Source organism: Camelina sativa, chromosome 1, assembly GCF_030686135.1.
Source record: "Camelina sativa cultivar CO46 ecotype springtype chromosome 1, ASM3068613v1".
Classification (NCBI taxonomy): domain Eukaryota; kingdom Viridiplantae; phylum Streptophyta; class Magnoliopsida; order Brassicales; family Brassicaceae; genus Camelina; species Camelina sativa.
The window spans coordinates 16,697,246-16,769,334 of NC_141880.1; the positions used below are offsets into that span (position 1 = coordinate 16,697,246).

At 36.5% G+C, this 72,089-nt stretch overlaps 4 protein-coding genes, 1 long non-coding RNA gene, 1 other non-coding gene and 5 pseudogenes across 9 annotated transcripts; 5 read left to right on the plus strand and 6 right to left on the minus strand.

The window, feature by feature from the left end:
• The first annotated feature begins 3,950 nt into the window (after positions 1–3,950).
• LOC104709374 (F-box/LRR-repeat/kelch-repeat protein At1g09650 pseudogene) lies at positions 3,951–5,938 on the plus strand (annotated as a pseudogene). The gene has a single exon (XR_015596243.1). The product of XR_015596243.1 is annotated as an F-box/LRR-repeat/kelch-repeat protein At1g09650 pseudogene (transcript).
• Positions 5,939–7,629: 1,691 nt separating this feature from the next.
• LOC147950009 (small nucleolar RNA R71) lies at positions 7,630–7,735 on the minus strand. Its single transcript, XR_015565447.1, has one exon. It is a non-coding gene; the product is annotated as a small nucleolar RNA R71 (small nucleolar RNA).
• A 5,629-nt stretch (positions 7,736–13,364) lies between these two features.
• On the minus strand, positions 13,365–16,384 carry LOC104793696 (cation/H(+) antiporter 15-like). Its single transcript, XM_010520104.2, has 2 exons — positions 16,057–16,384; positions 13,365–15,896 (listed from the first exon to the last, which is right to left on the minus strand). Exons 1-2 carry the CDS (start codon positions 16,267–16,269, stop codon positions 13,638–13,640), a joined length of 2,472 nt encoding a protein of 823 aa, XP_010518406.2. The 5' UTR covers positions 16,270–16,384; the 3' UTR covers positions 13,365–13,637.
• A 2,996-nt stretch (positions 16,385–19,380) lies between these two features.
• Positions 19,381–21,671, minus strand: LOC147950010 (uncharacterized). The gene is made up of 6 exons (XM_087511877.1): positions 21,654–21,671; positions 21,076–21,603; positions 20,382–20,987; positions 20,200–20,300; positions 19,861–20,005; positions 19,381–19,563 (listed from the first exon to the last, which is right to left on the minus strand). Exons 1-6 carry the CDS (start codon positions 21,669–21,671, stop codon positions 19,381–19,383), a joined length of 1,581 nt encoding a protein of 526 aa, XP_087368003.1.
• Positions 21,672–22,381: 710 nt separating this feature from the next.
• On the plus strand, positions 22,382–25,127 carry LOC109131861 (ABC transporter G family member 5 pseudogene; annotated as a pseudogene). Its single transcript, XR_015562730.1, has one exon. The product of XR_015562730.1 is annotated as an ABC transporter G family member 5 pseudogene (transcript).
• Positions 25,128–25,228: 101 nt separating this feature from the next.
• Positions 25,229–27,419, minus strand: LOC104709396 (pentatricopeptide repeat-containing protein At2g13600 pseudogene; annotated as a pseudogene). The gene has a single exon (XR_015562729.1). The product of XR_015562729.1 is annotated as a pentatricopeptide repeat-containing protein At2g13600 pseudogene (transcript).
• A 138-nt stretch (positions 27,420–27,557) lies between these two features.
• On the plus strand, positions 27,558–29,102 carry LOC147950011 (uncharacterized). Its single transcript, XM_087511889.1, has one exon. It carries the CDS (start codon positions 27,558–27,560, stop codon positions 29,100–29,102), a length of 1,545 nt encoding a protein of 514 aa, XP_087368015.1.
• A 4,606-nt stretch (positions 29,103–33,708) lies between these two features.
• LOC147950012 (uncharacterized) lies at positions 33,709–36,458 on the plus strand (annotated as a pseudogene).
• A 6,425-nt stretch (positions 36,459–42,883) lies between these two features.
• Positions 42,884–44,037, minus strand: LOC147950013 (uncharacterized). Its single transcript, XM_087511910.1, has 3 exons — positions 43,944–44,037; positions 43,537–43,859; positions 42,884–42,941 (listed from the first exon to the last, which is right to left on the minus strand). The coding sequence occupies exons 1-3, from the start codon at positions 44,022–44,024 to the stop codon at positions 42,884–42,886; spliced, it is 462 nt and encodes a 153-aa protein (XP_087368036.1). The 5' UTR covers positions 44,025–44,037.
• An 18,104-nt stretch (positions 44,038–62,141) lies between these two features.
• LOC104709419 (ammonium transporter 1 member 2 pseudogene) lies at positions 62,142–63,102 on the minus strand (annotated as a pseudogene).
• Positions 63,103–65,633: 2,531 nt separating this feature from the next.
• On the plus strand, positions 65,634–67,033 carry LOC147950014 (uncharacterized). The gene is made up of 2 exons (XR_015562739.1): positions 65,634–66,495; positions 66,834–67,033. It is a non-coding gene; the product is annotated as an uncharacterized LOC147950014 (long non-coding RNA).
• Positions 67,034–72,089: the final 5,056 nt, after the last annotated feature.

Below are 72,089 nucleotides of genomic sequence, written 5' to 3' on the forward strand. Positions count from 1 at the left end.
ATTCTTGGCCGTGGTAGTCAACTTCGAGTTCACCCAGCTTTGAGTATCCATGGTAAACCTTGAGGGGATCCTGACGATGACTCGTCATCTTCAACGACGTAAAGAAAGATAGAGCTTCTTCTTTTAGTACGCACAACAACTTTTCTTGAACTGCACGGATGGAGCGAGAGAACAGAGAGAATTATTATGATTTCTTTTGTTAATATTTTGTATGCGTTTTTTTTACTATTCACTTCCAATTTTGTATATAAACATTAATAATCACTTAAGTTGTGTATGTATTTTAAACATCAGTAACCATTATTCTAATTACACACATCAAAATTATATGAGTACGAAGAAAAGGATAACACAAAACCTTTTTTTCCCTTCTCCTCCTTATCATCGTTATTAGTTAATAAATTTGTATCATCAAAAAAACATCGAGATCGTGAAAAAAACAAAAAACAAAATTCCCTTAAGTTTTTCCACACTATCACCACCTTATCACGATCTCTAGATCGTAGAAACAGTTTGCATCTTGTACAAATTCAAGTCACCAAACTGGAGACTCATTTCTCTCTACTTTTCCAAAATTTTGAATCTTTAAATTCTCGCCATAGAGCAACGTTGGCATTATGTCACACATCGCTGATATACGAATGCAAGTACAGCCACTGGAGATGGGAGATTGTTAAGGCGGCTAATCTTTTCTTATGAGGAATGTGCCGATGCAACACAGGGAGATCCTCATCCCCAAATGATTTTCTCGAGATGCCCCGTATCAAATCAAACTTCCATCCCATGTGTAATTTTTTCAGTCTTCTCTCCTTTCTATCTCATCTATAAAACCTTATTTTTTATGTCACATTATTCTCATAAAGTTCATTATCATCTTACGATTTTAGGTGGGCCACATTAGAGATGACATAGAGTTAAAGATGTTTAATCAAAAGCCAAGGAAATGCAAGGCAATCACTAATTCTTCTATCTCTTCCCTATTGTGAAATATTTTAAACAAATTTTCAATTTCTATACATTTGAAACACTTTAATTAATACTCTGCTTGGTTTAGGAAGAATAACACGCAATTCCATGACTAATACCAACCAGCATCACATAATTTTTTTTTTTATGTTCCCATTATTGTATTAATATATTAAATCAGGACACCTCAATTGTTCTACCGTGTCAGAATAGAAATCACCATCATATAAACAATCTTTAGCGAGATTGTCTACAACACTATTACAAGAACGATATTCACAAAAGTAAAGAAAATAGACGTAAACTTTATAGCCCATAAGCGAATGTCTTGCACCATACTCTCGATCTCGCACCTGTTATAAATTCCATTGATCACTTTAATTAATACCTCACATTCTCCTTCAAATATTACTGATGTATAACTACAAATACAAACTTGTTGAATAGTTGCTAGGAGAGCTTTAGTTTCTGCTGCCAAAGTAGAAGATGCAGTAGATAAGCTTGATGAACCCCAAACCTTACTAAGGCTTTGATGATCTCTGATAATCCAGCCTCCTCTTGTTTCTAATGTTTGTTGATTAAAACTCGCATCAAAATTACATTTTGTGTAAGGATAAATTAGAGTAGTCCATCGAAGTTATTCAGATGGTGTAATTCGTTGTATAGTTGTATCCGTCGAAAATAAAATTGTATTGTTTACCCATTCGTTCACCTCATTGATTGCTTTTAAAGTTATTTTGGATGGACTGTCCCAAAACTTGTTAAAAAGGCAGTTGTTCCTTGTTTTCCAAATCCTCCACATGATCCAAAAAGATAATAAGCTTTGTGTTGTAGGAGAATTGGATAATTCATAATAACTCAACATATTGCCTATGAGATCCATAATTATTTGTAAGTCTTTGCTAATAATTGAATGTTATTGTTGGCTTCGAATATGCAAAATGCATATATATAAACTAACATTATAATCCTGTCAAAAATTATTTTATTTTGCATTGTTTTTTGTGTAAAATGTATAATATATCTTTATGTCTCTTATTTTTTTTATTTATAAATATACACTGTATCTTATTATATCAATCTATATGATTTTTAAAATTTACTTTTAACATAAAGAGCTATGTTTGCATTCTCAATTTTTCTCATGTTTTCGTTGTGTCCATTGGCTACTATCGCTTTTGACTTTTCTATGTATTCTAACATGGGTTTTCTTCTCTCCATCGTGTAATTTAGTTACCATATTTGGTTGCGAATTCGTATTTATATTTATGACTATATATTTTGTCAAAGTTAGTTACATTTAGTTCAGTTAGAGTATTTTGTGCCGCATGATGGACGTTTCCGTTCATACCTTTCCATTGGTGGTCCGTCTTGGTTACAGTCTCGGATTGAGGATGAAAGAAGGATTTTATAGATTCTACATTTTTTATATGTTTGGTTTTCTTTATGGTTTGAAGTTTTTGTTTATTATAGAGCATTATGCTCTGTTTTTGTAATGTTTTGGATTCTATCTAATTTCAATAAAATTTCTATGATGACAAAAAAAAGGATATTATGACTAAATGGTAACGTATTTATGGTTAATTAAATATGTCACAGTTTTGTATGTAAATCGTTACAACATTTTGACCGGCCAAACTGTCACAATTTTTTTTGTCACAATATTCCCTTTTTAATAGGCTGAGGATAATGAATAGAAAAAGCAGCTAACTAGAAATGAAACTGAACATGAAGACTCACTGATTAGGTGAAGACAAAGTAGACAACCAAAAGACATAAGTAATTAAGGTTTGAGGAATTCAATAGAAGACGAAATACCAGTAAAGATAGAATATAACATGAGACACAATGAGTTGAGTAGCTTCCTTATGTTAATGCTTACTATAATAGAAAAAATAAGCTTACTATATTATCAAAAGTTTCAACCAAGTTAAGTTATTTATTATGTTAATGTACATATACATAGGATATTTTTTAAAGGTAAACAGTTATGCAAAAATTGGTTTGTATTTTTCAATACTACGACTTCATAAATTTCACCAGTATAGGTAGTTGGAATATTTGTGTGCTCCACAATTTCTATATTATTATAGATTTTATTTTTTTTGTGAAAATGTAAAATATGATTTATTGGAATTTTTTTATTTAATTCTAAAAATATACATAGCTAATTTCTTTTTGATATCTGTTATACTTTTTGACTGGAATTGATTTAAATGAGAAGCCAAAATCTCAAACCATGTTAAATCAGATTTTACGTTTGTCCTTTTTTTTTTTGTTGACATCAGATTTCACATTAGTTCTTATATCGATCCATATTTAACTATTTACTTACATAAAAACCCGTTTAAAAACCAGAATCTAATAAGCAAAAGTAAAAATAAACAAAACTATACCATGCAAACCACGAGGTAGTGGGCTAGTGGTTCTATCTTGGTTGTAAGAGTTGCCATGTGGTCCAGGCCAGAGATCGATTCTCTCCAAGTACAGAATTGCTAGCTTTATCCCTTTGGCCACATGGGTATGAACTCATTGATTATGGCCCATTTGAAAGCTTGGGGGGATCCTACCTATAGGATACCCTCTCCATAAGTCTCGGACCCCTCCATAGGTCTGAGGATTTATCCTGAGTTATCAAAAAAAAAAAAAAAAACTATACCATGCACGTAGAACAGAAACCATGAGAGATCTAAGTGTAAAGACGTGGAAAGTGTAAAATGTTTATGTCAATAAGTCGAGATATAGAGATATCAGATATGTTTTGAAGAGGGTTTTGTAAATTTACAAGAAAAAATGATGCTTCGTAAATTTTATGAACCGGGTTTTGACATTGACCCGGTCACCGGTTTTGTTCGTTTTGACCGGGCATGTAGGGATAGAGATAGGGAGGGTTTCGAAGTTGTTCCGGAGTTTTTGTTAGGTTAGGAGAAGAGGTCTCTGTCGTGTGGGAGAGAGAGAGAATATAGTATTTTGTTGATCTGATTTCGAATATTGTCGAAAAAACGTGGCTTAGAAATGGAATGGGTGCCCCACGATGTGGTAGAGATCATCTTGGAGACACTTGAGGTGAAATCTCTGGTGAGATTCAAGGCTGTGTCGAAGCAATGGAAATCAACGATCGAATCGCCATTGTTCCGAGCAAAACACTTGAAGCAGCATCAACAATTACGAGATCCAAATGTTCTCATGGTTTACCTGCCGGACAGAGAGAGTCTTAGAACATTGGTATTGGGTTCATCCTCATCGGTTAAGTTCCCTATTCATTGGGACATGGACAAGGACAAGGACAACGAGTACAAGCACTACTTCGTGAGCTATCATAGTTGTGACGGTCTCGTTTGTCTCTACCATCCCCTCAAATCTGGTATTGTGCTCAACCCCGCCACTAGATGGTATCGACATCTTCCTCTCTGCCAATTCCAACGACGCATGATCGATTTAGGAGACCGTTACTTCAAGCTTAATAACCAATCCTATAATCTTGGATTCGGTAAAGACATATTCACTGGCAAATACAAGGCCGTTTGGCTATACAACAACAACAACAACAACGACTCTTCTTCAACAACATGCGAAGTTTTTGACTTTAGCACCAACGCTTGGAGGTATGTCACTCCCTCATCTCCTTATGGGATTGTTGGTGTCGCCCATCCTGTGTTTGCAAATGGCTCTCTTCATTGGTTCACAGACTGCTGGCAAGAAACCAAAGTTGTATCTTTCGATCTTCACACCGAAACTTTTCAAATCATCTCTAAAGCTCCCTTGGCCTATGTGCATTTTGATCATTACGAGATAGTCTTGTGCAACCTCGACAACCGCTTGTGCGTATCCGAGAAGATTTATTGGTCCAACCAAGTGATATGGTCGTTCGATTCAGTCAACAAAACATGGGACAAAATTTGTTCCATAGATCTCTGCCTAACTCGGGCACTGTATGGTTGCCCAACACAAGGCACATTCCATCCACTAGCACTTTTGGCTGGGAGTGAGAATAATAATAATAATAATAAGAAGAAGAAGAATTTGTTGTTTCATGATCCTATTCGAAGTAGAACATTGTGGACACATGATCTCGAAACCGAATCAGATCATGTTGCTTTCAACGACGAATATTACATTGGATATCGTGTTTGCTATTTTCAGAGTTTAATCTCTATTTAATGAAGGGTTGTGATGTCACTATATTTTACCATATTTTAGGCCTTGTTTAGTTCATTTTTTGCATCATATAGAAGTGATTCCTTAGTTTTATCACCATTTCTGTCCAAATATGCACTTAGGATATTTAGAAGCATGCATTGCATACATTTATGTATTTGGAGTATTATTAGGTATTATGGAGCTCTAAAAGAGTAAGGAAGGACTTGCTGTTATTTCTGGAGCTAAACAAGAGGATAGGGAATATCAGGAAGGTTCGGAAGTCCACTCGACCACAGCACTCGAGCATGCACACGGTTGAGTACTCGGTCGGATGAATATATCGAGCTCCTCAAAGATCGATCCGAATGAAGATCTTCCGTTGCGATTCAGCTTCTGCATACTGCATGAGAGTTTTAGAAAATTGAGTTATGTTTCTAGTGCCGGTGGTTTCAAGTCAATCGGAGGTGTTTCGCCAGAGTTATACGGATTTTACTGAACAGATATCATGCCAGATCGAAGACTGAAGCTACTTGACGGACCAACCACTCGACCATGCACTCGACCGAGCACATGGTCGAGCTGACCGCCGCCTCTCTGTTTTGTCCTCTAGCTAACTAGGGCTTCTCTCTCTTTATTATATATATGTGTACTGGCACTTGTGGCCGAAGAGGGAGAGACCCTGGAGACCATGAAGACACCTCATAACCTAGTTTTTGCCATTTTTAGCTTCTTTTACTTTATTGCATCATCTCTTATCTTTTCTCTAGATTTTCATAGATTTGTAACCTTCATAACTTTGAATCTGTTGAATATTTGCTTTCACTTCTTTGTTCAATATTGTTCATCTTAATCTCATCTTTCTAATCATGATAGTTTCATTAATTTCTGGGTTTGTGTTCTTCATGATGATTTTTAGATCTTATTAGTGGCTTAGGATCTTAGGGATGGATTAGGCTGGGTAAAGGTTATGGTTGTTTAGATTGGTCAAGCTTGATTGTTATATATCTCTTCTAGATTAGATATGCTCTATGCTATTCTTATACTGAGAGGGTAAGGATAGATCTTAAGCTTCTTAGCATCACACCAATGTCTAAGTTGTTAGATAAGGCTAATGCTAGAGATTATCATGAAGCATGCTAAGAGATTAGATGTTTAAAGTGATTTTTGACATTTATGATCTGGGTTTTAATGCTTGCTTTGATATGTAATAGCTAGTGAGAACTAGGTCTAAGAAGTATCTTGGCTTGATTGTTATTGTCATGAGAATGGATTAACATGTATTAGAAGATCATTGTCTAGAGATAGCTCATTGTTGATTGAGGTTTGTTGACCAATTTAGATAGCCATAGCTTGAGTCCATCCCATGAATCCATCCTTAGGATTTTCTTTGTTTATTGATTTCCCTGTTTAAGTATTGTTAATTGCTTGCTGTTTGCTCTGTTTTCATTATTTGCTCTGTTTCTGTTCATTCGCTTGTCAACTCGACCTCCCACTCGACCATGCACTCAACCGAGTGCTAGGTCGAGCTCCATTTTACTTTCTTGCTTATGCATTGTTCTGTTCATGTTTTCTTCTGCTTATTAGTTAATTCTGCTTAGTCTTGTTTATTGCACTTGTTCTACAGTTTAATTCAGCATTAGTATTGTCTTAAGTTGCCTTAGTTCATTGCATTTCATTATTGTCATTAGGTTGTTAGAAACAAATTAACTTGATATTTGGCTTAACTTGAATGCATTGATCACATCTTGACTGCTTACATATCACACTCTTTATGGATTGACATCCTTTATGCTACAACATCATAAGGGAATTGAAACACCTTGCATTACATTCTGATCATCTTAACCTAAGTCTGTTTGTTTGATTGCATCATTCATTCATTCATAGGTTAAGATAGAAAAATCCTTGTTTCAATTGGCGCCGTTGCCATTAGGGTGTTTATATGTTCCAGTCGAGATTTCATTGTTTCAAGATTAAGCTATGTTACTTTTGATTATATTACTCACCTCTCTCTTGTTCTGGTGTTGTGTTTTCATTCTCAGGTACCACTCGACTAGGCACTCGGCCGAGTACCTCAATGCAAACGGTCGAGTGCTTGTTCGAGCACCTGGTCGAGCACCTGTTCAGAGTCTCAAAAAAACAGAAGAAGAGGTGGAAATGGAACTTCCACAAAATCTGCATGAACCTCCAAGGAGAAGGAAGATTGGTGATAGTGCCTCCTCCTGTCCACAACACAACCTTCACAATCAAGACTAGTTTGATCTCAATGGTTCAGAGCAACAGATTTTATGGACTGCCTAGTGAAGACCCCCTTGCACATCTTGATGAGTTTGATAGGCTCTGTAGCCTTACCAATATCAATGGAGTTAGTGAGGATGCCTTGAAGCTGAGGTTGTTTCCTTTTTCTCTAGGAGATAAAGCACATCAGTGGGAGAAGACTCTACATTCTGGAAAAATCACCCTCTTGGGTTGATTGTAAGAAAGTCTTCCTTGCAAAATACTTCACTAGTTCAAGGGCTGCACATTTGAGGAATGCCATTTCAGGATTTCTCCAACAAAATGGTGAATCTTTCAGTGAAGCATGGGAGCGCTTCAAAGGCTACCAGAGACAATGCCCACATCATGGATTCAACAATGAATATTTGTTGTGTACTTTGTATAGAGGTGTTCTTCCCAAGATCAGGATGCTCCTAGACACAGCCTCCAATGGAAGCTTCATGAATAAAGATGTAGATGAAGGTTGGGACTTAGTAGAGAACTTTGCTCAGTCCAATGGCAATTACAGTGAGGAATATGATAGAAGCTTAAGAGAAGGTGTTGCTTATGAGGAAGGGCATATAAAGGAACTACAGGCCTTAGATGAGAAGCTTGAGAAGCTATATAAACTACTTCTAACCCAACAAAAGCACGTACCTGTTGTTTGTGAAGATGAGAAGTTTATGGTTCAAGTCTATCCTCCACAACAACTCAAACAAGCTCCTGCTCTAGATCAAGAGATGAAGAGTATGCTTCAGCAAGTCATACAAGGCCAAGCTAATGGAGATATGGAAACAAGTAAGAAGCTCACAGAGATGACAAACAAGATAGACTCCACATATGGTGCCCTTAATATCAAGATTGAAGCTTTAACTTGCAGAATCCTTCACCTTGAGAGCAAGAGTGAATCTTCTTCTTCTAGACAACTCAATGGGACATCAATTGACAATCTAAAGGAGTTTGCCACTGTACAAGCTATCTCTCTCAAAGAACTACCTACAAAGCTCACTGAGGACAGTTACAACCAAGATAGGGAGGATTTTCTTCAACCAGAGGTGCAGAATGAGAAGAGAACTGAGCTTGAGACACCACTCGACCATACACTCGACCATGCACACGTTCGAGTGCCTGATCGAGTCATTGCTCAAGAATCTAGCAAGCCGGTTCGGTTCATTCCTCCTCCCTATCAGCCACCTTTGCCATTTCCAGGACGGTTTAAAGAGCAAATGCTGAAAAAGTACAAGGCTTCTATTGATAAGAAGGCATTGATGGTCTTGAGTCATGAACCTTTGTTACAAGATGTTGAAATGAAAGAGAAGCCACAAGTTAAAAAGCTTGAGCAGAAGAAGCCAACTATTGATGGGCAGACCTTCAGGATTGAAAAGAAAGGTCATGAAACTGAGTCTGAAATCTTTCAGGGTGTGAATGGGGTAGAAACAGAGATTTTAGGTCACCGGACCTTCCACTCGACCTACCACTCGACCTGCCACTCGACCAAGCACCTTAAGTCACTCGACCGAGTGGTACCAAGTCACCCAAAATCTTTTAACATGTATTAGAAGATCATTGTCTAGAGATAGCTCATTGTTGATTGAGGTTTGTTGACCAATTTAGATAGCCATAGCTTGAGTCCATCCCATGAATCCATCCTTAGGATTTTCTTTGTTTTTTGATTTCCCTGTTTAAGTATTGTTAATTGCTTGTTGTTTGCTCTGTTTTCATTATTTGCTCTGTTTCTGTTCATTCGCTTGTCAACTCAACCTCCCACTCGACCGAGTGCTAGGTCGAGCTCCATTTTACTTTCTTGCTTATGCATTGTTCTGTTCATGTTTTCTTCTGCTTATTAGTTAATTCTGCTTAGTCTTGTTTATTGCACTTGTTCTACAGTTTAATTCAGCATTAGTATTGTCTTAAGTTGCCTTAGTTCATTGCATTTCATTATTGTCATTAGGTTGTTAGAAACAAATTAACTTGATATTTGGCTTAACTTGAATGCATTGATCACATCTTGACTGCTTACATATCAAACTCTTTATGGATTGACATCCTTTATTCTACAACATCATAAGGGAATTGAAACACCTTGCATTACATTCTGATCATCTTAACCTAAGTCTGTTTGTTTGATTGCATCATTCATTCATTCATAGGTTAAGATAGAAAAATCCTTGTTTCAGGCTGTTTTGCTATTCCAAGTTTGCAACCGTTAAATAATTGATATGTAACACCCCCAATTTTTGGTGGTGCATGCAGAAATTCTTTTTAAAATTTTTATTTGATATCACCACCACCTATGTTTATCTTTGAGCTCGAACAATTTTAGTATGTGTGATTGTGTCGCGGAAAGAGTACAAACCGATTTTAGTTCATTCCTAATCGTTATTTCACTGTGCAAGCTAGGCCTCCACATCACCAATTCCTTGACTTTTTCTCTAATTCTTCTTCTTCTTTTGATATTTAGTTTATGTAAACTTATTAGCAACACTTGAAGATTTGTTATCATGCTTCTAGTTAATCTTGCTCAGAGAGTGGGTTTCGTCTTTGTTTTTGCTGTTGTTGTTGTGTTGTGAGAGCATCTAGGATTTTATTCCAGCAGGTTCAGTTAACCTTTTACGTAATACAAAGGGTGTCAAACCAAAAGGGAATTTCACCAACAATCAAGAAAAATCAAGTTAAGCCAATTCAGAGAACAAGTTAAGCCAATTCAGAGGGAGTTTAACTAACAAAATTAAAGTGAACAAATTGTAAACTGATCTTATCCGATTTTTCATTTACTAATTTTTCTTATACCCACCACTGGTTTTGTTTTCTTTTGACTTTTCTCATATCACGAACAACTGAAAGAAAATGAAAATTATTCGAATACATGCATTATAACAAAGTAAACTTGTAATAATGACTCATTGCAAATATTAAAACAAGTGTTAAGTTTATAAAAGATTTGCAACAAGTGTCTCCAATTATTTCATGCTTTCAAATAAATAAATAAAATTCTAAAACAGATTTGACCAACTTTTTTTTTGTGAATGCATTGCAAATTTGGAATTATTTGGTGATTTGTTTGCCACTGCATTTGGAACTATTATCACACACAATAAATTCTTACTTTGCAAAGCGACTACTAGATCCGTTTCAAAAATTTTGTTTTTTTAATTTTTTTTGTAGTACCATAAATTGTTTAGGATATGAAATACTAATGTAGAGCCATATTTAAAATTGTTGCAAACCATATAACAAACTAGAAAGTTACCCACGCGATGCATAGGTTATAAAATCAAATATTTTGTATGTAAAATAAAATTTCATTAAATTATATATGAAATGTACATGATATTATTTATATATGCATTGAAAAGAATTTAAATACATATATTTATAAGTTTATAATTATGAAGTGTGTTAAAAGAAGAACAATTTTCACATATTGCAAAAAAATAAGTTTTTTTAAATTTAGCAAATTATTTCTAAAATTCTAAAAATACTAAAATAACATCATGCTTTTAATCTTATACTCTGAATACTAAACTATATCTCTTCAAAATTATACCTTAAATGTAAAATATAAAATTTAAACAAAAAAATATATAGATAACCATTGGAAATAGTGTAAGCTTTTTTCGACATAATGACGTATGGAGTAAGTGTCAACATGAGGTATGATTGGTAACTCAAACAATACCAATGCGATTTAAAAGTAGTTTTGCTTTTGTACAGGTTAATCTACTTGTTAATTTATACCACTTTTAACGATTGACATATGTCTATGATGAAATTATTGAGGTTACAATATATATATATATATATATATATTAAATATTTTACAATAGGTCTCTAATGTTTTTCGGTGTAATGTGAAAAGATGTTGTAAAGTTTGGGAAGTGATTCCAAAGAGGCATAAAGAAGTATGTGATCTTTTGACCATGTATATATGCATTACACGGTAAAATTAAGCTCAATCTTTTTATCAATATGCAAAGTAATTTTTTTTGTAATGGGGATAAAGAACTTTTAAAAACGAAAAACAAAGCAAATTTACAAAATATAAACTTAGAAATATATTGTAGTTGAAGATCAAAAGACTTTAGAGGAGAAATCTAAGGGACTTACAGTTATAATATTCTGAGTGAATGTTCAAAGCCAAAGAGATTGTGCTTTAGGAGTCAAGAATTAGGCTCATCTTCATCACTTAAGACTTCCAATTATAGTTTGAAAGTTAAAAAAACCACATTACAAAACATTGCAAAAACTTTAAATCATGACTATCATAAAACATAATCATTTGAAAGAGGCTAATAAATATTGACAAGACTCTGATACCAAGAAAAAAAAATATATTGACATGGCTTTGTAAAAGATTTTTTCAGATAGTCATAGATAAATTAATCTCTTAATCATCATACTGCAAGACATCATGTTTTTAAAAAAAAAAACTTCATAAGAAAAAATAGGAAAAAATACCATGGGAAATAACGGGAAAAGAAAGACATATAGTGAGTGATCGTTTTCTTCATTATTAGTCATGTGAGCATTGGATCTTATATAATACACTAAGCAATGTTTGAAGTTTGTAAAGAATTCCATTGACACATGCATTATTATGAGTAATCACATTCATGGCAATAAATACAATCATAAAGGTAATTGACTGAGAGAAGTAAATGTAATCTAAAGAAACTGAACAAATAAAATGTCCCAAACTAAAAAAAATGTGTGTAGACAATTTAGTTTTAGATTAGCAATAATGTATCTTTTTATTTCATTAAAATAGTTAAAAAAATGACACATGTTAAAAAAAGATTGGTGCCAAATGACAATTTCTCACAACTCTACTTTATTATAGTTTAATATATATTAAATATTGACATGTGAAACCGATTAAAATATTTAAATAAGTGATAAAAAAATAAGTGAAAAATTTATAAATGGTAAAAACAAAATAGAATAAATATATTTTTATAAAAGAGATTACTTTTTCTTTAACAAAAGTAAACTATAGAGATTTTTACTATGAAATAATACTAAATTAAAAACCAAAAATAATTAAAGATTTGATAGACGAAGAGTAAAGAAATTTAAAGGAACATTAGTGAGGAATTTACAAATCATATAAATAAAATTAGACGAAATATAATCTTACAAATCGATTTTTTTTTACAAAAGTAAACTATACAGATTTTTGCTATGAAATATATTAAATAATACAAACCAAAAATAATTAAAGATTTGGTAGTGGAAGATAAAAGAAATGATTACTTTTCTAAATAAATAAATTTAACAAATCAAAATTCAAATTAATATAAAGTACACGTCTCTGCAACAATAGAACGCCAAATGTCGCATCGGTAGGCAAAGTTCAAAAAAACCTTATCATATTATATAAGATATATGTTAAAATGTTGAGTGTACCACCACCATCATTGTCCACTCAAACTTCCATACTCTAATACAAATCTTTAAAGACGGGCAACACAAAATAGTTGAAGAATTGAAACTCCCAAATCAAGATTTGATTAATAGTATTAAATCCCATTGAATAACAAAGCTTAACAGACCCATCATTTTTTTAGCAAATTAATGTATATTTTAATCCAAATTTTGCCTCTTCTTCTCTCAGTTTTTGATGAATAAGCTTGAAGTAACCAATAAAAGAAAGATAGCAAAAGAGTTTTTTAAAGCTTGATACATTGAGAGACTATTAAAACTTATATCACCAAAAACAAATTTATAATTAACACTAACATCCTTAACAAACCATATTACTTCTATCGCCAAAAACGTATTTTGTAACACTAACGTCCTTATATATATATATACATATATATATATATATATATATTTTTGTTTAACGTCCTTATACTATTTAAGAAGATGGTCACAACAGATAATATATTCTCATACAAGAAATCATATCTCGGGTTCATGTGGTTGTTGTTATATAAAAATAGTTTAAGCATTCATGGGTAACTCACATCCTTGACTTGAATTGTGTCATGAGTGGCATATTTTGTAAAGTACGTATTTTATTGAAAAACACAAGAAACTCATCTAAACTTCTAACAAGTAACAACAACAATGTGGTTTTGAATGTCATTTGGACATACAATACATGGAAAGATCTAAAACAAATTAATGTGAAAATTAATCAGTTTTGGTAAACACCCAAATTTGGGGGTGTCAACCAACTTATAGTTTTCTAAAATACATTTTGTAAGAGACGACATAAAAAAAGAAAATGAAGGGTGTTTGTATAGATACACAAAATCTGAATATTTTGGCTAACGTGGGTTCTCTAAAACATATGTGGACTTTGTTTCATGTGAAATTACTGGACTCTCAGGCAAATCCATATCATCTTCTTGTGTCCATGACCCACAGTACTGTTGAACCACAAGAACCGAAACAGTAGCTGCAAAGTCTGATGAGGCAAGCAAATCTCCGATGGCACCGAGCTCAGGACACTCGCTCCAATCCGTTAAACCTGCGGTGAGAGGAGACGACATTCCTTCTCCTCTTCCAACAATAAACAGATCATGAGAACTGTCCATTGATCTCACTGCTGCAACCGTCTCTTCCCCATTGCTCACTAGTTTTTCTATATACACAACTGACTCAAAATCTGCATTTGATGTCCTGAATGCATTGATGTACTCATCATCAAGCTGTTTTTGCTTTTTATGGTCCATGTTCATCTTTGGTACCTTTAGGTCAGTCTCATTGGTCGCACGTGTTGAAGCTGTGTCAATTTCATCTCCATCATGAATGAACCGCAAAACGGTTAAAGAGATGCCAGGATGTTGAGCCATTCTCCAGGCATAGGCCAAGGCTTCTCTGTCGTCCTGACCACCGAAAAACAGAACAGCAACTTGGAGAGACACAGTGTTTGAGTTTAGTCTTGTGGCTCCATTGAGTCCTCTGTCTACCAGTATTCCGACCGAACAAGGTGAGTTTTCTAGTAGGTTTTGGTTGACTAAACGGTAGGCCGGGTTGGTTGCTTCCATTCCTCCATCAACTGTTTGTTGTTTGTGAAATGGTATGATTATGAAGGAGACACGTTTGTCCTCTGCTAAGCTACAAACATCTTCGTGCATTGTTGAGTAAGGGGAAATAGCTGTCAAGGGTTGAACAGCGACAAAGGAAGCATGTTGTTCATAGTTCTCAAAGGCGTTGATGATGTGATCTGATTGAGCTTGAGTTCTGTTAAGCGCTGGTCGTCCTGACTTACGAGTGTTGTGGACAATTAGCATTGCGGATGCTCGTCCCGTGAGCTCAACAAGGTGGAGAACGTAAATGCATATGGGAGATCTCTTTGTAGGATGTGAAGCTTCAAGAAGGTTGATAATAGTAGGAACGTTACGCGGCGTGTGAACGCAAACCAATACTCGAAGCTCGCTGTCTGGCTTCGTTTGTTGTATTGTTCGTCTCTTGTACGAAACAGATTTCTTCACTGGCCTATAAAGGACTGTAACAATAGGGGTGATGACTCCAGTCATAACCAAGGCCACAAGAACCATGGTAGCAAATGTCTCATCATCTAAAACCTTTTGGTCTTTCCCAACATTGAGCACAATCATTTCGACAAGACCTTTGGTGTTCAAGAGAAGGCCAAGAGTGATTCCTTCACGAACTGGCATGCCATGGAAAAATGCGACAATAACGGTACCAATGACTTTTCCAGCACAAGCGAGGAATATAACAAAGAAAAGAGTGGCCCAAGTGGCAGGACCTTGGATGGCAGCTACGTTAGTCTTGAGACCGCTTATAGCAAAGAAAAGAGGTAGAAGAAGGCCAGAGACAAAATCTTCAAGCTTCTCAATGAGGGTGAGACCAAGAGGCCCATTGGGAATAACAAGACCAAAGACAAAGGCCCCAAAGACTGAATGTGTTCCAATTGCATCGGTAATAAAGCCAGAGATCATAACTCCTGTCAAGATGAGGCATATATAGAACTCACTGTAGTTCTCTCCTTCAGGGGTTTTACGTATGATCCAAGTGATGCCTGGTCTGACAATAAAGACACAAACGGCGATGAAAACTGCACTAGAGATCATGACCCAAAGGGAGGCAAATGAAGTTTTTTCACTCTCGGCCAGCGCGATGGCCAAGGCAAGAAGAACCCAAGCAAACATGTCATTAACCAAGGCTGCTGACATTGATATCCATCCAATCTCGGTATTGATGAGCTTGAGCTCAGCAAGAATCCTCGCAAGTACCGGGAATGCAGTAACGGAGAGTGCAACACCGAGGAAGAGTATGTAGGTGCCTTGCCCCAAGTGATCTTCTGATCGGTGCATAGAGAAAGAGAAGGCGGCACCAATGAGGAATGGTAAGACCATACCACCAATAGCGATGGTTAGGGCTCGCTTCCCTGTCTTGCGAACCACCATGATGTCCATCTCTACACCCACCAGGAAAAGGAAGTAAAGTAAACCCACATTAGCCATTGTTTCAAGTACCATCACACTTCTTTGAGGGAAGATGGTGTGTGCGAATTTTTCGGAGCGTCCTAGCACTGATGGCCCTAGCACGATTCCACCCTGAAGATTAAGATCAAAAAAATATGTTTTAAAATGTTAAAAACTTAAAGCAATATATAAAGAATGTGTCAGTTCAAGAATGTTCATGACTCGAAAACTTCTTTACCACGGATCAAAAAAAAAAAAGATACAAGAAGAGAATTTGTGGTTGGTTACTCACAAGGATCTCAGAGATGACACGAGGTTGGCGAAAGGGTTTGAGGATAAAGACGAAGAAACGAGTGACGACGACAACCAAGGTTAGCTGAAGAACAAAGAGAGGTAGCGAGAAATCAAGAGGGTTATCGCCTTGCCAAACTCCATTGGTGGTGATCATGCTTGGTGCGTAACATATTATAGAAGCCTCCGTACTATTTTCTTCACTTGTCGCCATTTTGATCCTAAGAAAAAACTATTTTGATTGAAAAGGTTTGTTGTGTGTTAATTTTGCAGGACACATTAAGCCATATGAGGGAAAGGGAATGGATTCAAAGTTGGTGGTGTTCCGTATCATCCTCTCTACTCAACGAGTCAAGCATCATCATTGATCATCTCTATTTTTGGTCTTCTTTTCTTTTATTAGAACTTTAACAAAAAAATATTTTCAGGTGTTTTGCTAACCGATTTTTTTTTATAAAAAATTCCCCATAATAAAGTAAATATATATATATATATATATATATTTTTTTTGAATTGAATGTTAAATTAATTCAAACAAAAAAAAACTGTTTTACAATGACTGTTACCAGTTTTTGAGTTTGTTTAAACAAAACCGAAAAAAGAGAAGACAAGATTTATAGTAGAGATTAGTCAAGTAGGGCGAGTGGCAAACCATAAGGTCAGCCCATCGTCGTAAGAGTAGTTTCCCAGGTTGTGGATTGAAGTGAACCTGTTGCGTACTATCTTGTCAATGAGCTTGACCAGATGAGAAGAGGGTATGGGAGTTGCTCCATGTCTTTGCTTGTTGCGTTCATGCCAAAGATGATAGACCGTGGTTTGGTAACTATAACGAATAGTGAAGAGACGGATTCTATACATGTTGGTATTGCGGAGTGTAGCCTGAAGAGTGTTCCAATCAATTGTGAAAAGATTTCGAAGGAGTCTAGTCGCAAGTGGAACCCATACCGCTGCGGCATACGGACAGGAAAAGAAGAGGTGATCACGAGTTTCCACAGAACCACAAAAAACACAATCTGTTCGTTGATTGGTATTCCATCGTTGCATGCGGTCCCCCATAGGAAGTCGATTCTTAACAGCCAGCCAGGATACAAACGCATACTTGGGGGTTGCATGCATGAACCAGACACTTTGAGACCAAGGTTCCGCCGGCTGAGATTCACGAAGCAGAGTAATGGTCTCCTTAGTTATGAACCTCTCACGATAGGTATTGTGTTGACCCTTCCACATGGGGATATACTCAGCTGCAGTGAGAGTGAGAGCCGCTAGTTCAGTTTCAATGGTGTTGAGAAGGACAGAACGATGCTGACGCCTACGGTGGCCCTCTTTGGCCGTTACCACGGTTGCAGTCAAAGGAATGCCGAGTTCAATATGTCGGTTGCTACCAGTGATCTCATGGAGACAACCCAAGCTACTCCAACTGTCATACCAAAACGATGTTGATGTCCCATTATTAACCTGCACTTTGTAAAGCTGCTTCGCAAGTGATCTATACTTTAGGAGCTTCCTCCACATCCATGATCCCATACTAGTAGTAGATTTGAGTTCCCAAAAGGATCTGTTTTTGAGTAGAGTGACAGAGATCCACCTGTTCCAGAGAGAATCTCGTCTAGACATTATTCGCCATAGGAGTTTAAGACAGCTAACCTTGTTGGCAAGACGGAGAGATTGGAGTCCCAAACCCCCTTCTGCTTTTGGGCGACAGACTTCTTTCCAAGAGACCTTTGCCTTCTTGCCACTCAGCTCAGGACCAGACCAGAGGAAAGTAAAGCATAATTTGTCTATCTCTGTTATACACCAACTAGGGAGACGATATGCAAAGACCAAAAGTTGAGTGTACCAGAAATTACGAAATTAAGAAGATGCAGACGACCTGCATAAGAGAGAGGACGTGCACTCCATGATGTCAGACGGACTCGGACCTTTTCTAACAAAGGAAGACAGTCAACATATGACATTTGCTTTGTGAGCAGAGGCAAACCGAGGTAGCGAACTGGAAGCTGGCCATGAGCAAAGGGGAACTGGTGGAGAATGTCTAAACGACATGTATCAGAGACGCCAACCATGTATATAGAGGATTTTTCAATACTGATCCTTAGGCCAGAAATTGCAGCAAACCGATCAAATATTTCTAGGATACCTTCAACTGACCGTTTTTGTCCATCCACAAAGACCATCAGGTCGTCAGCAAAACACAAATGAGTCAATTGGATAGGTTGACATTTGGGATGGTAACCAATGCGCTTCTCAGCCGCAGCTCTATCAAGGAGCTTAGACAACACGTTCATGCAAATTACAAATAGATAAGGAGACAATGAACACCCCTCTCTGAGTCCCCTTGCGCTTTGAAAAAACCCTGCAAGCTCCCCATTTACCTGAACAGAAAATGAGGCAGTGGAAATACACAACCGGATCCAATGAATAAACCTTGCAGGCAACTCCAGCGCTTCAAGGATGTTGAACAAGAAATCCCATTGCACTGAATCAAAGGCTTTTGAAATGTCGATTTGCATTGCACAACGTGGAGAGACTGTGTCTTTGTGATAGTCTTTAACAACTTCTGAGGCAAGTAAAACATTCTCCAATAGCAACCGATCCTTAACAAACGCAGACTGATTCGTAGAAATGAACTTAGGCAGAAGCTCCTTTAGCCGGTTGGCTAGAATTTTCGAGATAACCTTATACAACACATTGCAGCAGGAGATAGGCCTATAATCCTTCATGGCACTTGCTGATTCTGATTTCGGTATTAAAGCCAATATTGTGGCGTTGAGTCCCTTCGGCAGAAACCCCTTTACAAAAAAGGATTGGATAGCAACAGTGAAATCATTACCAATTATTGGCCAAGCAGACTTGTAGAACTCAATGGTGTAACCGTCAGGTCCTGGAGCTTTGTTTGATGGCATGGAGAAGAGGACCGCTTTAATCTTAGAAGGTGTCACCCCCTTTATGAGCAATTCCTGATCAGTATAGAGCACTTAAAAGACAATAAGCTCTGCAAACTGTCTACTGACATTCCACAGTAATCTGCCGGAGAATGTGTGAGAAATTCTTGAAAGAACCTCACAGCCTCCTCCTTAATATCCTCTGGCTGCTGGAGAACAACACCATGTTGATTCGTAACTTCTCGGACACTGTTCTGCATTTTCCGTTGCTCTGCAGAGCGATAGAAATAGGCATTGTTCTGATCACCCACATTCAACCAGTGAAGCTTTGATTTTTGTTTCATGTAGCCTTCCTCCAGCGTTGATAAAAAATCCCATCGCTGGAAGGCATGTGTTTCAGCTTCCATGCTTTGAGACGTGGGATTGGCTAAAGTGGCGTCCTGTCAACGACAGAGTTCCTCATGAGCATCTCGTGTTCGACAAGTAATATCAGCTAGAGCTTCTCTCCCTAGGAGACGCAACACTGGCTTTAAACTCTTGAGTTTCTTGGAAAGACGGAATAGCGCAGAGGTAGAGACAAACAACGGTGCTGAAGTTTGCCAAAACTCCTGCACTTGTGTCGGGAACTGAGGCAACGATGTTAGAACATTTGAGAACTTAAAAGGTCGCCGTTTCTTTAATGGTTCAGCACCTAGACAGAATCGACCTCGAGAATGATCTGAGCAACCTCCCGAATCAAACACACAATAAGAGTGTGGGTATATCTGCGTCCAAGCTTGATTAACTAATCAACGATCCGACTTTTTACAAATTAAATCACTATCTCTCTTATTACACCATGTGAACTGCGATCCATGGTGTTTGAGGTCGATCAGGGAGCAATACCGAACAGCCTCCTGGAAATCCCGCATACCGTAACGTACCATTGGAGTGTCCTCAAACCGGGAATGCTCCACCCCATCAAATGTTTCATTAAAATCACCACTAATCAGCCATAGCTTATTAGAAAATAATGGAGAATCATGATGAGCTCTCATATCATCCCAGAGCTCCTTCCTACCTTCAGCCCTGTTATATGCGTAAACAAAAGAGCATAAGAATTCCTCTGTCTCACCCGCCAGAAGTACCCAAAAAGAAATCATCTGACTGCTTTTAAACACCGGAGTTAGTCGTGTTGTTGGACTCCATAGGATCCATATAGGCCCCAGCCGGTGGTGTTCATAATTTGACATAAAAGACCAATGTGGAAAAACTTTATTTACAAGTGCTTGGGCATTACTTTCTTTGACTCGCGTCTCCAATAAGCACCCAAACTGCATCGACTGACTCTGTACCCAACTGCGAATGATCGAGTGTTTTGAAACTGTATTAAACCCACGAACATTCCAAAAGAACCCTGATATTAAGGTTTTTTCCTCAAGTTCTTTTTCTTCCAGGCCGGAACCTGGACAGCTTTAGAGGCTTGAGGATCTGTGATAAACTTGTGGGCCGATTTAGAACCACGAGGAAGAGAAGGACGAACACTACTTTCCTCATTCACGGTTCCTTTCACTAGTTGCTCTGTTTTCTCTGTCTGCGTTGTTTTCTCAGTAGGAACAGTGGAGTCAGAGTTTGGTAACTCTCCTTCCTCCATCCCGTCTGAGGGATCCACCAGTGTCTCTGTGTCCTCTTTATCTCCCAACTCACCTTCCACATCCAAGACTGAGAATCTCGAAGGAGAGACCGTAATGCTATTAGTGGCCTGAGTCTTCTGCTCCGGACGGTTACCCTTAGAAGGGGAGATTGAGCACCATTCACCCTCCATACCGACTGAACCTTCCACACCTACTGAACTGGTTTCTTGAGCAGTATGAACCAACACGACTCCCTGGCTTGGGGAAGCAGATTGAGGAGTCACTTGGCTGATATCCTTGCTCGAAACTCGAGTTTGAGTGTCTACAAAAGATGTATTAACCACCGGAGTTGAGGTGGCCACTTGAGCTTCGTCAGGTTGTGGATTTGCTGCCTTACAAACCTCCCTTAGGTGACCCCAGTTGGAGCAAATAGAGCACTTTGGTGGTAGCCACGGTTATTGAAATTCCACCACTGCATCCACACCTTTTTCAGACTGACTTAGGGGGATCTTTGGATAAATCTACCTCAACAAACACTTTTGCTTCCCCAAATTGTTTGCAGAGAACTGTATCGAGATGTAACCATTTGGGATCACCCACATCACTTGCTAGGAACCCTAACCCCTTCCATGTGAACATCTTATGTGGAACCTTCTTCATAACAACCCACAAGGGGATTGTCTTAATATCTGGCTGGGCTTCCTCAATGATTGGCGACCACCGAGAAACAACCATCGGAATTTCTGCTATATTCCACATACCACGACGTAAAACACGGTCCCTTATCTCCCGGTCCCGGATTCTGAACTTAACAGTGGGCTCATTGACTTCAAAAACATCGATCCGCACAGATTTGTCCCCCAGAGACCAGATTTTGTTAACAATGACATGAATCTTTGCCACATGCAGAGTAGTAGTGGAAAGAAACTTGCCAATCAAAAAATCCTCCCATAGAGGAGCCGCATCTTGAAAGATTTCATTCGGGACTTGAACAGTATGGTTACCGTCGACAACTTTGACATCAAAAGCATGTTTGGAAAGACTTTGAGAATTCTGAACCACCGACGAGTAAGAAATCTAGAGGGAAGTACCGGAATTGGAACCATCGGCGCGAGAGACATCGGGAACGGCGGCAGAGCCACAAGAACGCTGGAGCGTGAAATGCACACCAAAACCCTAAATCACTTTTTGAATCGCCTTGCCACGTCACTCTTTTAATGAGTTATAAATTTTAAAAAGCAAACAAAACTATAAATTGCCTAATAAAGTAAATATTACAGGAATGATTAATTATGATATCTTTAAAGAAAATGTGTTTTGCAGTTTTTTTTTCACAAAACATATTTATAGTCATTAATGGAAAGAAAAAGATAAATTCTCGTTACCCTATTGTCTAAAAGTGAATGAAAAAGAGATTCTCTGAAGACTCTTTACTTAAGTCACCAATCATATACCAAACAAAATTAGAAACTTTAAAAAAGAAATCAAGTATGACAATCTAATTTATTTACTTACGTTAAAATAAAATTAAAAATTAGAAATAATTGAAAATGTAAATTTATAAATAATAGGAAGGATAATAATATTTATGTGGCCAATTATAGCCACATAAACACTCTGGCTAAATGAGCTAGTACAAAAGTAACCATAGATCGGCATTGACATATAGTAGTATAGCCATGAATACTTGGTGGCTAACCCAATACTGTTACAGTGGGCAGTGGCTATGGAATAGTCATAGCTCTAGTGTTTTCCAATTTAGCCAAATATATTTCTTACCTGGCTCCGTCTTTGGCGTTTAATAATTCGTGGCTATACCAAGTTTTTTTTTTTTTTTTTTTTTTTTTTTTTTTTTAATATTTGTCGTAGTTTACATAAAGACGAAACGCCTCATATGTGGTTACGGAAACATTTTTTAGGGCCTAAAATGTCAATACATGTAAATTTATCATGGAAATGCCATTAACAAAACAAAATTTTCTGAAAATCACTTTTCTTGAAGACGTCGGCAACTTTTTAACAATGTTAAATGATTTTTTTTTTTTTAATTGGAAATTGGTGAAGACATGACAAATTGACTAGTAGTATATATAGATTACAGATATGGAAGTAAATAATGGGTACAAAGGGACACGTGACTCTTCATTTCTTGGAAAAGTTACAGAGAAGTGAGAAGAACAATGGCATGTGAACCCCTCTCTCTCTATTTATATGGTATAAGAAAACAATGGCCCGTGACCAAACTTAAAATTTTCAACTCTCTTCACTTAAATCCAATACTACAAGTTACAGAAGTCTAGCTGTCTTTTGAACCATTATGACCAATCCAATACTAATCAAAGTTTATTATAATCATGATACACATCAGTAGAAAAAACTAAAAAAGAGATCATATATAATTGGTATTGTTCTATTACTTGTCCTTTTTCTTAAGCTACTATAGCATTGGAAAAAGAGAGAAAGAGAGAGAGAACAAAACTTCTTCATCAATGGAGAAGGAAGGATGTGAGATCGAAGCTTTAGATATTGATTATAACATCTTTCAACGGAAGATTAATGTTAATCCTTTCGGATTCTTTACTCAAATACAGCGGCCGGAAGCTGACCAGACGGTTAAGACAGAGGAAGAGTCGTGGAAGCTAGAGCATGAATCCGGCAACAAAGTCAAGCATGTACTAAAAGGAGTGACCTGCAGAGCCATGCCTTGGGAGATTCTTGCCATTGTTGGCCCAAGTGGTGCAGGGAAGTCTTCTTTGCTTGAAATTCTAGCTGCTAGACTCATCCCTCAAACCGGGTCGGTTATGGTCAACAAGAGACCGGTGGATAGAGCCAACTTCATGAAAATTTCTGGTTATGTCACCCAAAAGGACACTCTGTTTCCTTTGCTTACGGTTGAGGAAACCCTTCTGTTCAGTGCTAAGCTGCGTTTAAAGCTCCCAGCTGACGAGCTGAGATCACGGGTTAAGTCGTTGGTCCATGAGCTTGGGCTTGAAGCTGTTGCAACAGCTCGTGTTGGCGATGATACCGTCAGAGGGATATCGGGTGGAGAGAGACGCCGTGTCTCCATAGGAGTTGAAGTTATTCACGACCCCAAAGTTTTGATCCTTGATGAGCCGACCTCTGGTCTTGATAGTACTTCGGCTCTGCAGATCATAGACATGCTCAAGAACATGGCTGAAACACGAGGCCGGACCATTATTCTGAGTATCCACCAACCAGGGTTTCGGATAGTCAAACAGTTCAATTCTGTTCTTTTGTTGGCCAATGGCTCGACCTTAAAGCAGGGCTCGGTGGATCAGCTTGGAGTGTATTTAAGGTCAAATGGTTTGCACCCTCCTATCCATGAAAACATCGTCGAATTTGCCATTGAATCAATCGAACCCATCACAAAACAGAAACGGCTACAGGAAAGCAGAAGAGAAGCTCATATCCTAACATCACAAAAAACATTACAAGAGAAGAGATCAGAAGATAATCAAGGGGAGAGCAGAAGTGGAAAATTCACACTGCAACAGCTGTTTCAACAAACAAGGGTTGCTGATGTAGGAACGATGAACATAGCAACGGAGTTCACCAGAGATTTTGCAAATTCAAGACTAGAAGAAACTATGATACTCACTCATAGGTTCTCCAAGAACATTTTCAGAACCAAGGAGCTTTTCGCGTGCAGGACAGTACAGATGTTAGGTTCAGGGATTGTCCTAGGTCTAATTTTTCATAATCTCAAAGAAGATTTAAAAGGTGCACGAGAAAGAGTTGGGCTCTTTGCATTCATACTGACCTTCCTGCTAACTTCAACAATAGAGGCACTCCCTATATTTCTGCAAGAAAGAGAGATTCTGATGAAGGAAACATCTAGTGGAAGCTACAGAGTGTCCTCATATGCCGTCGCCAATGGACTTGTTTACTTGCCATTTCTGCTCATCCTAGCTATTCTATTCTCAGTCCCAGTATACTGGCTGGTGGGACTGAACCCAAATTTCATGGCATTTCTGCACTTTTTGCTCCTAATTTGGTTGATCCTCTACACAGCAAACTCAGTGGTTGTGTGCTTTAGTGCACTGGTTCCTAATTTCATTGTTGGAAACTCAGTGATTTCTGGTGTGATGGGTTCCTTCTTTCTGTTTTCTGGCTACTTCATATCAAACCATGAGATCCCTAATTACTGGATTTTCATGCACTACATCTCCTTGTTCAAGTACCCGTTTGAAGGATTTCTGATTAATGAGTTCTCCAAATCAAGCAAGTGTTTAGAGTATGGATTTGGAAAATGCTTGATGACAGAGGAGGATCTACTAAAAGAAGAAAGGTATGGAGAGGAAAATAGATGGAAAAACGTTGTGATCATGCTATGTTTTGTCTTGTTCTACAGGTTCATTTCCTATGCGATTCTGAGGTGTAGATGTTCACAAAGAAGTTTCAAAACCACTCTTGTTTAATAAATGTGGTAACAATAATATATTTTCTGAAATACATAGGGTTACAGGTTTGTTTATGTGTTTAATTATTTACTTCGTACAGCAGCCAAAGATGTTAAAGAAAGTGTTGTTTATGCAAAGTGAAATTTCCATTGATTCTATCGTCTCTCACTTACTACCTGTTTCTATTTCCTAAAGTTTTTTTTCAAGTAAAGAGAATAGATTTCCAACAAAAAGAAAACAAATCCAGCAAAAAGCACTTACATGGCATTGTCCCAAAGAAGATCCATTTCCTCAGACGAGAGTGAATCTGTTTCGGCATGATCTGGTTCCTGTCTCATCTCTGCTATTAGAATATCAAGAAGTGAGTGTATCTGCCTTTTTCGAGGATGCCTTTTGTCTTTAACCATGAAAACATGAAGATGTCCTAGTATCTTTATCCAACTACAGCCTGGCTGCTTCGTGACTCCCTCTTTCCTCATCAACTTTCGTACACTTATCACATCCTCCCATTTTCCGACCTCAGCGTACATGTTAGACAGAAGAACATATGGTCCTGAATTTGACGCTTCTACTTCTAGAAGCTTCTCTGCAACGTATTTACCTATCATGATGTTCCTATGTAATTTACAAGCAGCAAGCAGTGAACCCCATATAACAGAATCTGGTTGCATGGGCATCTCCTCGACCATGCTCTTTGCTTCTTCGAGAAATCCAGCTCGACCAAGCAAATCTACCATGCACGTATAGTGATCCCTAAGCGGAGCCACACCAAAATCTCTGGTCATGGAAGAGAAGTAATGTCGTCCTTCTTCAACAAATCCAGCATGTCCGCATGCAGAGAGGACACCAATCATGGTAATGTGATCTGGTTTTTCTCCAGAATCAAGCATTTCTCTGAACAACTCAAGAGCCTCATTTCCATAACCATTTTGGGCAAACCCAATAATCATCGCATTCCAGGAAACAAGATCTCTTTCCATCATCTTCCTAAATACAAGATAACCATCTTCTACACAACCACATTTTACATACATATCTATCAAGGAATTGCCAACATATATATCAGCTTCTTCACCAGATTGAAACTTAAACCCATGCTTCAAGACATGGACATGAGCCTGCATGCCGAGATGTAACTCGGCAAGATCTGCACATGCCTTGAGGATATTTGCAAAGGTATAGTGGGTTGGGGATACTGATTCCCTCTTTAAGAGACAAAAGAGACTCAGTGCTTCTTCGTTTTCCCCATTTTGAGTATAGCCAGCAATTAGCGCATTCCATGAAACAATATTCCTCTCCGCCATTTTGGTGAACATGAGTCTAGCTGCCTTAGTGCTTGCAGCCATTGCGTACCCACTGATCATGGAAGTTTCTGCAATTACATTCCTGATAGGCATGCTATCAAATATGAACCTAGCTTCACTTATCTTGCTGCACTTTGCATACATATCCACAAAAGCATTGGTTAGAATGATGTCATTCCTTAATTTATCGTTTTTAACAACACGGCCATGAATTTCCTGACCAACCTTAATCGCCGACAAGCTTGCACAGGCACTAATCACACTTGCTAATGTAACCTCATCTGGCTCAACCCTAGACTCCAACATCACTTGGAAAACCTTGAGAGCTTCCAGGGCAGGACCATTTTGTTCATAACATGTAATCAAACTATTCCAAGAGACAACGTTTCTATCACCCATCTCATCAAAAACCCGCTGAGCATCATCGACGTTACCGCATTTGGAATACATATCAACAAGAGCAGAACCTATATACACATCTGACAAACCAGGCGACTTTGCAATCAAAGAATGTATCTGTACACCCTTATTCATATCATTCAGACCCGAACAAGCGCTAAGACCACTAGCAAAAGTATATTCATTTAGCACAAACCCTTCCTTATGCATCATACCGAAATAAAACAAAGCATCTTCACATCTATCATGCTGAGCAAAACCCGAAACCATGGAATTCCAAGTACACTGGTCGCGTTCAGGCATTGACCGGAACAAAGAAGCAGCTTCATCTAAAAAACCTAACTTGGTCAAACCCGTCACAACAGAGTTCCAAGTGTAAACATTTCGTTCAGGCATTTCGTCGAACAGTTGGCGACTATTGTTAAGTGACCCACATTTCGCATACGCGTCAATGAGACGATTCTGTATAAAGACCTCGTTTGAGAAACCGGATTTGAAGATAGAAGCATGGACACAACGGACATCAGTTGCTGATAACTTGGCTCGGATGCATGAATCAAGAAGCTTTGCGAATGGTGAAGAATCCGTGAGAGAAGAGAGATCACAAGCGAGCTTGAGAAATGGTTGTCTCATTCCATTATCGTCGTTTGAAGGATTAAAATCTCTCTAGCCCTTTTGCTCCAATTTCATTCTATAAAACCCCTACTTATTCTCACTATCCATATCTTTTCCAATAATATCAAAATCCCACTCTACCCTCAAAATAAAAAAATAAAAAAATAAAAAAAATAACCAATAATTTAAACTTTCTCTCTTAAAACGGTCCGATATTATTGAGCTCCCCTCTTATTTTTGGAACGATTTTTGAATTCTCCTCTTTATTATGGAAGTGTATTCTTTTCTTATGAAGACATCATCTAGTGATGTATCATATGCTAAGTTGGTTGAGAAGATATGCAGCAAGATAAGAATAGATGAGACTATGAAAAATCTGAGACAAAATCAGGGGATCGATGAAAATGAGGGGTTTGACCAAGTTTTGATAAAGGATTTTCCAAATAATGAAGAGATTACTCTAATTGGCGGAGCGAATGATAGTGGTGGAGTGAATGATAGTGGTGGAGCGAATAAAGAGATTGCTCTAATTGATGTAACGAATAAAGAGATTGCTCTAGTTGGTGGAACGAATGGTAGTGGTAGTGGTGGTATCATAGATATGTACGTAAGAGAACCATCACTACAAAATCTGGTGGTCGTCAAGAATGAAGATAGAGATGTAGAAGGAAACAAGTCTGAACCTCTTTTATGGGAAGATGGTCTTGATTTTACGATAGGCCAGGAATTTGGAAGTAAAGAAGCAATACAAAGTCTAATTGAAAAGGCTGGACATAAGAATTGTTTTGAGTTTGTTGCAAAGAAGTCGGAGCCGTTGAGATATGTGGCAAAATGTTCTGAAGCAAAGAATGGTTGCAATTGGTACGCAAGAGCTGCAAGGAGTGATAAGTCTAAGCCTTTCTCTATAAGAACTCATAGAAATATTCATACGTGCTCTCGTTCAAGAACAAGTACAGGGCGAATTAGAAGGAAAGGTACACCAAATATGGTTGCTTCTTTATTGGCTGCAGATTATCCGGGTAAAATTGCCACGCCAACTTCAAAAGCTCTCATTCACTTGGTTCAAAGAAGATTTGGTGTGCAGGTGTCATACTCTACCGCATGGAGAGGAAAAAAAGAAGCTGCAGATGATGTTCGAGGTACCCCAGAGGAAGGTTTTAGGCTTATGTATTCATATATGTTCATGTTAGAAAAGATGAATCCTGATACAGTTTCATATGTGGAAGTGGATGAGGAACATAAGTTTAAGTACTTGTTCTTCGCATTAGGAGCTTCCATTGAAGGCTTTCGAGTCATGAGAAAAGTGATCATTTTGGATGGAACCCACCTTAAGACTGCATATGGTGGAGTGCTACTTGTTGCTACAGCTCAATATCCCGATCATCACCATTATCCGCTTGCTTTTGGTGTAGTGGATGGCGAGAATAATGAAAGTTGGTTTTGGTTTCTCGAAAAGCTCAAATCGCTTATACCAGATGGAGCTGAAATTGTGTTTGTTTCTGACAGAAACTTCAGTCTCCTCAGGGCAATAGCAATGCTCTATCCATTGTCTCACCATGGGCATTGTATCTACCATTTGTCTCAGAATGTGAAAGGAAAAGTTATTGGAGTAAATAAAGCAATACGTGCCAAAAAGTTAAGGCAATGTGCTCGGGCTTATACGGAGGCAGAGTTCTTACAGCTTTATGGTGATTTTTTGTCAACATATCATTCGGCACGTTTGTATCTAGATGAGCACACGAAGATAAAGCACTGGGCTAGATGTTATTTTCTTGGAGAAAAATTACAACCTAGACACAAGCAATGCTGTTGAATCGATTAATGGTGTTTTAGAAAATGCAAGGAACTACTCACTGTTACAAATGATAGATGCTATTATCGAGAAAATGATTGAGTGGTTTGCTAAACATAGAAAAGCTTCTGCAGAAATATCAACTGCACAGAAGCTGGTTCCTTTTGTTGAGAAAGAACTTCACAAAACATGTAAGGAAGCAAAAATGTTGGTGGTGAATGAGCTAAACTGTTACCGACTTGAATATAGTGTGATAGGTAGTGATGGTCTACAATATGTGGTTAATTTGAGAAGCAAAACGTGTAGCTATAAACAATTTGATATAAACAAATATCCATGTGTGCATGAAGTAGCAGCTGCAAGAGAAGCAAAGAAGGAAGCAGATCCTGAGATACAGTTACATGACTTGTGCTCAAAATATTACTGGATTGAGCTTTGGGTTTTGGCGTATTCAAGGACGATTTATCCGGTTCCCCATAGTTGTCAATGGATTGTTCCCAAGGAGACGATGAAACGGTTAATCTTGCCTCCAGATTATGATGTTAAACAAGTAGGAAGACAAAAAAGAAGGTACGCATATGTTAGAGAAGATAGAGACAAAAGAGGTAAGAAGAAGTCGAAGAACCCCGACTGGTACGAGTGAGTGGTTGGACAATGATGGTGACCAAAATTGATTTTAGGAACGATAGTGTTTGTATTTGTTCTGTTTCTAATTCGTACAACTGAGTTTAACAGGTACAACTGAGTAGTATTTGTATAAATTTTGAGTTGTCCTTTCTTGGTACAACTAAGTACAACTGGTACAACTAAAGTATATTACCAAAATATAAAATTAAATTAGAAAACTTAGAACCAAAATATAAAAATTTGGTCTTTTAAGGTTACTTTGTATGTAATAACCACAAAATTTTAACATAATCCACTTCACATGTAAAAAACAAATCAAAATCATAGAAATCCAAATTCTTCAATAAACAACCTTAGTGTTTTAATGTTTCTTTGTATATAATGACCACAAATTATGAGAATCAAGAAATAATGGTGATTTCAAACATATGGAGCAGATTTCTTTGTTGTTGGTGCTCCTCCATATGTTCAGCTGCTGACAAGTTTTCTTGTTACTGCGCCTCCAAATGTTCGACTTGTGGAACATTTGCCAGATCAAATCCTCGAGAAGCAATATGTAACTTATAAATATTTTCCCACCAAATCTCCTTCTTCTCTACATCGAGACGCTTGTTCCATTCATCAGCAATTGGGTCCATAAAATCATCATCTTCATGTTGTTCCATGATGCGATGCAAAAGATCTTGCTGCTCCTCCAATGGTTCTAAGATACTTATGATGTCCTGTAAAGTACAATAAAACAAAGATTAAAATAATGAATTTATAAATTTATGCTAATAATCTACTAATTGTACCAACATCTTGCCTTATCTGTCCCAAGTTTTTCGTTTATTTATTCAAGTGGATAACCTTTCATCAAAGAATCTTTGAGTTTTTTCTTGCACATCAATGGGCAGCCTTCTCTAGCGCCTATTACCACTTCTTGATATTCTCTGGACAGCTGGGGAATGCACTCAAACGCCAAAACCTGTAAAATATGTTACACAATCAAATATCTTTAAATCATAGAAAATAAACAGACTTATTAACTAGTCTTTATCTATTACCTCAAGAGGAATTAGGAACCCTGGAAATAACATTTGATCTAGCACTTTGCCTTTGCAATGTTCCATCTCATGATATATCGTTTTGATATTGTCTTCAAAACTCATTCGCCCCCATGGAAATGTTTCTACCACTTTCAAATCACCCACTACCTTCAGAATGAAAGGATATATGCTATCATACTTTTTCTTTCCTCTTATTACCTTGGCTAAAAAAAAAGGATAGCCACTTGCAAGCGATCTCCATTGCATTTATCCTTCATTGAATCTAGCTTCTCTTTCACATCCTTCACTGTAACATTTTTAGACCCAAAAACCCTTAAGACAAAGTCAAATTTTCCATATTCCTTCTCATTAAATCCTAAATCATAGTCATGGCAATCAAAACCAGTGATGAGAGCATATTCTCTCTTTGAATAGCGTATGGGTACGCCATTCACTACGAACCAACAGACTTTACGCTTCTCTATACGAGCAGTCCGTAATAGAAGCATCCACATTGCCATAACCTTATTATTTTCGTGCCTAGCCATGTGCCATACGCCCTGAACTGCTTGTGTTTATTAAACCATGCATTTTCTGATGGTTCGAGCTTCCCTAACATATCCAGCGTACTAGCAATTTGACACCTTGATGAAATCTTGCCATGATTTCCATAGACGCTTGGATCACTAAAATATAACTTTGGTTCAATAGGTTGAGTGTCCTCCTCCGTATCCATCTTTGTATCCTGAAATACAAACACAATTTTACAAAGAAATTAAGTGTCACAACATAGTTGTACCTAGTTGTAATATGTTGTACTAAACAAAATAAATTACCTCCTGGTCAGAGACATGTCTCAGATGGATAGGTGATGAATTCACTGGATCAGATTCGCCTACTTGATCTTCCCCGACATAATCCACTACATTTTCAACAACTTTATCTCCCACGACATCATCCACTATATTTTCACCTCCTATCTCCAATTGCTTTATTCTTTCGGATCTTCTAGTACCACTTCTTACATTAGATCCTCCTCCTCTGGTTTTAGCCATTTGGATTAGTACCTAAAACAACAAAGTTATATCAAACTTTGAAAATCAGTCTCATTAGCTACATAAACTCACACAATCCAAACACAAAAACAAATGGGTCCAAAAGAAACTCAAACTCACACAATCTCATTATCGAAATCAAAGAGATAAAAACTCACACAAAAACAAACTCAAACTCACACAATCCGAACATAAACACAAACACAAACTCAAACTCACACAATCTCACAAACTCAATCCAAACAAAAACCCACATAAACGGATCTCACTATGTATCTACACTCAAACTCACAAGACATTTCACGAAATCATTTCAAAAACACACTTCCCAAACTCAGAACTCACAATTTAGAGAATTAAACCCAACAATTAGTCGAATTAGGGATCAAAGCAAAGAAATAAAGATAATGGCTTACAATGACCGGCAGCTAAGAGGAAACGAACGGCGAATTCCGATTTCTCACGGCGAATTTTGATTTCTCACGGCGGATTTCTCTAAAGAGAAGAAGAAAGGGGATTGAAAGAAACGGATGACAAAAAAGAGAAGAAGAAGAAGACGAAAGAGTATCGAGAGAAGAAGAGAAGAATAAGATGAACAAGATTGATCCTCCTCTGTAACTATCGACTCGAGTCGGAGGAGAAGAAAAAAAAAAGAAAATAGAAATTAGGGTTTGGTTATGGATTTGGGGATTTAAGAATCCGAAATAGATATGGATATCCATATCTAGATCCAAAATTAGGTTGGATCTGTAAATATGGAAGAAACCTTAAATTTATTTGTCTTTTACTAATTATCTCAATAAAAATAAACAATTAAATACAATTTTTAAATAGGGGGCTAAATAGAATGAAATTGGAGCAGAAGGGGCAGAGACATTTTAATCCTCGTTTGAACATGAATCTGGCTTTCTCTCTTAGCAATCAAAAGTGTGTGGGAGGGATTTGAGTAGAGGATTTTTATCTCTCGAGCCCCTTCATCTCTTTTTCCATTCTATATAGCCCCTAATAAGAATAATATATTTAAATGTTTATTTTTATTTCGATAATATGTAAAAGAATAAATTTAGAATCTTTGACATATTTACAGACCCAACCTTATTTTGGATCAACAACCATATTAGTTTCGGGTATCCATATCAATTTTGGATCTTAATCCCTAAATCCTTGGATCCAAAGAAAGAAAACTCTAATATCTTTGTTTTCTTTTTTTTTCTTCTCGTTTTCTTATTCTCCGACGAGTCGACGGATACAGAGGAGGATCAATCTCGTTTCATCTTCTTTTTCTTGTTCTTATTCTCTCTTCTCTCGATAATCTTCCGTCTTCTTCTCTTTTCTGTCGTCCATCTCTCTCTATCCCCTTTCTTATTCTCTTTGGAGAAATCTGCCGGGAGAAATCAAAATTTGGTGTTCTTTTCCTCTCAACTGTTGGTCACTGTAAGGCGTTCTCTTTGTTTCTTTCTCTCTTTTGATCCCTCATTTCGATTATTGTTCGGCTTAGTTTTCTGAATTGTGTGAAAGGGATTTGAATTTTGTGAGGCTTGAGTTTGGGATAGTGAAATGTTTGTTTGTGAGATGATTTAGTGCAAAACACATTTCATTTCGTATAATTATGTAGATAGATAATGAGATTATGTGAGATCATGTGAGTTTGAGTTTGTGTTTATGTTTGGATTGTGTGAGTTTGTGTTTGGATTGTGTTAGTTTATTTTCTCTTTGCTTTAGATAATGAGGTTGCTTTTGAAAGTTTGATATTGAATTTTTTTGTTGCAGCTACCAATCCCAATAGTTAAAACCAGAGGAGGAGGATCTAATGCAAGACGTAGTGAAAGCTCACTCTCTATTCCAAAGAAGGAGAATCTATGGTTGAGATGGATGAAGGAATAAGAAAGAGAATAGAAGTGTACTGCGGTGGTTAAGATGGATGGTGGTGTGATTGTGACATCTCAAACTCAGGCGGCTGCTAGTGGGATTCCCAAAGACGAAAGTTCAAGCAACATGTGCTAGAAAGAAATGTCTACTCGAGAGAAGAGGAAGCTCCGTTCGTCAAAGTTCATCACTACTCCTTTCATGGTTGAGAAAAAAAAAATTGAACTTTGTTTGTGTATTTGAAAACTCGGATTTGCCTTTGGATATTTTGTCTTTTGTGTTTATGAAATCCTTTTTAGGTACAACTGGTATTTTTAGGGACAACTATGTTTTTGAGTTATTTAACAAATTAAGTATTTTGGTACAACTAAGTAAATCCAAGTACAACTATGTATTTGAAGAAAATAATTAAAATATATCTCATTTGACTATTAAAATCTAAAACAAAATTATTAAATTTAACTTTTTGCACCGTCAAAGACCCACATTGTGACACATGGCACTGTAAAAAAATCATATAGTTGTTCTGTTGTACACAGTTGTACTTAAATGAACATAGTTCTTTGTTCTAAAAACCACAAAAATTAGTTGTTCTCTATTCTAAAATATATATTTTTAGTTGTATTTATAATATTAGGTAATCAGATTACATTTACTAAGTTATCGTGTATTAAAATGTTTGAAACCACCAATATTTTTTAATGTGAAAATATACCAGTTTGACAAAAATTTGGCAATTAATTGCTAAATTAACATTCCAAACCTATCCAATAATTAGAATAAACACAATTTTTAGGTAAATTCTCTTTATCGCTCTCCAAATCGATTTCTGTTTGCTATATTTTGTTTGTATAAATAAAATTTGTTTCGAGCTAATATACGTCTATATGTGATTTATAGAAAATTGAAGTCAATATTGATATTTGGATGCGACACATGTTAATATGGTCGGTCTCTCATGAAGCTTTATTATTATATACTTACGACCTCTGCTTCTTTTTTGTTGAACGGTTTTATTTTTTTAAACTAGCTAAAAAGTGGAGTCAGTGTTTTCAACTAAAAAATGCATTAATTACAAGCCAAAAGAAATAAAAGTTACAAAATTGAACCCTTATATTCTTGCCGAAGTGTTTGTGATTTGGTTTTGGTTCTTACAGTGTTGCTTACGTTAATGTTGCGTTAGAAGTTAGGACTTCTTTACGATTGATTTTTTTGTTTTTTTGTTTTTTTGAAACAGTAGTTATATGTTTACTTTTTAGATTACGTCAGAATCAGAGGACATGAAGCCTATTGTGTTTGAAAAAAGTAATGGAATATTTGGAATGATCCGAGTAACAAAAAAAATAAATATTGAACACTATAAGTATCAGATCGAGTAGGTGATCAGGTGACAAGAAAATAAAAACAAAATGATGAACAACGCAAGACACCACACGATGCTAATGATCGAGTAGCAAATCAGGTTGGTGGTCAAGTTAGGGGTAAATGTTTAATGTTAGGCGGTTTAGTATCTAGAATATTTTCCTATATTCTTTTCCTATTCTTTAGCATCCCCCTTCTCTATATAAACATGTAATATTTGACACATGATTCAATAAGAAAGACAGAGCAATTTATTAATCATGGTATCAAAGCCTCCCTTTGGCATATACGAATTGCTCTAGAAACGCTATAGTTTCTGTTCTTCTTCTTCTTCTCGTTTCAAACTTCTCTTTTCCTATTCTTCAACTATGGGTAATACCGATAAAGAAATTGAATGAAGCAAATCTTTAACTGATCAAACCTTGATCTCTCCTTATTTTCTTCATGCCTCTGATCATACCGGCCAAGTCCAAACTCTGATTCTTCTAAACGGCTCTAACTATGAATGATGGGAAAAGTTAATGACCAATTCTCTTCGCACCAAAAGAAAACTAGGGTGTATTAATGGAACTCTCCTCCGATCCACGACAGACACGGAGGAAGCAGAGCGTTGGGATATGGTCAATTCAATGATCATTGGCTGGATCTATAGCAGCATCGAGCCCCATCTTCGATCATCTATTTCTGTTGTTTCTGATGCATTAGTAATGTAGGCAGCTTTGAAAGGGCGGTTTTCTACAAGTGATGACACACGAGTTCATCAACTACGTGCGGAGTTAGCCGCATGCAGACAAGAAGGCCGCACTATTAAAGAATACTTTGGCAAGCTCAAGGTATATTGGGATGATTTGTCCAATTTTGAAGCCGCTTTCACATGTTGTTGTGGTAATGATCACTGCTTCTCCATTACAAAATACCGTAAGATTCAAGAAAATACGCTTATTCATCAGTTTCTTATGGGACTCAACAAAAACAGATTTGGAACTGCTAGATCCAACCCTCTTAGCCGACTTGGTGATCTAACTCTTGAGAGTGTGTATTCTCAGATTAAGCAAGAAGAGACCCATCTCAATACTACTCGACGAACTGAAGATAAAAGCAGGATTATTGGCTTTTCGGCAACAGCGGCTGCAATCACCAAACAAAATACCTCAATGAAATGTACTCATTGTGGTAGGACAGAACATGAGAAACAACAATGCTTCAAGCTTGTTGGTTACCCAGAATGGTGGGGAGAACAACAGACTCTCGGACAAGGAAACTCAAGTCGTGGTCGAGGTTCTGTTCGAGAACGAAACAGAGGAGGACGTGGTGGTTGCTCTACGAATAAAGTAGGCTTGTTAGGATCACGCCCTGCAAGTTCGCACACCACTGAGGTGTTAGCTCCTCCAAAAGTGATTATGGAATCCCAAATCTCACCTAAAGTCAGTGGAACTTGATTGCTAACTTTGTGACTAGCAAGAAGCTAAAAAACCCCCGACAAACTCTCTGGTAAGACAGAAAAACTTGTTATCTTTGGCACCAGTAGTCGGTATGATATCATTATTGATTCTGGTGCATCTCACCATATGACTGGCGACATAAACTTGGTGACAAACTTATTTAAAATCGATCCATGTGCCATTGCCTTCCGGATGGTGGATTTACTTGGGCCACATGTCAAGGCACATTAAATCTCGGGGCGGGGGGGGGATTAGTACTTCCTCGCCTCTTCTATGCCCCTGATTTATCTATGAATCTTATCTCCGTTTCTCAATTGTGTGATGAAATTGCAAGTTCTGTGATATTTATGAAACACTTTTGTGAGATACAGTACCAAGCATCGAGGACTTTGATTGGTGCAGGTGGGAAGAGCAATGGGGTTTATCACTTGACTGGTGTGGTTGTTCCTCAGGCTCATCGTGTTGGTCGTAGTGATGTTTGCGCCTTGTGGCACATGCGGTTGGGTCATCCATCATCAAAAGTGTTATCTCTTCTTTCTGATTTAGGAGGTTTTTCAAATAATGTTAGTGATTTGGAGGAGTTTTGTGACACTTGCCTTCGTGCGAAACAAACATGGGTTTCTTTTCAAGATAGTTCAAATAAAGAGGATGATTTATTTTCAATGATTCACTGTGATGTTTGGGGTCGCTACCGTAAAAAATCAACCACTGGAGCATCTTATTTCTTGACTATAGTTGATGATTTCTCACGAGCAGTTTGGACACATTTACTTCTCGAAAAATATGAAGTAGCGGACGTTATTAAGAACTTCATTGCTTTTTTTCATCGTCAATTCAATAGACACGTAAAGATCGTTCGCTCGGACAATGGAACAGAATTTATTTGTCTTTGCAAGTTCTTTGATTCTCAAAGAATAATTCATCAGACATCTTGTGTTGCCACCCCTCAATAAAATAGCCATTTTGAATGCAACCATCGTCATATACTGAATGTGGCGAGGTCTTTGTTGCTTGAAGCCAAGCTCCCTGCACGGTTTTGGGGAGAGAGTATTCTCACCGCCACTCATCTCATAAACTGCACCCCTCTGTTCTTCTTCTTGGAAAATCACCCTTTGAGTTTCTATTTAAGAAACCTCCTGCCTATGATGCCTTGTCAACATTCGGATGTCTCTGCTATGCTCACAAATTCCATCGCACCAATGATAAATTTGAAGAGAGAGGCGTTAGGTGTATGTTTCTTGGCTATCCCTTCGCCAAGAAAGGATGGATTGGCTATGATTTTGACAAAGATAAGAAGTTTGTTTCCCGTGATGTTTTTTTCATGAGAATGTCTTTCCCTTCCACTCCTTTGAATCTTATATGGCTGATTCTTTAACGGTTGTCTCTCCCTCTCCTATCCATCCTAGTTTCTTCGATGACATTGATTCACCGTCTTTGACAGGGGGAGATATCCTTGATCCTCCAACTTTGCCTTCTTCTAGTAACCCTCCGCCAACAACAGCGACTGATACGTCATTGCCCACAGCACCGGATCCTCAAGTGACAAGTGATATTGTTGCCTCTTTGGATCTTGGTCGTGGAAAAAGGATACCTCAGCCTAATGCTTGTCTCTCAGGTGAACAACTCTACTCGGCTACGTCTTGTGATAAACCTTACCTCACCTCTTCCAATCAAAATCCCTCAAGTAAGTGTACTTATCCACTAACAACTTTTCTTGCATATCACCGGTTTTCTGAATCCCAGCAGGCTTTCCTTGGAAAAATTACAGCTTGCATGGAACCCGCAAGTTTTCAAGAAGCAATGTAATATTTTGAATTGCGTCAGGCTATGGAGGCTGAGATTGATTCTCTTGAAAAACAACACACTTGGGATGTCACTACGTTACCTCCATAAAAACATGCTCTTGGTTGCAAATTGGTCTTCAAACTCAAATATCATTCTGACGGAACTCTGGTACGTTACAAAGCTCGTCTTGTTATCTTTGGTAATCAACAACAAGAAGGCAAAGATTATAATGAAACTTTTGCTTTGGTTGCCAAGATGACCACCGTACGGTTTCTTTTTAAAGTTGCAGCAACAAAGCATTGGGATTTGTATCAGATGGATGTGCATAATGCTTTCATTCATGGCGATCTTGAAGAGGAAGTATACATGAAACCACCACCTGGTTTTCTGCTGCGGATATAACAAAAGTGTGCAAGTTGAGAAAGTCTCTCTATGGTTTGAAACAAGCTCCCCGTTGTTGGTTCCCAAGTTATCGAAGTCTCTTCTTGAATTTACATTACTCTTTGTTCACTTATACCCGCGGTGCATGTCTTGGTGTATGTTGATGACTTGATCATCAGCAGCAATGATCCCGGTCTTACAACTAAATTGAAAGCTTATATGAGTCAGTGTTTTCACATGAAAGATCTCGGGATTCTTAAGTATTTTCCTTTCATTGAGGTGTCTCACACTCAGGAAGGTATTTATCTCTTTCAACGGAAGTATGCTTTAGATATCAATTCCGAATGTGGCTTGACTTGTTCCAAGCCGTTTGATACATCGATCAAACAAAATCACACTCTTGGCAAAGATGATGGTCTATTTTATGACAATTCTGCACAATATCACTGTCTTGTAGGTCGTCTAGTTTACTTGATATTCATGCAACCTGAATTAAGTTATGCGGTTCACATACTCGCACATTTCTTAAAGACGCCCCGTCTAAAACATTGTGAAGCTGCTACTCGGGTGGGTCAATACTTGAAAGGAACACCTGGACAGGGCGTGTTCTTAAGTTCTGATCCGGATCTTTTTCTCGTCACCTATTGTGATGAAGATTACAATACTTGTCCTTTCTCCAGACGTTCTTTAACTGGTTATGTGGTTTCTCTCAGTGGTTCTCCACTGACTTGAAAGACGAAGAAACAACATGTTCTATCTCGATCTTTGGCTGAAGCCGAATATAGGGCCATGTCAATGGCTCTCTGCGAAATCAAGTGGCTTAAGGAACTTCTTCTCACTTTTGGTGTCACACATTCTGCTCATGTTACTCTCTTCTATGATAATCAAGCAGCCCTTCACATTGCTGCTAACCCGGTCTTTCACGAACACACAAAACATATAGAAAGCGATTGCCATTTTGTTGGTGATGCGGTTCAAGATGGTACCATTTCTACTCATCATGTCTATTCCGAGAATCAGGTTGCCGATTTTCTTACCAAAGCTCTTGGACGACAACAGTTTGACTATCTACTTCGCAATATGGGAGTTCGTGATCTCCACTCGCCATCTTGAGGGGGAGTATCTAAGATATTTTCCTATATTGTTAAGGCAATAGATATGTCAAAATTCTATTTATACATATTCTTTTCCTATTCTTTAGCATCCTCCTTCTCTATATAAACATGTAATCTTTGACACATGATTCAATAAGAAAGACAGAGCAATTTATTAGCTTAGCATTTAAACAATCAATATATGAAAGCTTCTAAGGATGGGGTAATCGGTTCATAAGTATTTCTAATCAATCTTAAATGTTTTACATGCCTCAAGCAATCTATTCCTTAGACAATGAATCTCTAAACCTTGCTAATCCACTCTCATGGCATAAACGATAAACCTTAATAACTTCCTTATCCAACTCTCGTTGGAGAAACATGACTAAGCAGATATTAAAATCCGATTCACTAATATCAAAAAATTACTTACTCATCTAATCTCTTAGGCTAAGTGAATAAATCTATGGCATTAGTTGATTCAGGCATTTCATCGAACATATCTCGGTGCAGAAATGCCTAGAATCTACTCTCAATCTCTCGGTCTGAAACTAGCATTAAGAATACTAATCCAGAAGAGAATTTTCATATAACTAATCAAGCTAAAACATCATTACCGATTAAGAACACATACTAGCCTATCCCATCCCTAGAAACTTTGGTTCACTACTCAGGATCTCATAACAAACAACATGAAATAGAGATGAATATGAATTGCATTGAAAAATAATGAGTATAATAAAAAAATGCTAGAGAATAGGAAGTAGAATTACAAATTAAAAAAAGAAAAATGCTATATTTTTATATAACATTAAAATAGTGATCCTATACTCACTAGCCTCCTAACCACATTCAAAGCAAACAGCGGAAATCACCAAGCGTTTAAATCAATGAATTAAATAAACAATTAATTTCATAACAAATAAACCAATAAACCAAAAAACAGCAATCCTAGACAACATTCTAATGACTCAACTCTAGCAACCTAACAAGAGCTAGACAATAACCAGTCGAGCCACTAGAAAATCTTCCTCTTCATTACCTTGATTCCACGATCACACTTTGCCTTTAACTGCACCAAAAACACAAATTGAGATGCATGAGTATTTTCATAAACTTTTAGTGAGGCAGTCCTCTCATCTACTAGGCTATACACAAAAGCAATTGAGAAACTCCAACCAACAAACAACATTAAACAAACTAACCGGGAAGTTGGTGTCTACCGACACACTACATGTGTCGATCGACAATGACAAAGATTGCATCGACAAACACAACCCCTGCATCGATCGATGCATGCTTGACAATTCGCGAAATCCCTAATTTGCATCGATCGACACCTCCACATGGTATCGATAGATACTCATAGGTCTTATCGCGCTGTCCTCACACTGTGTCGATCGACACTGAAAAGGTTGACTTTGTGAGGGTCCTTTGTGGCTTTAAATAAACAATCAGTTAAATAAATGCAAGATGCTATAAATATACATTTCATCAACATGGACATACCAACTCAAGGTATATGGATAGAGGAGGTTCAAGATGTCGCACCAACGGCGCTTCTACATAATACTGTTTATCCAGTGACCAATGGAATGAATGTCTCATGGATCGAGTGAACCATCGAGTAGACGTTTTGGTGGCAGAGCAACTTTACCTCTTACAACCAAGGAATAATAATTGGAGGAAAGATTCAGGGCTGCCCTTGATATTCAACTAGAAGCACTCGCAAACTGTATCTCCACCCAAAAAGCCCATGCTCCTAAGCTTTTACCTCCGCATGCTCTCAAAGAAGAAATAATCTAGGAAACCGCTCATTGGGAGGAAGCAGCAAAGGAAGCCATTATGGAAATTGGGAATTTGATTCTGATGAGTGGTGTATGTTTAGATGTAGAGCGTAGGATCCAGGAGAAATTGGACGACCCTGGTTCTCTCACGCTTCCATGCTCGTTGGGCCTTCGAATCTTCACCAATTTTTTGTGTAACTTAAAGACTTCAGTTAGTGTCATGCCTCTTTGAGTTGCTAAAAAGATGGGGTTTAATGATTTAAACCTAGTAGTCTCCACTTGATCCTAGCTGATAGGACTATTAGGCACCCCCATGGTGTTCTAAAGAATTTGCCCCTTAGGGTTGGAAAGGTGGAGATCCCTACTGACTTTGTAGTCCTAGACATAGATGAGGAACCTGAAATTCCATTGATCATGGGAAGGCTATTCTTAGCAACGGTTGGTGTTGTGATCGATTTAAAGAAGGGACAAATCAATATTAGGCATGGAGAGCACTTCAAGATAAGATTCGACATCAATAATAGAATCAAGAGCCTAACTATCAAAGGCCAGATCTTCTCCACTCAAGTGCTGCGAAGGATCACAAAACAATGCCAAGAGATGCAAACTATATTTCCTGAAGAACCATGAGAAGAATCACTGAACAAGTCCAATGCACTAGAGAAGGTCTAAAAACCTCTGTATCCCAAATAAAATGCTTGAGAAACGTGAAAAGTCAAGCTTAATAACTTTAAATAAGTTCATTTGGGAGGAAGTCCCAAAGATATCTTCTAATTTTTAATTCAAGTTTAGAACATTTTTATTATTTGATTTCACTATTTCTTTGGTTTTATTTATCTCGGGTTTTTAGAAATTAGTATTTAATAGCCATTTCGTTATTCAAAAAAGTATTTACAGGTAAATAAAGAGTATTTTTTAATTTCTCCTCACCGTGATCACTTCGGTTCCGTTTTCACAATACAGGCTCTAACTCAGATATTTAACTAAAGTAGACATAACATGTTTTAATAAAAAGTTTTATAATATCATCTTTAAGAGGTTTCTAACACAACATTAACATATAGTAGAACTATGAAACCTAAAAAATGTCATAAATACACTTGGGAAAAAAACAGAGACACACAGCCGTATAGAAAGATTATGATGATTGCTAGGATTTAATACCTTCTTGAATCTTAATGTTATAAGCTCATGATAGAGATCATTAGGTATCATATCAAAACTCAACATAAAATGTTGAATTGATCGTAAATCAGTCATACAAGGGATAAATTAGCTCGAAATCCATGCAAAATTATTTACTTATGTAGAAAACAATGAATGAGAGAAACTAAGAAACTAATAAGATCTAATTAATTATGGAGTTAAATAAGGCTTACATACCGGATGATGTTAGACCACAGTTAAGAACCCTAAATATATCACACACATTGCTGTAGTAGAACAAGAAGATAGAAAAAACAACACAACAATTGAATCTCTAGAGACCAAAGTCAAAGAGAGTTCCCCTTACTTCCAAAAATTTGTGTACCCAACGTGCTTCTCTAGTTGTTGTTGTTGTTCGTCTCGGCAACCAGAATGATTTTGAGTTTGGACAAAAATCCTACCTCTTTGTATCGTTTTAAAGATGGAAAGAGAGACGTGGATTTCAATGTTCCTCCTTACTATTATTTTCATTTATTTTTTATACAAAAGAGAATTCTCAAATTTGCTTAAACATTTTTACAAAAAAAATTACTAAATAAATCCAAACCTTCTCTAAATGTATGATTTTTTTTCTTCCTTTAACTTATGGAGGAGGAATGAAATTGTCATTGGCTAAAATCCCATTCAATCATAATTTCAGTCTATCAAGGCGATCATATTTGTTAATGAAGGGGTGCTGCATTCTTTCAAAATTTATATATAGTGTTTGTTCTATTGAACCGCAAAATAACGACGGACCAAATTTTACTTGTGTTTTCATTCAACCTGTTTTCATTATAAAGACATAAGAGTATTCCGAAAAAAAAAAAAAAGAATGTGAACATGTCATCCCCAGGATTAAAGAAAGAGTCTAATATATAATAAAAATTCTGGAAGGAAGCAAGTAGGCAGAGCTCAGAGTAAGTCATATCGCTCAGCCCTCTACAACTCATTCTCTCCTTCCACAGCAATAGTCTCTTCAACTCCACAGAATGGGATTCAGCTCTTTGTCTATCGTGTTCTATCTGCATTCGCAATAGTGATTGTACTGCATCAAACACTGGTGGTACTTGATCATCTTGTCTCTCTCCAGAGCTTGTAAACGTAGATAGAGGAGCATTCTTTCCTTCCATCACTTCAGCCTGTTCGGGGCGCTGTGATATCTCCTGTCATATAACAAGATGTTTGAAACATTTTTTCACTAGTAGGAGAAAAGAGAAATAAAACTCAAAAAAAATATATTTCCGAACCTCATCCACAATGAGCACGGCTTCCTGTAGATGGGTTATCAGTTTTTTGAGCTCAGGGAAACTCAAACCTTCTAAATCCATACCAGTCCATCTCCTGGGAAGGAAAGAACAGCACAAGCGGGATCAGAGCAGAGCTAATATGAACAGCATTGAAAAGAATAAACAACAACATGTGCATGAATGAGCTATAAATATTAATACCTGTTCAAAAGCCGTAATCTCTTTAGTTGGCTCTCCATAGTCTACCTGATGCTGCCGCAGTAATCGCAGAGCACCACCCCCACCTTCTTCGTCCTCCGATCTCTTCGCCTCCACTTCAGCTTCTTCTTAAACAAAAACGGTTTCATCCTATGGAAGAAAGGCTGTGATAGACGGCGATTGCCCACTCGCACGAGAAGTAAGACAAGAAACAAAACTATTAACTGCGGCGCCGACTGCAAACCATAGAAACGAAGAGAGGGCAACAATATTACTCTTTTTACTAGAGTTTAACAATATTTTCCTTCATTGATTTTAAATTTTGGGTAATATGAAAGAATCAAACCTAGAGGATTAATTAATTTTACTGACAACATTTGGTATTATTTACCCAGTTTAAAAATAGATAAAGTTAGGGCTACATGATAACATACTTTATAGACAATTAAGTAGTAATAGACATGTTTTAGATTTTATCTTGTAACATTTTAATATTGAATATAAAGTTCTCATATTTCATTTTAATACTCTCTCAGTTCTATTATATAAGAACTTGAAGGCTTTTTGCATTATTTTATAATATTTTCTCAAATTTCTATGTATAATTTTTATTAATATAACAATTTATGACTATTTGAACTATGCAATATTTTTTTTGGGAAAACGATCTATTTTCCCACAAAAAGTATCACATCAAGCTAGATAGAGCTCAATCTTTGATCAACAGAAGAAAATCACTATGTTCTTTTTTTTAATTTGTTTTAATTAATTTAATTCGGTTTAAATTAGGTTATATTTATTTTCTTATTTTATTTAGTTGGTTCAGTAAATAATGAACCAAGCAAAACCGATGTTTGTGGGTAATTAGGTGAAAACTATGTTTCAAAGGAGATATAGATGTTGAACTATGGAGTCTCAGAGATTTAGATTGAGAAATATTTTCTCGGAGATATATAGCATGTAGTAATAGATTGAGCTCTATCTGGCTTGATATGATATTCTCTTGGAGAAATATATCGTTTTCCGTATATTTTCTTATTGGTTGAAGTTTTATAAATGACATAATATTTCTTGTTTATTAGTCGTTGTGTTTTTATCCAAAAACTCTTATAGAACATGAAGTACCATTAAAATATTTATATCATCGTAATAAACCATATTTTAAGTTTAATTATAGAATTCATATTCATGCTTAGAACTAAATATATTATATCAAACACAATTAATAAATGATATCAAGTCTATATCTTAGTAAGAATTGAAAATACAAATAAATATTAACAAAATATAATTCACAATAAAATTGAATCAACATATTTAAGGTATATTTGTTATGTTGTTATCTCATAAGTACTAATTTTAACTCATTTCATAATCAATTTTAAATAAGTGAAAGTTAAAAAATAAAAACATATATTAAAGATATATAGACATTACCATCAAATTAGTGAAGATTCACTCCTATAAATTATAATATATTTCGTATTATCTTATGTTTTAACATATGCATTACAATGTGTTCAAATTATAAAATCAAACATAAAGAAATATGAATAATATTCTTGAAACAATTTTTAAAAAATGATACATATTAATATTTGAAAATTTTTAATCTAAAATAAATTTCTTCGCTAGACTTTCAGTTTAGTAATCACATTTAACTATCTATTTCATCTTAAAACCATAATTCACTTCTTTATGTATTAGAGTTAAAATTTTAATTAAAAAAACTAATATGAGCATCATATTAGATAATATGTATATTGGTTAGTATTTTAAATTTAACAATAAACAATCAGTAAATAAATCAGTTAACATCCACAAAAAATTTGGAAATCAAAAATATCCTAAATATTATTCTACTATATGTCTTAATTTCATAAGTAATACTTTCGTCAGTTTCCTTCAATTAACCAAAAATTCATTCCTACAAACTCAGTTTTTCTAATTTTCTTTCAGGTTTCTCATATTACTACATGCATTTAAATCTTTAAAATAAAACATGTAAAACTATACTAATACACATCATGTATTGAATTTGTTTTTTTTAAGTTCATTACTCTTTCAAAGTTTTGTGTGCTTACTTACAATAAAAATTTATATTACAACGATAAATACAATTTATATTTGATTAAAATTATGTTATTCTTTTTAACTTTATTATTCATTATATCTTGATTAATATACATGTTTAATTAATTTTGTTTTTATGAATACATTTTAAATTTTATTGAGAACACACATATAATATAATTATACAGTATATTGATTTTGTTAGTTTTCTTTTTTGATTTAGAATTTTTTATTTTTTATAATATAAACATGTAAAATTCTGTAAATAAAATTAGACACGTGTCATGATCTAATCAATATATTTGACACGTGTCACTCTCTTATTAATTAGTAGCTTTGTCATTTTTTAAAATATAAACATATAAAACTCTGTAAATGGAATTAGACATGTGTCGACATCTAATCAATATATTTGACACGTGTCACGATCTTGTTAATGAGTAATTTTGTCATCAAGGTTTATATAATAAGATTAGATGTGTCGGTATAAAGTTTTGTAAATAAAATAACTTTTTAAAAAATATATTGAAATTTATTATACATTACATATAATTTTTTTTCTATAATACACTGATTTATATCCATATGCAAATCTTTTATTTATGTTACCATTAGAAGTTTTTTTTTATACCTAAGTGTATTTTATGTTACAAATCTATTGTTCATTACCACCTAGAAAATGTCTATATGAACAAATTAAGCCAACTATTATATATCTCTTTACTTTCACTTTTGCATAGATTCTTTAATCACTAAAATTGTTGGCTCAAAATTTTTTTTGAATAAAAAAAATAAATTACATCACAATAGTGTATGACTAGCTATAGAGAGAACCTCAGTTCTGTTGATAACTCTCTAATTTACATGTTTTAAGCATCTTTTTTATCCATATCTTGCATTGTTTTCACCATAACCTTAGCATTTTTAGGTCATTTACTGTAGAAATCCACATTTAGGCCATTTAGGGTGTTGCCTTCTTGCATTTGCATATTTTGGATGAAAACAAGTCAAACCCGAGCATGTAACCGAAGGAGCTATTGAGCAGGAAGAATAGTCCGAACACAACCTCGATCGAAGAGGATCCAAGAACAAAAAGAACAATCCAAGGACCTACCGGAAGATCAACCCGAGCTCATCCTCGTGCACCCCATCGAGCAGACCTTCGGGCAGGACTGGGAAGCTACGGTTAATGGGTTTCCATATATAAACCCCCCTCTTCTTCCTCTCGACCTAGCACGCCGCAGACCCTCAAACCAGAGAGCGAGAGCTTCTGAGAGAGATCTTGAGCGACTCAAACACTTTTTCTACTTTGTTAGGATTTAATTTCATTTTCTTATTGCATTTTCGATTCTATACTCTTCTACTCTACTCTTATTTTTAATACAATGCAATTTTCGTTTATCTATGTTTTTATGTTTTCTGCAATGAGATCTGAGTAGTGTAGTAAAGTTTCTAGGGATGTGATAGAAAATTTTGTGTTCTTGATCGGTTAGGATGTCTTAGCTTGATTGTTTATGTTTTATAAATTCTCTTCTAGATTGGTGTTCTTAATGCTATCAACAGACCAATAGGTTGATATTAGATCTAGGGTTTTTTACCATCAAGAGGTGTAGATGAAATGCTTGAATCAATCAATGCTAGAGATTTACTCACTTAGCCTAAGAGATTAGATGAGTAAGGGGTTTATTGACAGTAATAAATCGGTTTGTATTGCCTGCTTGGTCATGTTTCTACAACGAGAGTTGGGTAGGGAAGTGATTAAGGTTGATTGTTTCTATCACGAGAGTGTGTTAACAAGATTTTAGAGATTCATTGTTTAGGGAATATCTGCTTGAGGCATGTAGGACATCCGTACTGGTTAGGAACACTTAGGAGTCGAGTACGCCATCCTTAGGAGCTTTCGTATTTAGATTGCTTACATTTTTATTCATCACTTGATCCCTTACCCGAACAGGTACACGATCACCTGCTTCGAGTATACCTTCGAGCTGTTCTTGCTTTGTTTCTTTACTCGATCAATCCACCCGATCCTGTAATCGAATGCTTGCATCGAGTGCTTAGGTCGTGTGGTTCTTATTTATTTGCTTTCTTTTATTTATTTTAGGATTATTAGATCAAACCTATTTATTGCTTGGCTTTACTTGCATAGTTCTGATTATATCTCATCTGTTAGCATAGCAACCATTTGGATTGATAACCCTTTGTACTACAACTGCATAGGGAATTGATACTCTGGGTGAAAATCCTGTTATCATCTATCCTCCTCCCTTATGCAGAGAACCTTGCGTCCAACCTCCTCCACCACGGAGAGAACCTTCACTCCGCCTTCCTCCCTTGGGAAGATAACCTTGCGTCCAACCTCCTCCACCATAGAGAGAATCTCGGCTCTGCCCTCCTACTGTGTGGAGAGAACATGTTCATGTCTTTTAGCTATCTCAAAGTGGCTTGCTCCAGCAACCTATGAAGCTAAAGATCCTTTTCTAACGTCACATAATCCTTTGATAGTAACTAATGTTAAATTTTCCAATGTATTGATGGAAGTTTCTTTCACACACCATGATGTAGCCTTTATCTTCAAGCTCCTATAGATCTATTAACAACGATTTATATTTTTCCAATTTATCTATATTTGTTGTAGGCTTGTATTTGATTAGACAATTATTTTGCACATAAAAAAAAAGGTCTATGACCAACCAATCAAGGTTTAAAGTTAGAAAAAAAATAATTTGACATGATTAATGAAATAATAGAAAATTATAAGCACGGTAATATATGAATATCAAATAATTCAAAGACAAAAATATAAATTAAATAAAACAATCTAAAACTACTACAATAAATTTTAAAATACAGTATTAGAAAAAGAAGATGCATATATTAATTTTTCATTTTTTTGGGTCAACATATTAATCTTACCTATTCCACATTGCGAAAGTAGAAAGTATGAGTATATTTTGGTTTTAAAAATAAGGAAAATTTGTCTTCCCATTAAAAAAAATTTGACCAATAGAAAAAAGTTGAAAGCAATATTTTTGAACAAAACTCATTTGTGTATTCATCTTTTTTTATGCTATGTGTCCTGCAAATAAATATAAATAATAATAACACCAGGAGAAATTTGTTAATCCCAAAAATCTTAGTTATTATGCATAAGAAACTTTGTTAACAATTCAAAGTCAAATATTGCATAGTATGCATTATGAAATTGAGAAACAAAACAAAATTCAAAGAAACAATGACGAAAACACGTGGTAATATCTAGGAATCTTTTTATATAGTTGCTTCGGTTAGACAAAAAACAAATTGCCTTCGAGACTTGTTCCAGAACAATGATGTGTCAAACAAAAGGTTAATAAAAAAACAACAAAAAAAAAATTTACCAAAAAAAAAGCTAGTCAAAATTATTTTGTTTTGTGAAAAATATGTCATCATCTCTTTGGTTTTATAGAGGAGTGTATTTACAATCTTTTCCTTTTAGGATTAACAAAGTTTTTTTTAATATAATAAGATTACAATTATCTTATGCATCGTTTTACCAAGCTTGAAAACTGTGAATTCTGATAGTTAAAATGGACATGTGTCACGATCTGATGAGTTACTAACTTTGATATGTGATTTCTGATCGTTAAAATTGACATGTGTCACGATCTGATGAGTTACTAACTTGGATATTTAATCATTATAACCGACACATGTCACAATCTAGTGAGTTTTAAACTTTGATCTCTGATCGTTAAAACTAACCCATGTCACGATCTGGTGAGTTACTAACTTTGAGAACCAAGCTTTATATGATAAGATGCTTTTACATTTTTGGTTCAGAAAAAAACAGATCCGTTTTTTTTTTGCAATAGTAACTAGTGATCTCATACTCACTAACAACCTAACCCCAATCAAATCCAACTAGCAAATAATAGTCAATAACATAAACCAATATCATTAAACGAATAAATTAAATAAACGAATAACCAGCAATCCAATAATCTCGTGAAGCAATAAACTAGCAACCTAACATCATTCTAATAACCCAATCTAGCAACCTAATTGAAGCCAGACGTCACGTCAATGAGCCACTAGAACATTCTTCTCTTCATTGCATTGGTTCCATGATCACACTTTATTTTTACGTGCACCGCAAACAACTATTGAGATGCATGAGTATAATCACAAATACTCAGTGAGGCTATCCTTCCATCTACTGTACTATACACACAAGAAATAAGATCTACACATGCATCAAACAACAATCATTGATCAAACCAGGAAAGGAACAAGCATTCAGACGCCTGCTAAGTGGTTGTGTCGATCAACACCCATTCCCAAGAATCCAACTTGGTTCGAGGATGTTACACTAGGTATACCGTGTGGTAAGTTGTAATTTTAATTTTTTGTTAATGTACAATTTTAATATTAATTTTGCTAATATACTATTTTGTTAATTCTAATGATATAGCATATAACCCGCGGTGTACCGCGTGTAAATAGTAAAATGAGGTTTTAACCCAGATTTTAATACAATTTTTGTTTAATATCATCTTAAGTAATCAGTTTGATTCGATATATTTTATATTGGTGTTGTTAAAATAGTAAAATGAGGTTTTAACCCATATTGAAGCTGAAACATCCCGATCCGTTTTAAAAAAAATCTTATTATCTAGTGAACCCATACTCACTAGCAACATAGTCCAAATCGACAACAGCGGATAACATAACCAACATAACTCGTGTCATTAAACGAACAAAATGAAATACTAACAGAAACACTGACCAAATAACTGAGCCTCTAGAACATCCTCCTCTCATCGCCCGGATCCCACGATCACACTTTGTATTTACCTGTGTCACATCACAAAAGAGAGGCGTAAGCATTACCAGAAATACTTAGTGAGGCAATAAGATCTCCTCATACCACAAACATTAGACAATAAAACAGACCAGACAATACACAAAGCAATCACAAGATCAGCCGCTGCTGAACGTTTGTGTCGACCGACACCCTCCTAGTGTCGAACAACACTGACACCTGGCGAAGGTTGTGGCGACCGACACACACCTTGAGTCGATCGATGCAGACCCCCTTACATCGACCAACACAATCCTTGTGTTGATCGACACATGCTCAACATTTCACAAAATTCCTACCGACACACTCCTTGTGTCGATCGACGCTCATGCCGAGGATCGCATCTCTTCGATCAGAAACTCCAAAACTCACCTTCAAGCTTCATCAATTCATCCCAAACGATCTCAGGAGCGAATCCAAGCCTCAGGAGCGACGAAAAACCCAAAAACTCAAAGAAAACAATCACACAACACAAAAAGTCACAGGAATCAGAGATCCTAGCTTAGATAAGCCATGATCATGCACTCACCTTAGCCAAACAACGAGATCTAAGCCCCATACGAGGAAGCTAGCACCACAGCAACCTTTCCACAGTCCCTAGCCTTGAAACCTCACTCTCCAAGAAGAAAAACACACTAACACGGACAAGAATCTCCAAAAGCTCAAGACCGTTCTTTGGAAACTCTCTCTTCTCCTTTTCTCTCTGTAAGTGTTAAAAGCGGCTAAAAAGATGAAGGAAGTCGAGTATTTCCTTATATACTCGAGTCTTAGGGCTCCACTAAACCAACCACGCAAACCGGAGACTTAAAAAACGAACCGCTTTGGACCATCCGCATAAGGTGTCGATCGACACCTTTACCGAATTTCCGCAATTCGGTTCACCGGTGTTACAGAAGTATCATATTAATGATAATTTATTTTTTAGTATTATAAATAATTAAAGCCTATCGTGTAATATCGTAAAATACAATATGTTTATGTTATTTTGAAAATTTAATATATTCAAATATTTATAATGTTAAACTTTTTATTAATTTTATATATATATCAATTATAATATTTTTAAAGTTTAAAATTTACTATATACGGCTAAATTAAACAGTTCAACTAAAACCTGAATTAAACTCATGATATACCTTGGAACTAAATGAGAGTATAATGTTTTATTTTTTAATTATCATCACAAAAGGTTTAAAAAATGTAACCAAAGAGTCAAAATTATAAAGAAAGAACAAAATTATTTACTTACATTTTACATTCGGAATGATGGCGAGAATGACTTGCGGCTGAATATATAGCGATGGTGAGAAGACACATAATATGAACTTTGACCATCTTTTGCTTTGTACTGGACGATTTTTGATTATATCTTTCTTCAGCCAAAGACGATATTGTTCCCTGTTTCGAACACTAAAATTAAGTATCAAAAGCTCAAATTAGATTTTTTAACAATTAGTAAAAAGAAACAAAAAGATTGGTTCTATAAAAATAAATTCTATGAGTTTGGAATGTGCATTCGATTCTTATATATATAGGAGAAGCATGACAATTTCAGAATATGCTTCGAAAATCATAATATATGCTTAGTTGTTATAAATGCAAATGATACCAATATATTTTCTGAATAAAAATTCTCCATAAATATTTGGTTTAATAGCTACATTTTTTGATGTTTTGAGTGATTAGTTAGTAAAAACATCAAGGATCTTTAATAGTGAAATTAGGTCGATATGAGGTTAACGTAATAGTAAAAGCGATCTAGGTAATATTGAAGGATATTTATTATTTTAACTTAATGATTAGCATTTAATAAATTTTATATATGGTTACTTTCAAAATCGTATTATTCTCACAAAGATTTAGTGATTGAGTATATTTTAGTTGTTATCAAAATTATGGTCAGTAATAAATATGCCGAATTTAGTCGGCTAGAAAAATTCTTAAGTTGGTAGGTTAGATATTAAGAAATTTAGGAATTGTTTATTTGTTTTCCAATATTAGTGATTGATATACTCAAAACTCATGAAATTAAATAAAAAATTCTGAACTTGAGATAAATGCAGGTTCCATATCTTGAATTTTTGGTTATCAAGACAAACATTAATGAAGACGATTAAATCAATTAAATTACATATGCGAGATTTATGGAAACTGCAATATTCGTAATTTTAACAAACTTTGACACCAAGTTTTTAAAATTGATTGATGTTTTTATTGACATTTATGAAAACTATTGTAACATCCGCAAACCAAATCCCGGTTTGGGATGTGCATCGATCGATACACATGGTGCATCAGTCGATGCAAGGTCGGGTTTTGCAAAACGAGTTAAGGTCGGTATTTAAAGAGAATTCGACGAGTTTTGCCGAGTTTTGGCCGTTTTTAGAGAGAAAAGATAGAGAGAAGCTGTTCTTGATGATTTTGGAGATTGGAGTGCATGTTCTTGGGAGATCTTGCCTGTGGAGTGTAGCTCTGAGGCTAGGATGTGTTAGGAGCCTTTTGGGAGGCTATTTTCATGAGTTTAGATGCAGTTTTCGTCATTCTCAAAGGTAAGTGCATGATTCTGGCTGATCTAAGTGAATTGATGATTGGTTTGTGGCAAGCAATGCATCAGTCGATGCAGTTAGGGATTTGACGGCGATGCAAGGGGCTGCATCGATCGATGCAAGGGGCTGCATCGATCGATGCAAGGAGTGCATCAGTCAATGCAGTTAGGGATTCAGAGGATTACATCGGTCGATGCAAGGAGTGCATCGGTTAATGCGAAGATGGTTCATCGGTCGATGCAAGTCATGCGTCGGTCGATGCAAGGTCGCAGAGTTGCGTATTATCTGGTTTGCTTGTTTGTATGTTGATTTTGATTGTCTTTTTGCTTGTGTGTATAACCCAGTAGATGGGAGGGTCGCCTCACAGAGTATTATGATATACTCACTCATCTCATATGTGTTGTGGTGCAGGTAAAGGTAAAGTGTGATCATAGAATCGAGTCGATGAAGAGGAGAATGCTTTAAAGGCTCGGTTGGGTGTTCTATGTTGTCGTTAGACCATCTCTAATGTATATCTCTATTTTTTCTCTAAAATAGAGTAACTCTAAAATAGAGCATTGTTTTCCTTCAATGTATTACTCTATTTTCAACTCTAAAATAGAGTTAGTGTTAAAATAAATAGAGGTGAGAATAGAGTTGTTGTATATATAGAGCAATCCTATCATTTTCTATATTTTAGAGGAAAATATAGAGTAGGGTTGGAATAAATGTTGCTCTATAATAAAGTTTTGACTCTAAAATAGAGTGGGGTTGGAGATGCCTTTAGGTTTCTAGAATAGAACCATGTGGTCTAGAACGAATGTTTAGTTTGCTGGTTATTTGATTCTTATTGTTTGCTTATGAATGGTTGGTTTAAAGTTTGTAGACATATGGTTATTGGTTTATTGGTTATTGTTTTATGTTACCCGCTGTTTGGTTTGAATGTGGTTAGATAGTTAATGAGTAAGGGATCACTAGTTTAATAATATATTTTAAAAAATGGATCGGATCGTTTCAACTATTATAGTGGTTATTTTGATTTATTCCGTATTTAACTAATTTATTTACTTTTGAATAAAAAACAAATAAAGAAAACGAATAAATATGCCAACGAATGGGGTAACCAAATAAAACAAGAAAAGTCTGCTGAACTTGTTAATTTAGAAGACTATACAAAAGGGGAAGCAAATAAAACAAAAAAAAATCTACTAATTTGACACCAAGTGAAATCGATCTTGGTACCTTTAACACAAGTCCCAACTATATTTAACCACCAGACCATTTGTATTTTTCAAAACAAATGATGGAACTAAATTATCATACAAACTTTGGAAGATAAGGAAAAAATGGAAAAATGTAAGATCCAACCCAGTAACCCGCGCGTTCATCCGAAAAAGATATGAGTAATTGACGTTTGTACTCTTAATGAGAATCTATTATTTTGCCTTGTTTCCAATGGCATTCTGATGTAAATGTTTTATAAAAAAATGGCTAGGTTTTTTAAAAAAGCTTTTCGATTAATAGTAGGGATGCTTTCAAACCGATTCAAAATATTAACGTCATTTTATTTACAGTGAATGATGCAGAATGTGTATTAATCAACCATTCGTACTTACAGCCGACTGATTTTTCGCAAGATTATCGAGGGAAGATGGGAACAGCTGATGGGAATCCAAATGATCGAGAGATGGTCGATCGAACGATCGATCGTTGAGCTGAACTCCGAGATATCCGCAACAAGTCTAGGACATGCGGGTCCCGTGGGACAGTCTAGTCGGGGAGCTGAACTCCATGATATGTGAAACAGCGGCTAAACTCTCGATCTTGTACCATGACCCGCGTGTGTGTTCTCGATGTTTAGTAGAACAGTGTCGTTTTACAAATAGCAGCGTGGGAACGGTTACTTATGAGGGAGAAAGGACGCAAAGCGTGTCACTTGACGGTTTTGGTTGGTTTCTTCGATGTTAGCAGCCCAGTACTTGCCTATAATAGGAACAATTAACGAAAAATATTAGAACTCCGAAAGAATAGAAGGATTATCGAGAAACCCGAGAGAGATTGTCGAAGATTGAGCAGTGACCGTCGAGTAGTTTAGGTAAGTATCGACTGAACTGTGTGTTCATCGATAGTTTACTGTGTCATTTTCTTGCATAGATTCACTTAGTCTTTGATTGTCCTGTATAAGTTGTATGATTGCTTGTCGTATCCTGATTATCTGCTACTTAGTCTTGGTGATCGATGCGGTTTATTGAGGATCAAGACCGAAGATACCCTTGGGGGCAGTAATGCTCGTTAAGGTTTGCTTGGTTGTGGGAAGATTGCTTGATAACTCCGCATGGTTATACTAGAAGAGTTTCTGTTCGTGACTTACAATATTGATTGTTTGAATTGATTGCTTGCTTGTGGCCTGGTGAGACGCGACGACCGCTCTCACTAAACAAATCCTTTTGCTTTTGCCTCCATTGTGATGCAGGAAAGAACTGTGATCGGGAAGGTAATTGGGACGCTGGAACCAGTTCGCGGGACTAAGGAAAGGAAGGGAAGGATGGTTATCTATGGGTAGTTGTATTTGGTCTAGTATGTAAACGTGTAATAGTTTATTAGCAAACTCACCATTGTATTGGAACCTCGTTATTAATTCAAGAATTCTGTTTATGCTTAAAAATGACTTGTCTAGAATTTGAATTGCCACCGGAAAATAGTTCAGTTACTAGGTAAATGAAGAGTGTTCATTCGGTTTAACTTGGTCGTGAGTTGTTGCGGCGAGGTAGAAACCGGGTTGGGGCATTTCAATTTGGTGTCAGAGCGTTGTCGATTCTAGGACAGTCTTAGCGTAAGTGGGTTAATGGGAAATCCATCCTTCCAATTGTAACACTCCGACCGCCACCTATTAGTGGGCCCACCTTCTTTAATGAGCCTCACGTCCTCTCACTAGGCCTATGAGCCCATCCATATCTGACGGTCGATTTGCTACGTCCGTGTGGCTTTGAAGACTTGTTATCGTCCCTACAAATCACCACATGATATTTCCTTGTGTTTTGTCCTCACTCGCAAAGTTTCGACAGTCACTTCCCGGAAGGTCACCCATCCTAAGACTACTCCAGCTCAAGCAAGCTTAACTCTGGGGTTCTCTCAGGACCCTTGACCGAAAAGATAAGTGCACTTTGGTGACATATGTGGCCAAATTAATTCTTTTCAACCTCTCCGTAAGTCTCTGAAACCGGGGTGTCATTGTAGATCTTTTAGAATGTTTTTATAATTATGATAATATTTCTTCAATGAATGAATACAAACAATTTGGTTTGGCCCCAGTTATGATAATATTTCTTTAAAAACTATATTAGGAAAAAGTACAAATTTTTTAATCATGATTAATAATTAACAACTAAAAATAATTGTTAATATAAATACAGAATAATTATTCAAATATTAAACAAATAAATTTTATACTGAAATAAAAATTATTATTAATATTGGAAAACTACAGTTAAAGAATGATTATTTGAGAGTTAACATTAATATATGTAGGATTCGATAATATATATTTTAATTGTAGATTTTCCTTTTTTTAAAAACCAAACGCAACTGTTCACAGCCACAAACGCTTGTAGGAAAAAAGCTTTTGAAATCCAGCGATTTTGAGCAGTTTGAAAAGGTATGGAGTGATTTCTATGAATACTACCAAAAGCTATAAAAAAAACTGTCCGCTGACAGCAGGAAAACCAATCAACATCTTAATTGTTTGCTATCGAGATAAGTATAACTGAATTTATCTTGCATATTAATTAGATCTTATCACCCCGTATATCTATGGTATATCTACAACTCAACTGATGGTAATAAATTATTGATGTAATTTTAATCTGCCTTTAAAAATTAAAAGAACAAAATTCATGAGATCGTTATATGTCTTGTTGGCCATTGGTCATATATAATTATATTCTTTGATAAAACGTTTTAAATTTTATATTAAAATCAATAGTGACTAAAGAAAACTAAAAAAACATGTGTCGAATTTTTTCTGGACTTTAAGTTTAGATGCTGAAGATTATTTGTCGAATTTCTTCCGAACTTTTCTTTAGCCAAGAAAAACTATGAAAGATCCACTATTCCAGCTAGACAGTGACAAGGTGAACATGAAAAAAGTGTGTCTCATGGATATTCTTATACATAAATGTCAATATATATCATGGGTATCACTATACAGAAATGTCAATATAGTTATAAATAAATAATATGAAATCTGCATTGCAAATCGTTTTTTACTAATCAAACATTATTTTGTACCGTATATTTTGCATTAACCGCACTTGTTCCGCAAATACTTTTGATACGCACATACTGCAGTTCAACCATACCACATAATCTAATTGTTTGTCCCGCACAACCAAATCCACTGTTACCATTCACACCCTATATATCACACCACAGACGTGCATGTTCAATGACAAATAAAAACATTCGCCTACGACATCAACTTTTGAGGAAACCAAAATTCAAAATATTAACTCACTTGTGATTTTTTTTCAGTTGTTTCCTTGTTAATCATTGTAATTCCTATTAATATTTTGTTTATATTTTTCATAATTGAAAATTTCATAGTTTTCGTATATCAAATTTTTATTCTATTCTTTAATTAAATTTAATATCTCAATATAAAATCAGTCAGTAATACAACAATCACACAATACATAGGACATACAAAATAATCTATTTGTTAAAATAATTATGATTTTTTTTAAAATTATGAAAAATCTTTGAACTAAAATAAATCGGAATAATTCACCTCTCATGGATAATAAGGTAATTTATATTTTTTTTACTATTATTATTTTATTTATAAAATACAAAAACAATTGTTTTTCTTCTTAATCGCTAAGATTTGTGTTAGAATTTTGATAAAGAACAAAATACAAAATTCGGAGTTTCTGAATCACAAACAATCTTTTTAAACTCGATATGTCATGCACAGAACCTCGTTCTTCTTCTTCTTCATTGTGTGTTTTTGAAGAATTTTCTTCAGTCAAAGATAATATTTTTTCTGGTACATATCATGAAAGTATTTTACTTAAAAGTAGAGTATGAGGGAATATCATATTCCGCTACGGGAGACTAGAAAATAGGTTCTTCTTAATTGGTCTTATATATAGTATTTTGATATCCTACCATCGGTCTTATATATAGTATTTAAAGAAAAAAGTATGAAGACGTTAACACATATTTTTCATGATGATATATATAATATATATAACAAAGTAAGAACAACCAATTTTTCTTACTTTTGGACTCTAAAAGAGTAGTTATTTTGGAGTTTGTAGAATTGTCTGGCTGAAAAAAAACTATTTGAGTAATTTATACTTTTGCCAATTTAAGTCTATATTCTCAATAGTGAGGGACTGTCTGGCTGAAAAAAAAACTATTTAAGTAATTTATACTTTTCCTAATTTAAGTCCATATTCTCAATAATGCGGGACTATCTGTTTAATTAATTGAAGACGGTGGTGGTGGTGGGCGCTCAAGCTGAGTGGAATAGTGACATACTATCTATATTTATGGTGGTACAGGAAAAAAGAAACTACAAAAAACAGTACTATATTGCAAGATATCTGTATTAAAATGTGATGATATCTGCGGTCCTAATGCCATTTTGGGGGGACCAGCTAAATTATTGAATTTACTTTTTTTTCTTAGATAAAACCCGATTAAAACAGTTGGCAAGTGTCAATAACCAACAGTTAAAACCTAAGATATCACTTGGATCTGATATAACTTGGACCTAAGAAGATTAGTTATCTTACGGATTGGTGGATTGTTCTTAAGGAAACTTTACTATTTTATCGAAAGTCAAACTAAACTTTGAAATTTAATTGACATTTCAAAAGTTCATAATTTTTTTTGTCCCAAATTTAAGTGTTCATCTTTTTTTTTTTTTTTAACTTCTTTCTCATTAGAAAATTAGAATAATATCATCTGACCCAAAAAATCATAAAATAATTATTATAATATCATCTGAGCAGGGACTGTAAAATAATTATCTATATATACATTTTAAGAGATATTTATAAGATAAATCATCGAGTTGACACTTATTTACAGGCATGCCATTAGTATTAAATAATTAATTTAATAAATAAATTAACTTTATTTATATTTGATTTTTTTTAGAGAAACTAATTGTTTGAAAAGGTAACAAATGTATACAAATTTTCTTTTCTTATTTTATAAAGAGGTGAGCGAAGAGGTATTGTTCTTTAAAAATTTGAAAAACTGATATGATAAAAAGTGACTTTTAGGTGAAGTGACCTTAGTGCAGTGACTAATGGTAAGTCCTTGATGCACACGGCACCATCACACCCGGGATCGAGTCCCGCTTCCTATGAATGTAGGGATTAGGCTAATGGACCGGCCAGTTGTGGCCCAATGTTGACAAAAAAAAGTGAATTTTAGCCTCACATACTATATTTTACTTTCATGGGTTTCGTTTGATGAATTTTTGTGGATTAAAAATCTTTGAACATGTTGCGTGATCCGCCTAGCATGGCGGGTTTGGACTATAGAACCAACACTATAAACTATTATTTTATTTCATATACTATAGATTTGTAATCATAGTTTGGAAAATTAACTTATAAATTATTTAGAATATGAACTACAAAATATTACACATACTACAACACATTCTTAATATTCCAAAAAAAAAATTGTATACACGTAAAAATATACACAAACATACAAAATAGGCATATACGTCTGTTTAATTATAAAAAACAAAATTAGTGTATTAAAATTTTATATTCTATCTAATAACAAATTTAATGTAATTAGGTTATAAACTGTATAAAACGTAAGAAGAAGACAAAACATTATAAACAAAATTATAAATTAATTAGATAAAAATTAATTTATTGGGAATTTAAAAACTAAATATTTTAAAAATATTATTTAAATTTTAGTCTTGCGGTGTACAGCGGGTGAAAATCTAGTTATAATATCAAAAATGGAAAAAAAAATTATACTCTTCCAAGTATCTCTCTTTATAGATGCCAACACTAAAGGAGATGAAAAATTCTTGAGTATTAAAATGACCTGACCCATTTTTTTTCTTTTTATATAATAATAATCAAATGATCTCATACTCACTGACCACCTAACCACATTCAAACCAAACAGCGGAATAACCAAACATTAAACCAATGAATTAACCAATAACCAAATATGAAATATCCAATATTAATTCCATAACAACTAAACCAATAAACCAATCCAATATAATCAAGAACCAATAATCCTAGACAATGTTCTAAGGACTCAACTCTAGCAACCTCACATGAGCCAGACAACAACCAATCGAGTCACTAGAACATGCTCCTCTTCATTACTTTGATTCCAAGATCATATTTTGCCTTTACCTGCACCACAAACACAAATTGAGATGCATGAGTATTGTCATAAATACTCAGTGAGGCAATCCTCCCATCTACTGGGCTATACACACAAGCAACTGAGATTCCAATGTTAAACAAGCAACCAAAAAACACAAACAAAACAGGAATACAAGTATCAGCCGCCTGCTGAAAGGGGGTGGTGTCGACCGACACCCTCCTGGTGTCGATTGACACTGAATCTTGGTGTCGATCGACACTCTTCCTTGGTATCGACCGACACAATTCCTCGACCTGGAAACCCTAACATCGACACTCGCCAAGTCTCCACGCCGTCACCATCTTGGTGTTGACCGACACCCAAGACTCCGTAGACATTCTGCTCGAAGCCAAAAGTCAAAGATCCGCTTTCCAATTCCTCCAAATCATCCGAAACTCACCCAAAAGTCCTAGAAACTCATGGGAACTAACAACCAACCCAAGTCATACAAGAAAACAACACAAACATCCACAAAACAAACAAAACAAAGGATTCCCAAAAACGATGAATCCAACCCTTAGAAGGCTTCTCCTTCGTTCCTAACACAAGATCTCCACTCCACAGGATCAAATCTCCCAAACCAAGCCAACAATCTCCCAAAAACCTCTATACACTCAAGCTCTCTCTTTTCTCCCTCAGTTTTCTCTCTCTCGAATCAGCAAAAAAAACATTTTCTATGACCTAGGTCGAGTTTTGCCTTATATATGTCGGTTAGGGATTCCCAATTGAACCAAACCGAACCAAAATGAAAATTAAAATCAACCCGGTCGAACTGGAAATTGATGGTGTCGATTGACACACTCCTTAGTGTCCGACACCATCCACCCCAAAAACTGACTATTTGGTTCACGGATGTTACAAATATCTTTATAATAATTAACACTTTTTTTTTCTCTTCTAGTCTTGCCTCAAATTATGATACTTTAATGGCTATATTTGTTAGAGATCAACATTTTGAGGAAAAAAACTGTAATTGTATTTATATCAATTTGTAATATACGGATTACAATATCCAAAATATTAAATTTATTTTAACAGTATTGATTTAATATTACGTTATGAATAATATTGTTTTTTCTTCTAAAATAATTATTATTAGAAATAAAGAAATTATACCGTGCATAGCACGGGGCTAAATACTAGTATAAGATATTTTCATTGTCATTTTTTTTACTAATACAATATGTTCTTCCATCGTAGTGGAACATAATTCGCACTATAGATATTTTGTTTACGGAATATAATCTTAGTAAGTAGATAAAAATCAAGCACCGGCTACGGACTCCATCGTCTAGTCCATTTCCAGTTTGTATGCGACCCCACCGTGACATGTTTTATCAATTCCCTCCACCTCTTCCTCCTCGGAAATTCTCAGAAGATTGGTCTTATGTAACCAATAAAACAATGGTCCCATCGTTAAGGTCACCCAACCGACGATCGCAAGTATCCCAATGATCTGTGCTACAAGTAGCTTTGATCCACCTCCCAAAAAGAGGCCATACGGCCTACCACCTTCTAGAGGATACACTTCGTTAACATACTTTTCATTGGCGAACAGTCCTGTAAAGATTAATCCCCAACCACCGCAGCCGCCGTGTAGCTGTGCAGCCAACAGTGGATCATCGTATCTATGTTTTTTAGCCAGCTCCTCTAGCCCGATCAGAGTTAAAGACGCCACAAAACCACAAAGGATTGCGGCCCAAGGTTCTACGATTGCGCAACCCGATGTTATGGCAACAAGGCCACTGAGTAACCCGCTACAAACATGGAAAATATTCCAGTGACCAACAAGAAGACGCTTACAAAACAAGGTGATTAATGCCGCCGAGCTTCCAGCTAGTGTCGTGGTGACAGCAGTTCGCCCTATCGCACTCCATTGGCCGTAGTAGGGACGAGATGGTGTACCAAAGGCAAAAGCAAACCCAAACAGATAGTATGCGATGGCACCTGAGGCAGCATCAATGATACTTGTAAACAAGGTGTTTATGGAATTTTTTGCCCGGACAGAACCAGTGCTTAGCAAAGCAAACCTAGCTGCATGGTAAAAACAATGTAGGCAGAGAAAATAAGATATGATGCGTCGACAGCAAAGGTTGTGTCAGACAATTTTTTAGATATAGTAGAGATGTGAGAACAGAGGAGGGATGCGGCAGCTGCCGAAGTATTCAAGTTAGAGGTTTGTGTGTCAGTGGAAAAAGACATTAATGTGTTTATAGCACACAGTAGATAAGAAATATTAATGTGTTTGTCAATTAAGCCTAAACTAGGTATATATATATACTTAATACTTGACGGAAACGGAATATTTATAAAGTGGTTTTTGCCCAAACTACTTTAGACACGGTATAACATATGATGAGCACGCTTTATAACAAAAATGACTATTAAATACTCTTGATATACCGTAAAAAAAAAAAAACTCTTAGAAATAAAATTATTCGTGATTATCAACTAAATATGTCACTAAAGTTCTGTTTTATCGGTTTACAAGCCATGAGTTACCAGTCCTATTCGTCTATTCGAGGAGATGCTTTATATTTTCAGTCTCGGCCCTACTATAAGACAGACAAAGCTTCTGTTTTATGCCACACATTATTAAGTAAAAAATTGAGACCATATTGTTGAATATGTTATTAGTCTAGTACTCTAATGGCATTTATAATACCAAATTACCACTACATGCAATTCTGAAGGCATATGGTTCGACTCCTCATGCTTCCATTTTTTATTTAGTTTTTTTTTTCTCCCTTCTTATTTCCAAAATCTTCTCCATCTTTTACATACTTTTGTTCTACTTTTACCTTTATTACTTTATTAATCACATATACAACCTGAAAAATATTACTGAAACAAAAAATAATCATTAAAAACTATGTAAAAGTTTCACAATTTTTAATAATTATACTTTTATAAATTTGTTTTAGGCCACATAAAACATAGGACCGACCCTGTATATTTTATTCATGAATATGTAAACGGTCAATAAACAGTGAACGAATGAGATCTCAGATCACAAGTGTTTAAAGGATTGAGGTTTTGACAAGTAGACAAAAAAACGAGTTTATTCAATGTATAGCTTACCATTACGATTCACAGCTATGTTAGATCTCTAAGACTTTGAGGATTGGTGTCGTATGTCTCGTGAAGTCGATATTCTTAGGTCAGTCTTTTCTTGTCAAGCGAAACAATGAATAATGCTAAACTATTTAGGGTTTTCAGCTTTTATACAAACTCTAAACGACAAAATCTTCTAGTATCTAATTGGTATTTACTAATAATTACTAAATATTTTTTATTATCTTTTAAAGCTTCTAGATGTATTCAAAGGGTTTAGTTTAAATTTCAAAACAAGGTGGACAATGGTTACCTGTAGTAGGCTCTTGTAGGTTGTAGCCAAACCCAAAGTCGAGTATCTGCTTTGATGTCTGTATCCTCTGTTGAATCCCAAACAATGCCTGCAGTGAAGATGGATGTTCTCCTTTGTTGACTTGAGTACCTGAAAAGCCAAAAAACGTGAATGTTCTCCTTAGTTGACTTGAGTTTATACAAACTCTAAGATATGTAAGAGTGATGGCTCTAAAAGTCAGTGCACAGCTTTGGCTTAGGTTACAACTTCGTGATACCTTTTCAGCCATAGTTATTGAAATGAAAAAAAATCAGTCATGTATCAAGTAATCAAATTACAAAAGAAACGGGGAAGATATGGAATAGGATACTGGCTCAAGAGCTCAAGATACATACATACCTCACGAAGCTGCTCAACTTCAAAATTCAGAGTTTTCTTAAGCCCGAAGAGCTCCTGTAAAGCATCGAGGAAGAGTTTATATATCGAGTATCAAAACAGTTCAAGAGGAAAGCTTTTGTACAGAATTAAACTGATCCCGACAAAGCAATACTATAGTGGCCTGTGCTAAGGATAGAAAATCCCAAGTCAAAATTCATCGGACAAAAAGAGTTTGAACGATAGAGAAGACCAAATAAAGGAGAATTATCGAAACACTTGAGAGAAAATGTTAAATCATTGGCAAATAGTTCCGAGAGGCTAACATATGGTACCAAGGGGATAACGTAAAGTAACAGGAGGCTAGCGTACCTGTTCGAGAGACAAATGTTCGTGGTACCAATGACTGATCGACCGTCCGACTGTCCGACCGACCGTCCGAACATCCGGTCGTCCGCCCGTTGACCATATTGTTGACCGTGTTGACTGAACTTTGACCAACCCTTCTACGTGCATTAATGGGAAGGGAACCCACTAAGAATTATTTTATTGGGTGTTTTTCCGATATTGGGAAAGAAATCCACTAATAAATATGTTATTTTAGCGTTTGGATAGTGGAAATATTTTATTCATGGGATTGTGATAATGGAGAATCCACTAAGTGATATTTTGATCACATTGTGGAGAAGTGGGGGTGGATAATTTTGATCTGCCACTTGTTCTCTCCCATGCATTGAGCTAGGCGTGTGTTCAGCCACTTGAAACCCATGCATTGAGCTAGGCATGTGTTCAGCCACTTGTTTCAACATGCAAAACTTCCTCAACACTTGTCCAGCAAGCAACTCCACTTGTCCTGAGCCAAAATCACACTCATTCCCTATATATAGTGAGCCTTAGTGTGTTTCATTAGCTTCTTTTTGTCTCTTAGACAGAGAGAGAGAGAGCGAGGGTGAGAGCTAGAGAGAGTTTGAGAGAGAGAAGCTCCCTAGCGTCCAAGTGCCGCCATAGGATCGTTTGTGTCAAGTTTTCACCGAGCAGCTGTAGGAGTTTGGATGGTTCTTCCTTCAGCTACGCCAAAGTGAGTATCGATTCATGTGATATGGCACATGATAGGATTTTTGTGTTGAATTTTCGAGTAAGTTGTGTGAGTGTTAGTGCATGTGTGTTTGAGTAAGTGTTTAAGCGCTTTTTCCTTAGAATTTGCAATACAGTGGCTAGATCCTTAAGTCTTTGAGTTAGACCTAAGTGTTTGAGTTGTGTTTGGTGCGAGAGTGAGGTGTGTGTTTAAGATCAATTTTTATCGATATTTTTCCTCAGTTTTGAGTGAGGTTTTTGTGTGTGTCTTGGTTGATTTTTGTTGAGTTTTTCTTAAGTCCGTGTGATAGACTTAAGTGCTTGGTATCGTTTCTTAGTATCTAGATCGATGTCTAGATTGCTAAGTCTTTTTTATTGCGGGATTGTTTGTGAGTTGCATGTTTGTGGGTTGTTTGCATGTTTGGATGTTTGTGTTTATCGTTCAGTATCTAGATTGTGTTCTAGTTTCTTTAGCGTTTGTTATGCTTGTGGGTATTATTGTTGGTGGTATGCATGTTGCATGTTGTTGCATGCGGTTGCATGTTGTTGCATGTGAGGTTGTGGTGAGTGTAGGAGAAAACTTCCCAAAAACCGCGATCTGTGGGGATTGCAAAGACTTGGAGGGACGGGATTGCAGCCTGGGGCCAAGTTCTACTACATGACATTGTAGCCGAGTTCGCCTATCGAGAGAGGCTTGTAAGTGATGTTATATTGTGTGTCTTTGTGGCTGCAAGTATAGGTGTTCACAGGGAAGTAGGTGAAGTGGTGTTGATGTTGACGTGAAGGGCCCTTGCACTTGTGAAAATTGAGGAGATAGTGAAAATGCAAAGAGTTTTTAGCTTCCGCTGGCATATTGTGTTTATGTTTGTAATGGTTTGCTGGGATATTGTGTTTATGCTTGTTATTACTTGCTTCATAGCTTGCTAGTGTGTTGTGTTGATGTTGGGATTGGGTTTGGGGTGTTTTGTCTTCGAGTAGGTTCCCGATCTAACTATGTGTTTAGCACTCATGATGCCATATTTTTTGTGTTGCAGGTAACCTTATTAGGGAAAGCCTTAGAGGGAGAAAAGGGATGTTAGGCCAACCAGTGTACAATTGTATTGCCTTTGTAAGATCATTTTGTAATGTTTATGTTAAACTCGTTTTGGCTCTAGGCTTGGTACCAAAAACGTTTATGGATGTTTTGGAAACCTGTTTTGTGAAATAAATAAAGTATGGTAGTATTTTTGTTAAAGTTGTGTGGTTTCAAATGATATTAGCCTTGTCTGAGTGCTAACACAACGCACCAGACGTGAGGGTTGCAAAGCCTAAGCAGTCTCTGTCGCGGGTGGAATTGTGCTAGTGAGGAACGGTTTGGGCAACTTTCGTCCCTCGACTGGACCACCTCGGCGCAGTTCCCATCGTAGCATCCCGTGGCTGTCCGCTAGCTTGTCCGGTCATAGGATGGGTCAGGGGCATTACAATGTTAGTATCATAGCCTGGTTATGATGCTCACGTGACACATGTTTTCAAATGTTTTATCGAGTAAATGAGTCGCAAAGGCAATTTTAGGAAACTAGTACGTCCTTATGCATTTTAGGTAGATGGGTTTAGGACTTACCCTTAGTTGCGCGTGCAGATGTCGAGTAGTGAGACTGAGGAAGGACATTCATGGGGTGATTCACGAGCTGATGGAGAAGAGTAGCGAGACTCACCAGAGGGTGAAAAATACAATGGTGAAGAGGAATGGCAAGAACCGTTAGAGGGTGAGCCATATGCTACTGAAGAAGAGTGGAGACTCATTTAAAGGTGATCTGTATGATGTTGAAGAAGAAGGGCAGGAAACGTTGGGAGGTGATCCATATGATTTCAAGAGAGAGAAAAGATCAAGAGAGACTGGCGATCAAACGAAAGAGAGGTCGAGTTACTAAAGAAGTGATTCACAAGAATCTTTATACCATGCCCGAGCAAGGCCAATGTACAAGAGAGAAATGATGTTTAATCCTGCCGGTGGAGGAGACCCAATTTACCCGCGATATGATAATCCCATTCGACAACCATCAAGTTCCCACCGGGGGTTACCATAGACGTCATCAGGGAACCATGAGCCGTATGTACCAAGGATTGTGCCACCGAGACAGAGGAACACACTCGAAGAGCCAATACGTCCAGAAAGTAGAGCAAGAGATTGTCTTATATGTGTTCCAAGAGATGTTAGTACTTATGCGACAACAACAGCCTCTGCACCCTAGTGCATCCGAGTCCCTAAGCTTCCTGACGATTGTGAAGATCATGAGGAATTTGGGAACCGAGTTTTTTAAAGGAGGGTCAAGTACGATTGAGGCAGATCAGTGGCTACAAAATCTGGAAAAGAACTTCGGAGCAACCTGATGCCAGGAAGACTATAAGAGGGATGTAGCCGAGTACTACCTTATGAACGATGCAACTGCTTGGTGGACCAGTGTGAAGAGACAATATGGTCATAGGAATCCAACATAGGAAGATTTTTGAGGAGAGTTCGAGTCAAAATATTTTTCACCAGAGGCCAGAGATAGATTGGAGATGGAGTTCATGACTCTAAAGCAAGGTGAGAAGACAATTCGTGAATTCGAGTCAGAGTTCACTTGACTTCGAAGGTATGTGTTCCAAGGAGGAGAAGATGAAGCAGTGATGGTTCAACACTTTTTGAATGCACTACGACCAGATATTCGTAGTAGGCTTGTGGCTGTGAGTTTTAAGCGAGTGGACAAGCTGGCTGAGAGAGTTATGAACGTGGAGAAGGGAATAGAAATGGAGAGGGAAGCCAAGGTTCGAAATTAAGAGAAGAACAAGGCGAAGGTGATGCCAAGTGATGGTCAAATCAAAATAGGAGTCGATCCAGCCAAGGAAGAGAGAGCATAACCTCAAGGAGGGGAGAGATGGTATGTTACTCATGTGGAGAAGCTGGCCACTATCTCTGAGAATGCATAAAAGCAGGACAGAATCACCCGTCGATGCCATCTCACAACAGATGTCATCAGTGCGGCGAGAGAGGCCATTATAAGGCAGCATGCCCGATGATCCATGCCAAGCAGGCAGTAGCTAAATGGGAGTAATCCCCCACAGACCCGTCTCGAGGAAGAACAACTTGTGAAGATTCGAGCTAGAAAGGAGCGTGTGTATCCTTCCCCTTGGGTAGTTAACACTTAAACCCTTATGACTGTGGGTCACCGAGAAGGTAAGTATTGGCTCAAACTATATCTTTGGGCAATTGTGTGTTGTACGCTTTGTGTGTTTGGTTGGTTGCATGTTTGTTGTGTTCCTAGGTTCGTGTAGCGCTTGTAGTGCAAGCCTGAGTTCTAGTTGTTGTGTGTGTAGGAGCCTTCTAGTTAAGTGTTCCTAGCAAGCCTTAGTGTTAGGCCGTGTGAGGAAGCCTTAGTAGTGTAGGAGGAACCCTTTTCCCTAGTAGTGGAACCCGTAAGGTGTTGATTTTGGTCGGTAAAGTTGGATTGGTGGCAAGTTTGGGATCGAGGAAGCAAAGAAGAGAAGGAGAAGAAAATTGAACCAAGGCGAGCTAGTGATATCAACAAAGGGAGCGTTGAAGACCACAAGAATTGGAGAACGAATTTCTATAAGGAGGGGAGAATGTAGTGACCCTTGCTGAGGATAGAAAATCCCAAGTCAAAAAATCATCAGACAAAAAGAGTTTGAAAGATAGAGGAGGCCAAATAAAGGAGAACTGTCAAGACACTTGCGAGAAAATGTTAAATCATCGGCAAATTGTTACGAGAGGCTAATGGGAGGTACCGAGGGGCTAACAGACTGTACCAAGAGGCTAGCATACCTTATATGATCATGAGATCATCCAAGAAGATACCAGATTCTTGATCAAGACAAACGAAGTTTAAGATCAATTATTCCAGCAAAACAACCATTTGGGATACATTTTTACCACATTTAGAGCATATCAAGAAGTGGAATCAGTCCAATCAGAGTTCAGATGAAAGAGTTATTCATTTTACAAATGAGGTGAACTCATGGCTAAGCGATTTGGACCTACGAGCATTCAACAGAGGATTCCGAACAATTCAGAAGGATTCAAGCTATGAAATAAACTGTTATGGAATCTTGATCCATTCTTGAACCACAGAGAATCAGAATTACATTGATATCAGTTCATATGTGAAAGATATGGATATTTCAAGTCAGGGGATCTACCCCAGTCCTAGTTTCACGTCTGAGCCAAAGATCATAACAAAGATCAACTCAGAAACAATTTCGACACGAAACCACTTGGAGGTTGTTAATGAGTCACTTATGTTTCAAAGAAGCCCAATAACACAATATTTGGCCAACAAACCACAAAGTTACGCTTAATTTTCCAAAGGAGGTCAATCTAGTTCTTCACATGAAGAGTTTTAGATCCAATTGGTTTAGGTGCTTCCAGAATTATGTATGACAACCAGGAGTTGTTTCTACTAAGCCCAACGGGAAGAAATGTTAAAGCCCATGTTGTTTCTTAGCAGCAAGTTGGATCAATGAGTCAAAGGAAAAGAAGTTCAAGGATGCAATTAATGGGTTGATTCAAGAGCTTATGGCCAAAGAAAGCATCAAAAATTCTATTGAGGATGATATCTATCAAGTCCAGCCCACTTTGAGCATAATAAAATCCAAAGAAAGCCCCAGATAATCACTTGATTTTGTGTTCAAAGAGGAGTGACGAAAATAGAGTTCAACTCACCTTGGGAAGGGAAACATACATCAAGAGTTGGGTCTTCATTCAACTTAGTATCTTTATTATTTTTTTAGTTTCAAGAATAATCAATACTTGGCTTTGTGACCAAGTTTTTTATCTCTTTATAAACACATGTAATCTCATTTGACAAATCAATCAATCCAGGAAGTCTTTTATCTTTTATTTGAGATTGGTAAACTCCCTTTGTTCCTTTTGGAACTTGTTCTTTCTCCTTGGTGGGTTACATCAATGAGTTTTTGGTATATCAAGTGATTTTGCCGCACTTGACGTTGCGAATTTCTAGTTCAGGATTGAAGAGTCGTTACAAGAGAGTCTAGGGCACAAAGATTTTTGGGATTCGTCTCTCGCCTTGTCATCTGTCTCCGCGAAGCTTCTATCTATAGTTCCACCGCCTTGTTTTGTTTGGTTTGTTTTAAGAGAGTTTGGGACATAAGGAATTTCGAGTTTATCTCATGCCTTATCATCCATCTTCGCGAGCCATCAAAGTTCTAGGATTATCAGTCTAATTACCTTAGAGCATCGATTCCGCCTAGTAGCTATAGGAGTCTGGGTTGTTCTTCCTTCATAGGATCGTTTGTGTCAAGTTTCCGCCAAGTAGCTATAGGAGTCTGGGTTGTTCTTCCTTCAGCTAGGCCAAGGTGAGTGTCGATGCATGTGATATGGCACATAATAGGATTTTTGTGTTGGATTTTCAAGTAAAGTGTGTAAGTGTTGTTGCATGTGTGTTTGGGTAAGTGTTTAAGCGTTTTTTCCTTAGAATTTGTGTTATAGTGGCTAGATCCTTAATTCTTTGAGTTAGACCTAAGTGTTTGAGTTGTGTTTTGTGCGAGAGTGAGGAGAGTGTTTAAGATTGATTTTTATCGATATTTTCTTAAGTTTTGACTGAGATTTTTGTCTGTGTCTTGGTTAATGTTTGTTGAGTTTTTCGTAAGTATTTGTGATAGAATTAAGTGCTTGGTTTTGTTTCTTAGTACCTAGATCGATGTCTAGATAACTAAGTCTCGTTTATTGCGGGATTGTTTGTGAGGTGCATGTTTGTTGGTTGTTGCATGTTTGTATTTATCGCTCAGCCCCTAGACTGTGTTCTAGTTTCTTTAGCGTTTGTTATGCTTGTGGGTATTATTGTTGGTGGTATGCATGTTGCATGTTGTTGCATGCGGTTGCATGTTGTTGCATGTGTTGTTGCGTGTGAGGTTGTGGTGAGTGTAGGCGAAAACTTCCCAAAAACCGCGATCTGTGGGGATTGCGAATACTCGAAAGGACGGGATTGCAGCCTGGGGCCGACTTCTACTAAACGAAGGTGTAGCCGAGTCTGCCTGCCGAGAGGGTCTCGTAAGTGATGTTCTATATTTGCGTGCCTTTTTGGCTGTAAGTATAGGTGTTCACAGGGAAGTAGGTGAAGTGGTGTTGTTGTTGAGGTGAAGGGCCGTTGCACTTGTGAAAATTGAGTAGATGGTGAAGATGCGGAGAGTTGTTAGCTTCCGCTGGCATATTGTGTTTATGCTTCCGAGTAGGTTCCCGATCTCACTGAGTGTTTAGCACTCATGTGCCATATTTTTGTGTTGCAGGTAAACTT

Bases quoted from the DNA above. Each gene is read 5' to 3' on its own strand.
- LOC104793696 (XM_010520104.2), bottom strand. From the start codon at position 16,269: ATGGCGACAAGTGAAGAAAATAGTACGGAGGCTTCTATAATATGTTAC. The intron at 15,897-16,056 runs GTGAGTAACCAA...CTTAATCTTCAG, and splicing joins GTGTCATCTCTGAGATCCTT to GGTGGAATCGTGCTAGGGCC.
- LOC147950010 (XM_087511877.1), bottom strand. The intron at 20,006-20,199 runs GTAAATAAAGTT...CGCATATAACAG, and splicing joins AAAGTAATGCCCAAGCACTT to GGCTGAAGGTAGGAAGGAGC. The intron at 19,564-19,860 runs GTACGTTACGGT...TCGTTGCCTCAG, and splicing joins GGTTTGAGGACACTCCAATG to TTCCCGACACAAGTGCAGGA.
- LOC147950011 (XM_087511889.1), top strand. From the start codon at position 27,558: ATGGAAGTGTATTCTTTTCTTATGAAGACATCATCTAGTGATGTATCA.
- LOC147950013 (XM_087511910.1), bottom strand. From the start codon at position 44,024: ATGGATTTAGAAGGTTTGAGTTTCCCTGAGCTCAAAAAACTGATAACC. The intron at 43,860-43,943 runs GTTCGGAAATAT...GTTATATGACAG, and splicing joins CCGTGCTCATTGTGGATGAG to GAGATATCACAGCGCCCCGA. The intron at 42,942-43,536 runs GTTCACATTCTT...GTTCTACTACAG, and splicing joins TTTAATCCTGGGGATGACAT to CAATGTGTGTGATATATTTA.